The sequence below is a fragment of the Apium graveolens genome, chromosome 11 (genome assembly GCF_009905375.1).
Source record: "Apium graveolens cultivar Ventura chromosome 11, ASM990537v1, whole genome shotgun sequence".
Taxonomy (NCBI): domain Eukaryota; kingdom Viridiplantae; phylum Streptophyta; class Magnoliopsida; order Apiales; family Apiaceae; genus Apium; species Apium graveolens.
In genome coordinates this window covers 196,553,443-196,625,531 of record NC_133657.1, presented here as the reverse complement: position 1 = coordinate 196,625,531, position 72,089 = coordinate 196,553,443, and the positions used below count along the sequence as shown (strand labels likewise).

General features: G+C 32.5%; 5 protein-coding genes across 21 annotated transcripts; 4 read left to right on the top strand and 1 right to left on the bottom strand.

Moving 5' to 3' along the window:
- The first annotated feature begins 16,478 nt into the window (after positions 1-16,478).
- On the top strand, positions 16,479-19,362 carry LOC141697822 (disease resistance protein L6-like). Of its 3 annotated transcripts, none has more exons than XM_074502371.1 (4): positions 16,479-17,248; positions 17,433-17,716; positions 17,806-18,425; positions 18,665-19,362. In XM_074502371.1, exons 1-2 carry the CDS (start codon positions 16,640-16,642, stop codon positions 17,523-17,525), a joined length of 702 nt encoding a protein of 233 aa, XP_074358472.1. In that variant the 5' UTR covers positions 16,479-16,639; the 3' UTR covers positions 17,526-17,716; positions 17,806-18,425; positions 18,665-19,362. The 3 variants fall into 3 exon arrangements, with proteins under 3 accessions (XP_074358472.1, XP_074358471.1, XP_074358470.1); XM_074502370.1 differs by having other exon boundaries at positions 17,806-18,455; XM_074502369.1 differs by having other exon boundaries at positions 17,806-19,362.
- A 5,782-nt stretch (positions 19,363-25,144) lies between these two features.
- On the top strand, positions 25,145-36,392 carry LOC141698186 (uncharacterized). 11 transcript variants are annotated; one of them, XM_074502828.1, is made up of 12 exons: positions 25,145-26,038; positions 26,418-27,516; positions 27,600-27,884; positions 27,974-29,335; positions 29,602-30,375; positions 30,518-30,826; positions 30,901-31,830; positions 33,856-34,366; positions 34,660-34,826; positions 34,898-34,951; positions 35,313-35,391; positions 35,781-36,392. In XM_074502828.1, exons 1-8 carry the CDS (start codon positions 25,440-25,442, stop codon positions 34,258-34,260), a joined length of 5,763 nt encoding a protein of 1,920 aa, XP_074358929.1. In that variant the 5' UTR covers positions 25,145-25,439; the 3' UTR covers positions 34,261-34,366; positions 34,660-34,826; positions 34,898-34,951; positions 35,313-35,391; positions 35,781-36,392. The 11 variants fall into 11 exon arrangements, with proteins under 11 accessions (XP_074358929.1, XP_074358927.1, XP_074358930.1 ...); XM_074502826.1 differs by having other exon boundaries at positions 35,488-36,392; XM_074502829.1 differs by lacking the exon at positions 35,313-35,391 and having other exon boundaries at positions 35,781-36,391.
- Positions 36,393-40,699: 4,307 nt separating this feature from the next.
- LOC141696428 (uncharacterized) lies at positions 40,700-41,479 on the bottom strand. The gene has a single exon (XM_074500568.1). The coding sequence runs from the start codon at positions 41,477-41,479 to the stop codon at positions 40,700-40,702; it is 780 nt and encodes a 259-aa protein (XP_074356669.1).
- An 8,035-nt stretch (positions 41,480-49,514) lies between these two features.
- LOC141698470 (TMV resistance protein N-like) lies at positions 49,515-54,921 on the top strand. Of its 3 annotated transcripts, XM_074503172.1 has the most exons (6): positions 49,515-49,579; positions 49,687-50,560; positions 50,719-51,835; positions 52,050-52,346; positions 52,436-54,004; positions 54,135-54,921. In XM_074503172.1, the coding sequence occupies exons 2-6, from the start codon at positions 49,953-49,955 to the stop codon at positions 54,540-54,542; spliced, it is 3,999 nt and encodes a 1,332-aa protein (XP_074359273.1). In that variant the 5' UTR covers positions 49,515-49,579; positions 49,687-49,952; the 3' UTR covers positions 54,543-54,921. The 3 variants fall into 3 exon arrangements, with proteins under 3 accessions (XP_074359273.1, XP_074359275.1, XP_074359272.1); XM_074503174.1 differs by having other exon boundaries at positions 49,518-50,560; positions 52,436-53,963; positions 54,135-54,277; XM_074503171.1 differs by having other exon boundaries at positions 49,520-50,560.
- Positions 54,922-58,685: 3,764 nt separating this feature from the next.
- On the top strand, positions 58,686-63,632 carry LOC141698471 (TMV resistance protein N-like). 3 transcript variants are annotated; one of them, XM_074503176.1, is made up of 5 exons: positions 58,686-59,596; positions 59,710-60,808; positions 60,891-61,013; positions 61,274-61,987; positions 62,670-63,632. In XM_074503176.1, exons 1-5 carry the CDS (start codon positions 58,947-58,949, stop codon positions 63,186-63,188), a joined length of 3,105 nt encoding a protein of 1,034 aa, XP_074359277.1. In that variant the 5' UTR covers positions 58,686-58,946; the 3' UTR covers positions 63,189-63,632. The 3 variants fall into 3 exon arrangements, with proteins under 3 accessions (XP_074359277.1, XP_074359276.1, XP_074359278.1); XM_074503175.1 differs by having other exon boundaries at positions 60,891-61,175; XM_074503177.1 differs by lacking the exon at positions 60,891-61,013 and having other exon boundaries at positions 58,687-59,596.
- The last annotated feature ends 8,457 nt before the right edge of the window (positions 63,633-72,089 follow it).

The following is a 72,089-nucleotide window of genomic DNA, read 5'->3' as shown; positions in this document are numbered from 1 at the left end:
GTATAACAATCTCATATAATCCAAATTAATGAATTAATACCAAAATAATCATACCAATCTACAAATCCCGGGTAACAAAACAAACATTAGCACGAAAAGAGAATAAAATTTAATACTCCCCTCCGTTCTTTTCGATTGTTTACATTTTGGAGAGAGTGTTCAACACGTATTTTAAGGTACATATAAAATATAGTTTTGTAATTTTTTTCTACAATTTTTTTTTTCTGAATAAAAATTAAAACATTCAACTTTTATTTAGAAAAAACAATTTTAAAAATAAGTTACATAACTATACTTTTTATGCACCTTAAAATACGTGCCGAAAATTTTCTCATAAATATAAATAATTGGAAGGGACTGAGGGAGTATACGAATATCAAGAGCTCCTGAGGGGCACTAAAACTTTCAATAAAAAAATTATTTATTAGAAAAGTAAATAAAATGAAGAAATATAATCAAAACGGGCTTGTCATTGACCAAAATAATGATAATAGCCCATAAACCACACAAATGAGATTATAGGGTCTTCTGTATGCCTGTCTGGAGAGCAGCTAGAGCTGGGTTTTGATATTTATAAAGATCACTTTTTTTATTGTAACCGCTACCTTTCCGGAAATCGTATTTAAGCGACAAATTCTTACTCCTGTCATAATCATAAATTCTCTTCTCCGAAACTGACGAAAAGAATGGTTATCTCCTCTTTAACCAAACCAACTGTGCCAAATTTTACGGGCTATAATGATCCATTTGATTTATTGACTTACAGAAAACATGCCTGCTTAACCCAAAATTAGCATTAAAAATTTAATTACTTAGAAACCCGAAATTCCGCTACTGCCTGTTGCTCTCACATTGTTTTTTTTTGCTAGCTTAATGTCAGTCATGCACTCTAGCTGTTTGATTTATTACCCAATTTTCGAAAAAGACTTGAATTTGACCCGGTTGTCGCTTAAAGGCTTCAAAATGGAGACTTGTTCTTCAACCTCAAAGCCTAAATAAATATATAATGGACAGCACATTTTTGTGTTCATGCATTCATTTTAAGGTCACTAGCACACCAAACATATAAACAATGTTCTCATTATGCATTTCACTCGTTTTCTTCGATTTATTTGTCCGCTCTCTTTTTTACGTAGCATTGACTGATCACAGGTTTATTATGTTACAGATATTATCATCTTCTGTTTATTTAGATAGTCTTTATTGAAGCTCTTGAATTTTGTGTCTGAATTCATCATGTCTTTTTTTGAGCTTCAGGGGTAAAGATACACGGTATACGTTTACTGATCATCTATATGATGCCTTAGATCGCTGTGGTATTCGAACGTTCATGGATGATCCTGAGCTACGCAGTGGATATGTAATCTCAGATTTATTGCTTGAGGCTATCCAGGGATATAAGACTTACGTTGTTGTCTTTTCGGAAAACTATGTTTCTTCCACATGGTGCCTTGACGAGCTTGTAGAGAACATGGGTTGTTACAAATCCACTGGCAGCAGATCAATTTTTCCTGTATTTTTACAACTTTGAACCATTTTTTGTGCGGCACTAAACTGGGAGTTTTCATAAAGCGGTTGAAAAACATGGAACTCAGTTTGATACGGATAGATTGAATACGTGGCGTATCACACTGACCACTGTGGCGAGCTTCAGTGGATACAATGTTCTCAAAAATATGTAAGTTGCATTTTTATATTGTCCTTGCTTGTTCAGATGAGATTGAACTTGGAATATAATTAGTTGCCCATATTTTTATTTGGTGCTAAAAGTACCAAATTACCAAATTTTGGTACTTACCTGATATAAGTTGCTTTCTATTCTATATAAATTTTGATTTTTAACACAAATCAACTTTTATTCTTTGTAAATTTTATTTTCTTTTTAGTTAGTGTTCATCCAATCGTCTATTTAATTCATAAAATAAAAATATTTTTTAAATGATTTATAAAATAAATTAAAAATTTATTACGTTAGGTTAAATTAAGTAAAATAACTTATATTTATTTTTAATTTTAAAAAAACTACAAACTACCAGGTAAACTAGTAACATGAATTGACTATATTCTCTGTAAACTTTATACATTTATAAATTATATTAAAAATTTATTAAGTTACGTTAAATTAAGTAAAATAACATGTATTTACTTTTATTTTGAAAAACTACTAACTACAAAGTAAACTATTAACATGAATTGACTTCTATTATCTGTAAACTTTATTTTCTATAACATTATTTTAAAAATAATTAAGTAATATCAAATAACTTTAGTAACATTTATTAACTTTTAAACTGAAAATTATTGATTTAACGATGGTATTTGTTATTATCCATCATAGCGTTTATTTACTTTAAATTAAAAAACATATTTTAACAATAACAGATTTATGGGCTATATTTAGATTATATTAAGTAATATTAAATTAAGTTTAATAACATCTATTTACTTTTAATTTGTAAATTATTTTTTATCATGGCAAGGGTTCAGTTTTTAAAATATTATTTAGTTATACTTAAAATTAACAATTTTTGTATGAAAAGATTACGTTCATACGATGATTTCTATTTTTGTATTTATTATTATTTTCACGATTATTAAAATATTTGATATATATTTATAATATTCTTCCAACTAATTATTCATGTAAATTATTTTGAATCAATTTTTCTAAGCTCTAAAATACTTATCAAATTATTTTTGAATAATACGATTTTATTTTTAATATTTTAATAAATTAAAAAATTGATAAAGAACACAAAGCGCATATAAGTTTAAGTCGACAAAAAATAATGTGTATACCTCTTATTTCATTGTAATGAATGAATATTATAACCAAAATGAAAGGATGTTGACTTTTACCCACGTTATTTAGTTATATTTAATACTTATAATTTTTATCGTAAATTTTTTGTTCATATTGTAATTTTATTTTTTCTGTTTATGATTTTTCCAAATTATTTTTAAGTTACATATATTTAATGAAAGTATTTTTTCAAGTAATGATGATTCATGAATATTATTTTTAATTATTTTTTGAAAAAATTATTAAAATTACATTAAGAGGTAAAATAGTAACAAAATAAAGAAAAAGAAAAATTATTCGCTAAAAAAGAATGAATCAAGAATTAGTGTCGCGCATGTTTTTATAACGGTTTTTTTAATATATAATCGAATTCATAAACAATTTAAGCCACATAATCAATAAATTGTACGACTCTTATTTACCACTTCGAAAACATTAACAAATGTTAATTTTTGTTATCCCATAAAGATTTTGTCAAACACAAAATTTAACTGTACAATTTTCATAACATATAACATGCAATTTTTTAATTTATTTGTATCAACTACCATGATAATATATCACATACACATTTTTTTTATAAAAAAATCGGTATCGCGTGTAGCGCAACTTTAGATTCTACTTTACATCAAATTAAAATTGTGAAAATTTATTGCACACGGATTAAAAGTTTTTTGTTTCTATATTATGACATTTGTCTATATTATCTTATCATAATCTTATTTTCTAAATATTACTCCCTCCGTCCGTCCCAATTATTATCGTTTCTAAAAGAGTGTCTGACACGCATTTTAAGATTAATAAAAAATATAGTGCTATAACTTTTTTTAAAAATTTTCCTTTTTTGAATAAAATTTTACATTCTATTTTTATTCGAAAAAAGATTTTTTTAAAAAAAAATTATAGAACTATACTTTATATTCATTTTAAAATGCGTGTCGGACACTCTCTCAAAAACGATAACAATTGGTCGGGACAGAGGGAGTAATTATTTATTATGCTTTAGTCTTACAAATTTCGCATAACATGAGTGTGATTTACCCAATTAAATTGAATTAATCCAACCATTTTCTCACTAGAATAAATTGATAAATAAAATTACAAGTTCGTTATTCCCGTAATATAAGAAAATGAATTAATATTCTAATTCAATAAATTAATGTATCATTATCGAACATATATTATTAGTGGGGAGTCGACTTTAATGAACGTTATTTTGTTATATTGAATATTACGTTAGTATTGTTATTATTACTTTTCATCTTTTTTTTTGGAATTATGAAAATTATATATAATAAGAGTATTCTCCAAAAAATAATGATTGTTCATTTAAATGATTATTAATCATTTTTTTCAAAAAATTCATAGAATAGCCATCGATTTTGATAAAATAAATTATAAAATTTTATGTTTACAAATGAGAGTACTTCATATATATTAAAATTATTTATAGATAAACTAATGACATAAACTTATTTATATTGTGTTACTTTTAATTACATACTTTAAAACAAAGTAATTTACTTTCGCACAACTCACTGTAAGATTATATGAACTTTTCGAGAAATCTTTTATGAATGATCATGAATGTACTGTGATAACTCATAAAAGGATATAGATTTTTCGTTTTACATCAAAAAATTGTATACAAGTAATGTCATTAGGTTTTTTCCTTTTATACGTGGATAAATTCATTTGACAAATAATATTGAATTTAACCAACCTGATTCTTTTTCTCCACGGGCTAAATCAATGAACAAATTTTGCATTTTTTATTTTATTATATTGTACTTGAATAAATTAATATTTTCTTATTTTTATACTAATACTAAACCGTTAAAGTATCGAGGGAAGAGAGAAAAGTAGGGTTTTATTATAATAAGACTTTTGTTCTATGTTACAGTAGAAGAGAGGGTTATATAACCAACAATAAAATAATAATAAAGGAAAAACAACCTAAAAAAGAAACCTTTACAATAATAGAACTATCCAATAATAAGATTTATTATATATATTAACATCCCTCCTCAAAATCACGATGGTGAATCAAGAGTTTGCCAAACAAGAAACGTAGTCACATCTCCAAATGATTCAAAGCTGCAACTGAGATAACAAGAGTATTCAAACGAATTCCAATATAATCACAAATCCAAAATAACCAAAAGTTTCCAATAAAATCCATAGCGCAACAACATAAGAGAAATCGTTCAAACACGCAGCAACACAAAAGAGAACAAAGTATTTCAATAAGAGAAATCGTCCAAATACGCAGTAACACATGAGAAAACAGAATAATCCAAGTGTATCCAACCAAAAATCAGAGCTAACAACAAATCTAATCATCAAGAGAAAAATTGTCCACGTTATCTAATAACCAAAACAACTTTATAACTAAAACAAATCTGCAACCATCGAAACGAAATCCAAATAACAAATCTGCAACAATCGAAACTAAATCCAAATATAAAATTCAACCCAATAACCAATCCAAACAAACTCCAAATAACTGAATCCAAGTCAACAAACTGTATCCAATTTTCAACCAAATAAAAATTGTATCTCAATTCAAATTGAATTTAAATCTAATCAAATCCACCAAAGGGTCAGTGTGCTTAGAGTACCGGATAAATTAAACCAATGTGTCATAAGCACCAAATAAACTAAAATAATCCCTCAAAGGGCCAGTTTGCCTAGAGCACCATAAACTAAACAATTCTTCGAAGGGCCAATGTGCTTAGAGCACCACATAAACTAAACAATCCCTCCCAGTGCCGATATACCTAGAGTACTAGATAAAATAAAATAAAAGGCGGAGAAGTATACAGATGTGCACAGGGCTACCCCCATCATCAACACGAGAAAAGAAAAGAAATATGAGAGGGATAGAAAGAAAAATTATATATATTATCAAGGAGGCAATATCATCAAAGCGAAAACGAGAATGGGTATTAGACTCTCAATCAAAATCAACATAAAAATTGTATGAGAGTTCCAATCAAAATCAACAGAAAAATTTATATGAGAGTTCCAACAAAAACCAGCAAAAAATTTGTATGAGAGTCTCAACATAAACCAACAAAAAAAAACTTCAACCAAAATCAAGTACTCATGAGAAATCCAAAGAAAAAAAATAATAGTCATGATTAAAACTCAAAATCATTTAAGAAAAAGAAAAAATAACCGATTTGAATAAGAAAAGGAGAAGAAACAATAATCATAACACACGTTTTAAACCCAACATGTGAAAATCAACCCGATATAACTCATCATCAACCTATTTCGGATCAAACCATAACTCTTGATACCATTATAAAGTATAGAGGGAAGAGAAAAAGTAGGGTTTTATTATAATAAGAGTTGTTCTCTGTTACAATAGAAGAGAGGCTTATATAGCCAACAACCAAATAATAATAAAGGAAAATATCCTAACAAAGAAACTATTACACTAATAAAACTATCAAATAATAAGAATATTATAAATATTAACATCCCTCCTCAAACTCACGATGGTGAATCGAGAGTTTGCCAAACAAGAAATGGAGTCACGTCACCAAACGATTTAAAGCTACAACGTATATAATAAGAGTATCCAAATGAATCCCAACATAGTCACAAATCCAAACCGTCCACGTTATCTAATAACTAAAATAATTTTATAACTAAAACAAATCTGCAACCATCGAAACTAAATCCAAATAACAAATCTGCAACAATAGAAACTAAATTGAAATATAAAATTCAGCCCAATAACTAATCCAAACAAACTCCAAATAACCTTATCTAAATCAACAAATTGTATCCAATTTTCAACCAAATCAAAGGTGTATCTCAATTCAAACTGAACCCAAATCTAATCAAATCCCGCGAAGGGCCAGTATGCTTAAAGTACCAAATAAATTAATCCAATGTGCCATAAGCATCAAATAAACTAAATCAATCCCTCAAAGAGGTCAGTGTACCTAGATCATCAAATAAACTAAACAATCCCTCGAAAGGGTCAATGTGCTTAAAGCACCAAATAAACTAAACAATACCCATCGTATGTCCAATATGCCTAGAACATCAAATAAAATAAAATAAAAGGCGGAGAAGTATACAGATGTGCATACGCTTACCCCTATCATCAACACGAGAAAAGGAAAGAAATATGAGAGGAAAAGAAAAAAATATATATTATTAAGGAATCAATATCATCAAAGAGAAACCGAGAGTATGTATTAGAGTACCAACAAAACCAGCACAAAAAATGTATGAGAGTTCCAATCAAAACCAGCAGAAAAAATTATATGAGAGCTCCGACCAAAATCAACAAAAAAGTTGTATGGGTGTCTTAATCAAACGAGCAGAAAAAAAATCTTCCAACCAAAATTACATACCCATGAGAAATTCAACCAAATTGAAGAAAAAAAATAATAGTCATGATTAAAACTCAAAATCATCTAAGAAAAAGAAAAAAATAACTGATTTGAATAAGAAGACGAGAAGAAAGAATAATCATAACACATGTTTTAAACCCAACATGCGGAAACCAACCCGATATAACTCATCATCAACCTCTCCCGGATCGAACCATAACTCGTGATACCATGATAAAGTATAGAGGGAAGAGAGAAAAGTATGGTTTTATTGTAATAAGACTTGTTGTATGCTACAATAGAAAATAGGCTTATATAGCCAACAACCAAAAAATAATGAAGGAAAATATCCTTACAAAGAAAGTATTACAATAATAAAACTATCAAATAATAAGAATATTATATATATTAACATAAACACGATATTACCAGAAGGATGTGTATTTTTATCAACTTATTTAGTTGTATTTAATATTTTTATTTTTTAATCATACGAATTACGCTCATATTGTAATTATAATTTATGTTTATGATATTTTTAGATTAATATAATGTTAGATATATAATGTGAACATTCTTCCAAGTAATGATAATTCATGTTGATTAACTTAAATAAATTTATATGGAAATTAAAATTGCATTATGAGAGTGAATAAGTAACAAAACGAAGAAAATTAGAAATTTCTTCTATATATAATAGGAGAACAAGGGGATAATTAGTGAGATTAAAAAGTCTCATTGAAAAGACTAAACTACCCCTATTTTTAATTTTTATATAAAAGATGTGATTTGTGGCAATCGAACTCAAATTATTTCATTCACTTATACAACCTCATACTACTACACCATGATGTTACATGTGCTTTTTATCATACACATAATATGTAAGTGTGCTAAATGAATATTTTATTTAACTTTAAAGATAGTTGCTTGAATTCCGTAAAAAAAGATAGTTACTTGAATGTTTGTACAGTTAATTTTAAAGAATTAAATTCTAGATACAAAATTAGACATAGTACATAAATGAATTATTATCTTATTTATTAATCTTTTTTAGTTTGAAAATGTATCTCATATATTTTTAACATATTTTATTATTATAAAAAGTAATTAAAATACTTGAAATTTGATTACATGACCCGACCAAAAAACATCGTCACATTCTATGTTTAGTAAATTTAAATTACAAGTCAGGCGAGAATATCTTATCAATAATGTGAATTTTATTAATATCTTAAGATAATATAAATTAATATGTTTGAGGTGTTTATAAGATTAAGTCAATTGATTATTTATATTAAAATTACTAACTTCACTGGTAGCACATTATTATTTTTGGGACTTGTCCCGATTTTAAAAATATTCGAAATTTGATATGAGATCTCACGAGATTTTTTAAAACTACGATGATATATTAAATCGATTTATTTTTCATTTTTCACTTTAAAAAACTAGTCTTTTAAAAAGAATTCTTCTATATAAATAATATTCATTGATCAAGATAATATTGTACAAATATTTTGAATTATTTTTATATTTTGAATTATTCAAATAAAATTTATATCTATACTATATTGTAACATTTGATTCAATGCATTTTATACTATTTAAAGAGAAAAATATATATTGTTCAAAAATCTGAATGAATTAACCAGTTCAACCGATATTTATAAAACTTTATCAAATTAAAAAATATTTAATTTTAGGAGAATAGTATACACTGTTATCAAATTATTATATGAATAAATATTAGAGTAGTAATGAAAGGAACTTAAAAACGGTTTAAATAACGATATAATTATATTTTTTCCTTCGAATCCTTGAAAAAAAATCATAAATATCAATAATAAGTCTTTATAATATATAATTTATTTTTATGTTACAACCATAATTGATACTCAGTTGCGTAAAAACTAGATATAGATTGTTTGTCAATGATAATATGAATACCATATTTAAATTATTGCAATTTATTTATTACATAATTTTAATTTTTGAATAATTATTAATGCATGTTATTTAAGTAATCATTTATCTCACTAGATGTTAATAGTGATTATACTGTACATAAATCGGATATTTAGCATATAAATAATTGAAACCATCGTAATTTACTAAGAAATGTAACATACGACAATTTACATGCTGACACGCACATAACTTAATGTTACTTTGGTAACCGTAAAGTAAATAAAAAACTAACATTTTTCCATGAATACATACGTTGAATTTCAAAAACTAACTTTTTTCATTAAAATCAACTTTTATATTAACAATAGTGTAAATTTTACATTATTGTATATTATGATTGCAAGTCATCCTGACTTCAATTATGCATTTTTTATCTTTTTAAATTGAATAAGTTAATTGTAAGTTAGTAGTGAACTCAGTAATAATATAGACCAGTACATAGAGTTTATTTAAATAAAATTTAAAATTTTTGGTTAACTCTGTATTCAACGTAAATGTTATTTTTTAACTTTTTATTTGTAAACATACTAACGACATTCTACAAATTAAGTATAATCGTTTCGTTTTAAACGTAACTACCCTATTTATATTCATTCATTAAATACAAATTATACAACACAAACAAGTATATATATATATATATATATTTTTGTTTAATGAGTTATATTTGAAACGTTGTGTAATTTGGTATTGTCTTTTATGAAAATAATACTCATTGATAAACAATCAACTTGTATTTGATATACGTTAGATATTGTACAACATTTACAAATAGGAAAATAATTAAAAATATTATATTTGCATGATGCATAAAAAAATTCTAGATAATGAGGGTTATTATGCTAGTTTAATTGCTACAAGAGGATGAAGCATGACCCAATATTTTTATTAAGTTCTTTTCAACATATAGTCAAATTTATCGACAATTTAAGCCAAATTATCAAATAAATTTTGCGGCTCTTATTATTAACACCTTATAAATATTCACAAATGTTAAAATTAAGGATTCTATCAAACACAAAACATAAATTATATTTTTTGTTAATATATAATGCACAGTCTTCAATTTTTCATATCAACTACCATATTATTAATCTCGATAGATAATGTCAACTACACAATTTTTGAAACAAAAAATTGTGCTCCAGGGAAGCGTGACCATATATTTATATTTTATTTATATAATATTTATTTTTTAATAAATGTTATATAGGTAAAATATAAAATAAAGATTATATAATATATAAAATTATATTTAAATACAACTGATTAATGATCTATTAATCCCTCAGGGAACATAAGCAATTGAAGGGATCATCCCTCAAAACTTTTACTTCCAAGAAAAATCGGGAAAATCGTTCACTACTGAAGCATTCAGAGGGATGACTAAATTAAGATTTCTTTGCTTGAATGGAAATCTCACTGGAAGCTTCGAACATATGTTTGAAGATTTGAGGATGCTCTTTTGGAAGTTTTGTCCTTTGAAATGTTTACCTTTCGATTTTTACCCGGAAAAACTTGTTGTTCTTGTGTTGCTAAGGAGCAATATGAAAACAATATGGGACCTAAACATGGTACCTACTTGTACGTCTTTTTCTTGCATAAATTTGATAGTTTGTGTAAAAGAATCTCATATGATTCTCCCATTTGCACTCACTGTTACAGGCGTCACATGTTTTTGGAAAGTTAAAGATTCTAAACATGTTATACTCTCGAGATCTAATTACAACTCCAGACTTCATCAAATTACCGGCTCTTCAAGCTTTGAATCTTATGTATTGTGCAAGCTTGGAGGAGGTCCACATATCAATTGAAAGTTTGACGGGGCTTGGTTCCTTAAATCTTGAGGGTTGTAAGAAGCTAAGAAGTCTTCCAGACACCATCTACAACTTGAGAGCATTGAAAGTTCTAAATATTAGTGAATGCAGTAGTCTGGAAGCTTTGCCTCTACAACTGGGAAAAATTGAATCCCTAACAACGCTCAATGCTAAGGGACGAAGTGTTTCAAAGTTACCTGACTCGATTGGACATCTGATGAAGCTTTTTAAGTTATGTCTGAACAATAACGAGAACCTTGAAACTCTTCCGGAGAGCATTTGCAACCTGAGATCACTGGGAATTCTAGATATTGGTAATTGCAGTAGTCTGGAAGCTTTGCCTCTACAAATGGGAAAAATTGAATCCCTAGCAACGCTCAATACTAATGGACTAAGTGTTTCAAACTTACCCGTGTCGATCGGATATCTTACTAAGCTTGTTGAGTTGGATCTAAACAATAACAAGAACCTTGAAACTCTTCCGGACAGTATCTGCAACCTGAGATCATTGGAAATTCTTAAGATTCGTGGTTGCAGTAGTCTGGAAGCTTTGCCTACAGAAATTGAAAACACTGGATCCCTTAATCTTAAGCTTACTGAGTTGGTTCTGCGTGGATTCAAAAATCTTGAAACTCTTCCGGATAGTATTGACAACCTACAATCCCTGGAAATTCTTGATATTACGGATTGTGAAAACCTAGAAACATTACCTGATGAGATGTGGAAGATTACAGGGTTAAGGAAGCTAAATGCATCATTTGCTATTCAGTTGAAAAAGCTTCTAGATATAGGATCAAGCCAAATTGAATTATCATTGGAAGAACTGAAATTGGATGCGAGTGGTATAACTGCCCTGCCGTCTGGTTTTAGTCAGCTGTCAAACCTACAAACTCTTAGTCTTCATTGCTGTTTTCATCTGCTTTCCATTCCAAAACTTCCTCCTAATCTGAAACGGGTAGATGCACATGGTTGTAGGTCTCTGGAAAGATTACCAAATCTATCCAATTTGAAACACTTGGAGCACTTGGACCTTTCAGTTTGTTGTAATTTGACATATATTCAAGGCCTGGAGGATCTCCTTTCTATTAGGTTGCTTGATTTGGGAAATATTAATTGTTTGAGGCATTTTACAAAACGAATGTTTAAGATTAGTTCATTTTAAACTCTTTAACAGGAAATAATAATAAAATCATAAAAAATAAACATTTCTCATGTTAATAGGATAAATAAACTAGTTGTTATTGATTAATTAGTGAATTTTATTAAAAAGAAGTTATTGTGAAATGTATACTTTTACATATTTTTATTTAATTGTTTTTTCTGGGTAATAGGTGTATTCTGAATATGGGCGTAAAATTAAAGTTAGCATATCGGCATCTCTAGAGAGCCCTCGATGGTCTGATTGGATTCTTGAATCATCTTATTGGACAAGTGGTGAGTACTCAGAGTCCATAAATTGGATAATCAGTGAATACCCGGAGTCAGATTGGACAGGCATGAAACGCTCGGAGTTATAGAATCTGAAAAGTCACCTACAGTCCTCTATAGAAGGATGGAATCCTATAGTATTTTGCTCAATTTCAGATGCCACGTTGCTGCCAACAAAACTGTATGCACATCTGGTACCAAATGAGTCACACAATTTCATGGCTATCATTCTTTGCTTTAAACATTTACCTAATACCGATATACAGAGTCTGAGTCGCCCATCTTGTTATTCTGTAAGGAAAACTTCGGGTGGTTTTGAGTGGACTGTGAGTCGATCGAATTTTCTGAGTATGGTGATATTGCCAAAATCAATCTTCCCGATAACAGATGGCGACAATACAATTGAATTAATAGCCGCGCATGATCTAACAATTGTTGGGATTCATCTGCTGTACAAAACTGAGACGAACCCGATTGAAGATGTTGTGGAAAAACATGTGATTGAAATTGATGCCTTGAAATTGATTGATCCTGTGCTACACGATATTTTCCTAGATATTGCTTGCTTTTCTATCGGTTGGGAGGAAAACAGAGTTGTTCAAATACTGGAAACTTACTACACCAACGTTCATCATTACATTGATATTCTAAAGAATTCATGTTTACTAAAGATCAATGATGAGGATGAGTTGGAGATGGAGATGGATCATCTGCATCAATATCTGGGAAGAAAAATTACAAGTAACAACTCTCCTGATGAGCCACGAAAATATAGTAGATTGTGGCTATCAACTGATATATATGACGTGTTGAAGAACCACAAGGTAATTTGATTTTTATGTTTGTATAAAAATTCTCGTTAAGAATTATGAGTGTATAAATTTACAAATCATATACGGAATTATGCATTGAAGATGTTGAATAACATGATGTTTGTGTGTGTTTGTGTTAGGGAACAGAAGCGATTCAAGGCATTGTACATCGCAAGCTTGACGACGACGACCAGAGGGATGCACTCCAGGGAGAATATTTCACAACGGAAGCATTCAAATGGATGAGTAAAATAAGATTTCTTTACCTCAAAAAGGTAAATATCACTGGAAACTTTGAACAGGCATTCGAAGGGCTGACGTGGTTCTGTTGGGAATTTTTCCCTCTGAAATGTTTACCATCTGACTTCTGCCCACAAGAACTTGTTACACTTGAATTGCCTCATAGCAAAATGACAACACTGTGGGAGCCAAACGTGGTAGGTACTTCTGAGTATTATTGTGCATTACCGAGAATTTATATAATAATGTGTGATGTAATTTCTCCCATTCGAACTTATTGTTACAGGTCTCAAATGTTTTTGGAAAGTTAAAGACTTTAAACATGTCGTACTCTCAAGATTTAATTACAACTCCAGACTTCAGGAAACTACCATCTCTTGAAACTTTAAATCTTGAAGGGTGTGAAAGCTTGGAGGAGATCCATAAGTCAATTGAAATATTGGTGAGGCTTGATTCCTTAAATCTAAAGGGTTGTAAGAAGCTGAGATTCCTTCCAGACACCATCTGCAACTTGAGGGCATTGAAAGTTCTAATTATTAGTGACTGCAATAGTCTGGAAGCTTTGCCTCTTCAACTAGGCAACATTAAATCCCTAACACTGCTCAATGTTGATAGACTACGTATTTCAAAGGCGTTTGATATGATGGTCTATTTGATTGAGCTTATTTTCAAGAACCTTGGAACTAATATTCCTGGTTACAGTAGTCTGGAAGATTTGCGCAGTCTGGAAGATTTGCCCACAGTAAATCTTTTGAAACTGCCAGACTCGATAGGAAGTCTTACTAAGCTTGTTGAGTTGAATCTAAACTATCACCAGAACCTTGAAACTCTTCCGGACACCATTTGCAACCTACAATCCCTGGAAATTCTTAAAATTTTGGGATGTTTGAAACTAGAAACATTACCAGATCAGATGTGGAAGATTACAAGTTTAAGGAAGCTAGATGCAAGTTTTTCTTCTCTGAAAAAGCTTCCAGATATAGGATCAAGCCAGACTTCATTATCATTGCAAAAATTGACATTATCCTGTAGTGGTATAACTGCCCTGCCATCCGGTTTTAGTCGGTTGTCAAACCTAAAGAAACTTGATGTTCGTTGTTGTCTTTATCTGTTTTCCATTCCAAAACTTCCTCCTAACCTGAAACAGATAGATGCAAGTCGTTGTTGGACTCTGGAAAGATTACCAAATCTATCCAATTTGAAACGCTTGGAGGAATTGAACCTTGAATTTTGTAGGGGTTTGACATATATTCAAGGCTTGTAGGATCTCATTTCTATTAGATGGCTTAATTTGAAAGGTTGCGGTGGTTTGACATATAAGCATCTCAAAAAACAATTTTTTGAGGTTCGTTCATCTCAAACTCTTAATTTTTTTAATAATATAAATACACATTTCTCATTTTAACAGGAAAACTAGCTTTATAGCTCGTACTGTGCACGGGCATACTCTAGATTGTACTAATTAAAATTATTTTCGCTGTATTTGTTGACGATATATTTATGGTGTTATCTAATGGATGGATAATTTATTTATTTATGCATATGAGCATGAGTGATTGAGATATGTTTGCAATGGTGCGTTCGTAGAATAAATTATGTTAGTAGACATCTTTTTCCACTTCATAATTAAATCGTATTTATAATATGTTAACTTAGAAAGTAAAATAAATATAAGTGATTATTTGTGCCTGATGTATATTAAACACTCTAAATATAAGATAATTATTAATTTGTTTTTAATTATTTAATGTGTTCATGTGTTAGAAATGTGATTGATGAGTCATATTATATAGGCAATTGAAGTAAGTATTGTAAGTTACTCACTGAATGACATATGATACTCTTCGTCCCAATAATTTTCTATTTTTGGATGTTCCAACAGATTGTTAACACTTTCTAAAATAGCATATTATCTTTATAATGACTCCAAAATTTACCATCGTTTTCTTAATTTTTCTTCAACATTATTCATTTTTTAATCTCTGTGTCTAATAACGATTTTAACAATCTATAGGACGGTGGGAGTATATGATATATGTTATAGAATGATTAATAGTTAAGTATAAATCGTACATATATGTATAACTAGTTTATTATATTTTTTATTTCATTACATATAATAATATTTCATCATTTCATTATGTTGGAGGATGAGGTTACATCGATGTCAAATAAGAATGTACGAGTATGTGTGTGTGTGTCTATGTATTAATTTATATTTATTTATTTATTATATGCATATATTATGTATGTATGTATGCACATATTAATTATACAACAATTGATATTTTTTAATAAATGAATGGCGAGGTGAATTAAATATTAAATATTATATATATATATATATATATATATATGTTAATGTAGGGGTATATTTGTCATATAAATTAATTTGTTCAACAAACCCCCTAACGATTTTAACAATCTATGAGACGGTGGGAGTATATGATATATGTCACATAACTATTAATAGTGAAGTATAAATCGTACATATGTGTATAAATAGTTATTATATTTTTATTACATATAGTTTAATATAATATTTGGTCATTTTAATGTGTTGGAGGACGATGTTAAATTGATGACAAATAAGAATATATGAGTATGTATTTATGTGCGTGTATGTGTGTGTGTATGTATGTATGTATATATGTATGTATGTGTGTATGTATGTATATGTACGTACATACATACGAATGTATATTAATTTATATATATATGTATATATTTATTGTATATGTATGTACGTATTAATTATGTAGGCACATATTAATTATACAAGAATTAATAATTTTTAATAAATAAATGACGAGGTGAAATAAATATTATATAAATATTAATGTAGGCTATAATCATCATATTAATTAAATTGCTCATTAAACCCGGCTATTGTATTATGTACTCCGGTATAATAGATTGAACTAGTCGTTATTGATTTTCTTTGAAAGAAAGTTTTTTTTGACAGGACTTCGAAAGGAAGTTATTATTATAATAAAAATAATAATTGTGTATTTGTATTAATTGTTTTTCGGGTAACAGGTGTATTCTGAATTTGGGCATGAGATTAGTGTTTATCTATCAGAATCTCTAGATCAGAAAAGTAGCCCTCAACGGTGTGATTGGGTTCTTGAATCACCATATTGGACAAGTGGTGAATACCCAGAGTCAACAAAACTGTCTGCACACCTGCTGCCAAATGAGTCCCCCAATTTCATGGCCATCATATTTTGCTTTAGAAGCAAGGAGGACGAGGAGGATGTGAATTCTACAAGTGGTTATTCTGTGAAGAATACCACAAGTGGTTTTATATGGAGTTGCGACAGCCTTCTTCTGCCTTCACCTGATTCGCTGATTATGGTGGTAGTGCCAAAATCAATCTTCTCGGTCACAGATGACGACAATACAATTGAATTAACAACCAATAGTGATGTAAAAGTTGTTGGGATTCATCTGCTGTACAAAACCGAGACTGAAACGATTGCAGATGTTTTGGAAAAACCTGCCATTGACATTGATGCATTGAAATTGATTGATCCTATTCTACACGATATTTTCCTAGATATTGCTTGCTTCTTTGTTGGATGGCAGAAAAACAATGTTGTTCAATTACTGGGAACTTACTACACCAACGTTCATCATAATATTGACATTCTACAGAATAGATGTTTACTAAAGATCAATGATCAGGATAGGTTGGAGATGGACGATCTGCATCAATATCAGGGAAGAAAAATTGCATGTAACAACTCTCTTGAGGAGCCTGAAAAACACAGTAGATTATGGCTTTCAATAGATATATATGATGTGTTGATGAACCACAAGGTAAACTCAGCATTACACACACCATAATTTCTCATATATATATATATATATATTTTTTTGGAATTATGTGTTGAAGAACTTACAAGGGAATTAACTCTTTAAATTCCTTTTCTCTTTTTCAAATTTAATCATAAATCATAGGTCATTTACACTATTTTTTCTTTAATGTCTGTGTGTCCATTAGGGAACGGAAGTGATTCAATATCACGCAAGATTGACAACCAAAAGTATGCACTTGAGGGAGAATCTTTTGCAATTGATACATTTAAAAGGATGAGTAAATTAAGATTTCTTTACCTTAGTAAGGTAAATTTGACTGGAAGCTTTGAACAGGCATTCGAAGGGTTGAGGTGGTTCTGTTGGGCTTTTTGCCCTCTGAAATGTTTACCTTCTGACTTTTGCCCGCAAGAACTTGTTACACTTGAGTTGCCTCATAGCAATATGACAACATTCTGGGAGCCAAATGTGGTAGGTGCTTCTGACTATTATTGTGCAATACCGAGAATTTATATAATAATGTGTGATGTAATTTTTCCCATTCGAACTTATTGTTACAGGTCTCAAATGTTTTTAGAAAGTTAAAGACTTTAAACATGTCGTACTCTCAAGATTTAATTACAACTCCAGACTTCAGGAAACTACCATCTCTTGAAACTTTAAATTTTGAGGGGTGTGAAAGCTTGGAGGAGATCCACGAATCAATTGAAATATTGGTGAGGCTTGATTCCTTAAATCTAAAGGGTTGTAAGAAGCTAAGATTTCTTCCAGACACCATTTGCAACTTGAGGGCATTGAAAGTTCTAAATATTAGTGACTGCAATAGTCTGAAAGCTTTGTCTCTTCAACTGGGCAACATTAAATCCCTAACAGTGCTCAATGTTGATGGACTAAGTGTTTCAAAGTTACCTGTCATGGTGAGACATATTATTAAGCTTTTTAAAAAGTGTTTTAAAAAGTTAAAATATTGCCAAATCAGCTGTGAAAGGTTACAGGGTTAAGGGAGCTGAATGCAGGACTTGCTACTGGTTTAAGAGAACTTCCTGATTTAGGACCGAGCATGATTGAATTATTATTACAAAAATTGGAGATATTGTAGTGGTCTATCAGAGAAACAGGTGTTGAAGGACCTCATTTCTATCAAAACACGCATTTAGGAGGTTGCAACTCATCAATCCTGGTACATACATTGACAAAACATTTCTTTCAGGTTTGGTTAATTTCAAACTTTTGTGATTATAAAGTACAAACTAGTATGTCAGATCCCTTTTTTGATAGATCGTCTTTTTTACTTTTTTTTGCTAAATTGGATTGTCTTTAAAGTTCTCAGCTAAAATATCAGTTTTTAAGTTTCAATCTTAAATTTTCGATTTCTGAAACTCAGATGTTTCTCAAATTTATGCTACAAATTTACTCTAGATCGGAGCATCAAATTAAGATTTGCACTCAAGCAGCATTGTTTCAAGATTGGATTGGTCAATCACCATGTTGGATTAGTCCATTCAGTAATACAGAGTCAACAGTGTCGTTAAAATTGCTCCCAAATGTCTCGCACAATTTCTTGACGATGATTTTGTGCTTCGAACTGTGTGGGAATAACAAGTAAAATCATAGTCTATATTATTCAGTGAAGACTACCACGAGTGAGTTTAAAGAGAGCGAAACACTTGATGCTCCTCCTGAGAAGGTGACCGAGGAAGTTGAATTAATAGCAGAGGCTGCAATAATAGGGATTATCTATATTACAACTTTGACGACAACACAACCGACAATCCTTAACTGCGACAACATTGCTGCTTCGGGCATTGCAACAAATCCAGTCCTTCATCAGAGAACCAAGCAAACAAAGCTGCTCACTCTGGTTCCTGCTGCTCACTGCATTTGACACCTCTAAGCCTGGACCACAAAGCTGTCATTCTATCTTAGTGGTAAATTTAGCCCACCAGGAGGGCATTTCTGTCTTTATCATCTTGTTCGTTTGTAGACTTTCCAGAAATCATTTTGATGGTTTGTAAAATATTACCAGAGCCAGAGCTTGGGATTTGATGATTCAAGTTTTCAAGTATGGGAATAATGTGATTATCTGAGTTCTATAGATAAATTTTTAATTTAAAATATGGTTGTGCAATAAGTGTTCTTTCCTTACTCGATCCAAGCTTCACATTGTCCATTATTCCGCTTACGTCAGCTGACGTCGACGACATTTCCCCCAAAATTTACAATCTTTCTTCTTAACTACTAGTAGTAATTTTTATGGAGAATTTTCAGACAATACAAGAGGACGTGTAACTATAATTACTGTTGTTTTGTTCAATTTTAAATTAGGCTGATCACTTCATACATATATACATACATACAGATAGATAAACAAGAAGAGTCGGAGCAGATGGGGATTAGTATTTTTTTTTTGTCTTTTAAATACAAGAGGACGTGTAACTATAATTACTGTTGTTTTGTTCAATTTTAAATTAGGCTGATCACTTGCATACATATATACATACATACAGATAGATAAACAAGAAGAGTCGGAGCAGATGGGATCGGATTTTTTTTTATCTTTTAAATACAAGAGGACGTGTAACTATAATTACTGTTGTTTTGTTCAATTTTAAATTAGGCTGATCACTTCATACATATATACATACATATAGATAGATAAACAAGAAGAGTCGGGGCAGATGGGGATAGATTTTTTTTTTGTCTTTTAAATACAAGAGGACGTGTAACTATAATTACTGTTGTTTTGTTTAATTTTAAATTAGGCTGATCACTTCATACATATATACATACATACAGATAGATAAACAAGAAGAATCGGAGCAGATGGGGATCGGATTTAAAAAAAATAGAACCAAAACTTAAATTTTTAGGATGTAACATTTAAAGACTATCCAGATTTTGTGATGATGAGTTAAAATTCCTGTAACATCATTCTTGAATAATTGGAAGTAAGACATGAGTATAAATATTCTGAAAAGTTATCCTAATTAGATAATACCCACAAAATACTACTCCCTCCGTCCTTATAATTCTTTACATTTTGAGAGTGATTGTTCAACATGCATTTTAATACTCCTATATAGTATGATTTGATAAATTATTTTTTTTAAAAAAATTATAATGAATAAATATTCAATATTTAAATTTTTATCGAGAAAAAGAAAATTTAAAAATAAGTTATGAAACTATACTTTATATATGTCTTAAGATGCGTGTCAAACAGTAAAAAAGAAATGTAAAGAAATGAGAGGGACATGGGGGTACAATTATATTCATGATCCACAACAAAGTTAAAAGTTATCATGAACGATATCAATATCTCATATCAGATTTCAAATTACAATTTTTTTAAAAAAACATTGTTCATAGATAATTTAATTTAACACACGCAATTTAAGTTTGTGGTTAGTGTGCTCATACAGGTTTTTATGCTAATATTTAATTACATATCACGTCTATTTATCTTCGTTACCCAAAAAACATGCCTAATACGAAGCAATTCATATTTACTAGTAGGATTGTGTAATACATGCGTAAAGTCGAGCAGAGCTGAATTTTGTCTGAACTGAGTCAAGTTTAATTATTTTATAAAATGAGTCAAGTCGAGTTTAATAATCGAATGTAAAGTGATTTATAAGATCGTCCCGTTAAACGAGCCGATCCAAGCCGAACATGAGTTTGCTCACGAATAATGCTGAACTCGGCTGAATTCGAACAAAATCGAGTTGTTGACTAATAGTTCACATATATTTTTTATTAGACCAACTTTAAAATATAATTTATATTTTTACAAGTTAAATTCAGATCAAATACTACTCTTTATCATATAATGATATACACTATTACACTCTAAACTTCTTTATTAATCTGTATCATTTTATTTTTCAAGTCAAATTTTAAGAACATATCTAAATTTAATTTAAATTATAGATACATTCATAATTTTAGAAATCATACATTACTTTTTAATATTTTGATAATAGAATATTTATTATGTTTTAATATTTTACTTTAATTTGGTTTATATAAATTATAGTTATTTAATGCTATTTATGAAAATGAGAATATTGGAGAGGAATAGATTGTTATAGCAATGTTATGATAGTTTCTTACTGAAAAAAATTTGGTGCTTAATTTTGACTATAAATAAAATTTCTAAAATAATTAATTATTAGGAATTAGGTGATTAGTAATAATGTATTATTTGTAATATATAAAAATTCTATCCGAACCAATTCGAGTTAGTGAGTTCGAGCCGGGTTTGAATCAAACAAATAAAAAAATCGAATTCGACTCGATTTAAATTTTGTTAATGAACGCTACTGTTTATTTGCATCACTACATATGCATGTGGGCTATCTTTTTATTGAATTTTCTTGTAACGTACTTTTACCAATTTGAACGTTTATATACTTAATTCTTACTTTTCTGCGTACATGTTTTTAAATATTTTTTTCCGGGCGTACATGTTTTTCAAATACAAATTATTATATAATCATTGAGTCCTGGTTATTAACTAAAACATACCAACCGAAACAATTAGGTTGTGTTTTTTTTTACTAAATTGGCTTATTTGCCTTACAATTGAGTATCTATTCTAACAAATTTCGGGGGATGAGCGAGAATCAAACCCAGGGAACCTGAGACGACAAGAGATAAGCTCTTAAGCACCTGAGTTATCTCATCGCGCTCAATTAGATTGTGTTTAATTGAGGTCTTTTAAATTTATTTATTAGATCCCTTTTTTGATCACGTCTTTCAAACTTTTGTGATTATAAAGTGTAAACTAGTATGTCAGATCCTTTTTTGATAGATCGTCTTTTTGACCTTTTTTTTGCAAAATTGGATTGTCTTTAAAGTTCTCAGCTAAAATATCAGTTTTAAGTTTCAATCTTAAATTTTCGATTTCTGAAATTCAGATGTTTCTCAAATTTATGCTACAAATTTACTCTAGATCGGAGCATCAAATTAAGAATTGCACTCAAGCAGCATTGTTTCAAGATTGTATTAGTCAATCACCATGTTGGATTAGTCCATTCAGTAATACAGAGTCAACAGTGTCGTTAAAATTTCTCCCAAATGTCTCGCACAATTTCTTGACGATGATTTTGTGCTCCGAACTGTGTGGGAATAACAAGTAAAATCATAGTCTATATTATTCAGTGAAGACTACCACGAGTGAGTTTAAAGAGAGCGAAACACTTGATGCTCCGTACTATCATGGATCACTGATAATAATAGTACCAAGAGCTATCTTGGGAGTCCGAGAAGGTGACCGTAGAGTTGAATTAACAACCGACAGCCTGGACCACAAAGCTGTCATTCTATCTTAGGGCTAAATTTAGCCCACCAGGAGGGCATATCTGTCTTTATCATCTTGTTCGTTTGTAGACTTTCCAGAAATCATTCTATAGATAAATTTTTTAATTTAAAATATACGTATATGATATTAGTATATTAAAATAAAAATATGCTAAAATTCTCAAAATTGTTCCGGAGTTGGCGTCATATTATTTGATGTTCTATCATAAATAAATAACTAACATAATAACCCGAGACATAGGTCATTTTCTAGAATTTTTTTATGCATCATTCAATTATAACGTTCTTAGTTGTTTTATTATTTGTAAATATTGTACAATGTCTAACGTATATCAAATACAAGTTGATTGTTTATCAACGTGTATTATTTTCATACAAGACAATTACCAAGTTACACAACATTTCTAATATAGTTCATTAAGCAAAATATTTATATTCTTGTTATATTGTATAATTTGTATTTAATAAATGGATATAAACAAGGTAGTTAGTGTACTATTTAAAACGAAACGATAATCTGTAGAATATTGTTAGTATGTTGACAAAAAAAAACTAAAAATTAACATATATGTTGAATACAAAATTGATAAAAATTTTTTTGTTTTATTTAAATAAACTATATATACTGGTCTATATTATTACTAAATTCACTACTAACTTACAATTAACTTACACAATTTAAAAAGATAAAAGATGCATAACTGAATTTGGAATGACTTGCAATCATAATATACAATAATGTAAAATTACACTACTGTTAATATAAAAGTTGATTTTAATGAAAAATATTAGTTTTTGAAATTCAACATATGTATGTATGGAAAAATGTTAATTTTTTATTTAAACCACTGTTACCTAAAATAAGATTAAGTTATATGTGTCTCTGTCAGCATGTAAATTATCGTATGTTATATTTTTTAGTAAATTACGATGGTTTCAATTATTTATATGCTAAATATTTTATGTATGTACATGTATGATTGTTATTAACATCTAGTGAGACAATTAATTACTTAAATAACATGCATTTATAATTATTCAAAATTAAAATTATGTAATAAATAAATTGCAATAATTTATATATGGTATTCACATTATCACTGACAAACAATCCATATCTATTTTTTACGCAACCGAATATCAATCATGGTTGTAATATAAAAATAAATTATATATTGTAAAGACTTATTATTGATATTTATGATTTTTTTCAAGAATTCGAAGGAAAAATTGTAATTATATCGTTATTTAAACCATTTTTATGTTTCTTTCATTACCACTATAATATTTCCTCATATAATAATTTGATAATATTGTATGCTATTCTCCAAAAATTAAATATTTTTCACTTCAATAAAGTTTTATAAATATCAGTTGAACTGGTTAATTCCTTCAGATTATTGAACAATATATATTTTTTTCTTCAAATAGTATAAAATGCATTAAATCAATTGTTACAATATAGTATAGATATAAATTTTATTTGAATAATCCAAAATATAAAAATAATTCAAAATATTTGTACAATATTATCTTGATCAATAAATATTGCTTATCTAAAAGATTTTTTTTATAAAACTAGTTTTTTTAAAGTGAAAAATAAAAAATAAATCGATTTAATATATCATTGTAGTTTTAACAAATCTTATAAACACCTCAAACACATTAATTTATATTAACACAAGATATTAAAAAAATTCACATTATTAGTAAGATATTCTCGACGAGTTTGTAATTTAAATTTACTAAATATAGAATGTGACGATGTTTTTCGGCCATGTCATGTATTCAAATTTCAAGTTTTTTTTGAATAATGTGTCAAGTTCTGATTCAAATTCGAAATAAACTAAAATGCATTGACTCATTATAATTTGAACTTATCTAAATTTGTACTACCAATATAGATTATTTATATATAAGCGTTTCTCTTTTCAATATTTTCTTTAAAAATTATTCAATAGATTATTTTAAATTTGGGGCTCTACTTCTTGACTTTGGAATCAGAATCAGGTGGAAGCAATTAGACCAAACACTTTTTCTCAATCAGCTGGATAGATGAAAGTCCCTCTCGTTGACTTTTTGTTCCAGCCATCCAGTGATGTCAGTCTACACTTCTTCATACTCTAATTACTTTTAATTATCACTAGTTAAGTAATATTTTTCTAAATATGTTTGGAATCATCTTATCTTGTACCGTATATCCCAATTATTGGATGCGTTATGTGATTCAATAGCTTATGCAACTGCTTCTCAAACTCCACCCTCTTCATTTGATTTTTTTATTATTTATTTAATATATTAATTTTGTTACACTCAGGGGAAGGGAACGTTGAGCTGGAGAGGAATACAAAACTTATAGGAGGCATTTTGATTGTTAGTTGAAATCGAATACGAGAATAGAATGAGAGGTAAATGAATGAGGGTTAACGGACTCATTAACCATGCACCAAACACCCGTAATCTCAACTGGTGGATTAATTAGACTGAATTAATAATGGCTTTTCCAAACCTAACCTTTTTTCTGTCTACAGTGCCTGGCCTGCAAATTGCACACTACCTATCAATTTGGTAATATAATCCAATTCTCTTATTTTTCCTTCATTTTTCAACCCTGCTGCCTTCATTTTTTTAATCTCTCCTTTCTTGTCATATACATGCAATATACATTTTCTCAGCTCTCCTTTTCCTATGGAGAACCAACCCTACCCTCGCAATTACTACGAAGTTGCATAATAATTGAAAGTTGTTGAGCCAGGGCCACCCATTTTCTCAGCCATACATTATCAATCTCAACTCTCCTTTTACATGATCATTGTCATCTTTGAATCTACAAAATCTTTGTAACTTTGTTGTTTTTGCATCTGTTTTCAACATGTTTAGTAGATTCATACTTTGGATATCACATTTGTGGCGTTTGTTGTGTGATTTTATATTGCCTTCTACTCCAAACTCTCAAACTCCATCCACTTGTACTAGTAATTTTCGAACACAACCAACCTTTGTTTCCAGTTTAACTCCTACTTGCTGGGACGTTTTCTTGAGCTTCCGCGGTGAAGACACTCGTCTTAACTTTACTAGTCATCTGTACGATAAACTAGTTTGTAATGGACTTCGAATATTTAAGGATGATCCTCAGCTATGTAGCGGAGAAAATATATCAAATGCGTTGACTCAAGCTATTCATGAATCCAAGACCTACATTGTTGTCTTCTCTGAAAATTATGCTTCTTCACATTGGTGCCTAAACGAGCTTGTGCAGATCCTCAATTGTCACAAAACAGCTCAAAGATTGCTAATTCCCGTGTTTTACAAAATTGATCCAGGTGTTGTAAGGCACCAAATTGGGGGTTTCAAAGATGCTTTCGAGAAGCATAAAGCTTGTTTTGAAATGGAGAAACTGAACGAGTGGCGCCTTACACTTAAACAAGTTGCTGACTTGTCTGGACACCATATATCGGATTCGGAAGACAGGTCATTCAAATATTTTTCTTTATTCATATTAAGGAAGAAAGGCATAAGAGACGTTTACTATATATCGGACTTAGCATTAGTGTAAAAAACGACCTTCTGTATAATGGAGGAGGTAATGACTTTATTAGAATTATTTCTTAGAAGCAATGTAGACATTTAGTTTCTCTATGTGACTTGTCCTGTTTTTCTCCAATTCCGATATATCTTTAGTTCTGCAATTTTAGTATACACTTCTTTAATTTAGCAAAGTCTTCGATTCATGATACAGAATTTCATTCCTAAATATATTTCATTAACCTACATTTTATCAATGTAATATTGTAGTTCTATGTCACTACCTACCAAGCTATGTTTTTTGATAAGAACAGCTGCATTGCAGGTCTGAAGCTGATTTTCTCAATAAAATTGTTGATCAGCTTCTACTCGAAATAAGTCCCAAGACTTTAGATGTCGCCAAATTTCCAGTTGGGTTGGATTCTCGGGTTAAGGATATAACAGCACTGTTGAGCAGTGACAAAGAAGGTGTCATAAGGATCGGTATACATGGTATGGGTGGAGTTGGCAAAACAACCCTTGCCAAAGCTGTGTATAACCAAAATTATAGAAGCTTTCATGGCAGCTGCTTCCTAGCAGACGTTAGGGAGGCTTCAACAAGAGAAAATGGCCTAGTAAGTTTACAACAGAACCTTCTTGACAATGTTCTGAAACGTAAGAGCGAAAAGATCGACAATGTTGATCAAGGAATCGAGTTGATTAAAGCTAGAATTTGTTCAAAAAAAGTTCTGATTGTTATTGATGATTTGGACAACGTAATTCCCCTTGAATTTATAGTTGGACCATTTGCTCTGGGTAGTACCATCATAATAACGACAAGAAATGAAGATCTACTTGATTCATTTAGAGTCAAATCCAGGTACAAGGTAAATGGATTGGATGATGCAGAGTCACATCAACTTTTTGCACAACATGCTTTCAATGATAATAAAATACCTGACATATTCACGGAATTGTCCCAAGAAATTCTAAAACATGCTGGGGGCCTTCCGTTGGCTCTTAAAGTTTTTGGTTCGAACCTGCTTAACCAACCTGAGGGATACTGGAGATGGTTTGTGAACAAGTTGAAACGAGTCTCTATTGAAGATGTTGAGAATAAGCTTATGATTAGCTTTCAAGCCCTAAAATCAGTAGATCCTATGCTACAAAATATTTACCTGGATATTGCTTGTTTTTTCGTGGGATACAAGAAAAAGAAAGTTGTGAACATTATGGAAACTCGTTACACATTTGTCACCCATCACATTGATATTCTAAACAAAAGATGCTTACTAACAACCAATGACGAGGATGAGCTGGGGATGCATGATCTGCTTCAGGAAATGGGAAGGAATATTGCCCGTAATAAATCACCTGATGAGCCTGAAAAACATAGCAGATTGTGGGTATCAAAAGATATATGTGATGTGTTGAAAAAGACAAAGGTAATTTAAATATTTTTTTCTCTCCTTGATTCATTTAGAAAAAACATTGGTCATCAACTTTTTTTTCTCTATATATGTGTCAGGGAACAGAAGCAGTGGAATGTATTATCGCTCGGGACAACAACCAGGATGCACTTAAAGGATTATCATTCACTACCAAAACTTTCAGAAAAATGAGTAAATTAAGATTTCTTCACCTTGAAGAGGTAAATATTACTGGAAGCTTTGAACATATTTTTGAAGATCTGAGGGTGCTCTGTTGGAAGTGTTGCCCGTTACGTTGTTTACCATCTGAATTCGACCCATCAAAACTTGTTATCCTTAAATTGCCTCATAGCAAACTGAGAACAGTATGGGAGCAAAACATGGTATACTCTTATATATGTTTCTTGTCTAGTTAACACTTTTATGAAGAAAATCCTGCTTTAATTTTGTGCCTTTGCTCTCATTGCTACAGGTGTCACATGTTTTTGGGAAGTTAAAGACTCTAAACATGTCATACTCTCAAGATTTAGTTGCAACTCCAGACTTCGTCAAATTACCGTCTCTTGAAACTTTAAATCTTATGGGATGTAATAGCTTGGAGGAGGTCCACGTATCAATTGGAAGTTTGGTGAGCCTAGATTCCTTAAATTTGAAGGGTTGTGAGAAGTTAAGAAGTCTTCCGGACACCATCTGCAACTTGGGAGCATTGAAAGTTCTAAATATTAGTGAATGCATAAGTCTGGAAGCTTTGCCACTACAACTGGGCAACATTAAGTTCCTAACAAAGCTTACTGCTGATGGACTAAGTGTTTCAAGGTTACCTGATTCAACCGGACATCTGACTAAGCTTGTTGACTTATATCTAAACAATAACAAGAACCTTGTAGCTCTTCCGGACAGCATTTGCAACCTGAGGTCACTGGAAATTCTTAATATTGCTTATTGCAGTAGTCTGGAAGCTTTGCCAGTGGCAATTGGAAACGTTGAATCCCTTAAAAAGATTATTGTGTGTAGACTAACTGTTTCCAAATTGCCAGATTCAATTGGAAGTCTTACTAAGCTTGTTGAGTTGGATTTAAGGCAAAACGAGAACCTTGAAACTCTTCCTGACACCATCTGCAACCTGAGATCACTGGAAATTCTCGATATTGCTTATTGCAGTAGTCTGGAAGCTTTGCCCAACACAATTGGGAATATTGAATCGCTGGAAATAATTTATTTGACTGGACTAAATGTTTCAGAATTGCCAGATTCGATAGGAAGTCTTACTAAGCTTGTTGAGTTGAATCTAAGGGAAAACGAGAATCTTGAAAGTCTTCCGGACACCATTTGCAACCTACGGTCCCTGGAAGTTCTTCGTATTACAAGATGTAAAAAACTAAAAATATTGCCAGATGGGCTGTGGAAGATTACAAGTTTAAGGATGCTAGATGCAGAATATGCTAGTCAGTTAAAAAAGCTTCCAGATATAGAATCAAGCCAGATTGCATTGTCATTGCAAAGATTGGAATTATCCTTCACTGGTATCGCTGCCCTGCCATCTGGTTTTAGTCAGCTGTCAAACCTACAATCTCTTGGACTTAGTTGGTGTCGTCATCTGCTTTCCATTCCAAAACTTCCTCCTAATTTGAAATATATAAATGCGCATGGTTGTAAGTCTCTGGAAAGATTACCAAATCTATCCAATTTGAAATACTTGAAGGAATTGAACCTTAGAAATTGTAGAGGTTTGACATATATTCGAGGCTTCGGGGATCTCATTTCTATTAGAAGGCTTCGTTTGGGAGGTTGTAGCCGTTTGACAAATAAGCATCTCACAAAACAATTATTGAAGGTTCGCTCATCTCAAACTCTTGTAATTTTACTTGCCCAAATGATTATAATTTATAACAAAATTCTTTGTTTTAATGACAATAAAATCATAATTGTGAAATGTATTGATTCACGATGTATTAATCTAACATCGTGATACGTTTTTGTGTCCAGCACTATGGGCCTGTGCGCGGCCATATTTTGAAATTGTGCTATTTTGGACATTTGACCTTCAGAATAAGCTATAGGGAGACTTTTTCTCTTTTAATAATTGTTTTTTGGTAACAGGTATATTCTGAGATTGGGCATCAGATTAGTATTTACGTATCGGAATCTCCAGATCAGAAAAGTGGCCCTCAATGGTCTGATTGGATTCTTGAAGCACCGTACTGGACAAGTGGTGAATACTTGGAGCCAACAAAATTGTATGCCCATATTCTGCCAAATGAGTCGCACAATTTCATTGGCATCATTCTTTGCTTTGAAATAATAAATACTTTATATGGAGTATACTTTGGTTATTCTGTAAAGAATACTACAAGTGGTTTTATATGGAGTAGCGACAACCTTGATGTTCCTTCATTTGGTTCGTTGATGGTGATAGTGCCAAAATCAATCTTCTCAGTCACAGATGATGACAATACAATTGAATTAACAGCCAATAATAATGTAATAATTGTCGGGATTCATCTTCTTTACAAAACTGAGACTAAAACAGCTGCAGATGTTTTGGAAAAACATGTGATTGACATTGATGCATTGAACTTGATTGATCATGTGCTACAGGATATATTCCTAGATATTTCTTGCTTTTTTATCGGATGGGAGAAAAACAAAGTTGTTCAAATACTGGGAACTTACTACACCAACGTTCATCATTATATTGATATTCTACAGAATAGATGTCTACTGACTATTAATGCTCAACACGAGTTGGAGATGGATGATCTGCATCAATATCTGGGAAGAAAAATTGTGCGTAACAACTCTCTTGATGAGCCTCAAAAACATAGTAGATTGTGGCTATCAGTAGATATATTTGACGTGTTGATGAACCACAAGGTAATTTTATTGTATGTATGTATATTTAAAAATTGAATTGCATATGGTAAGTTGTAGAACAACAAGAAACTAATTCTCTTCCTCTTTTCTCTTTCTCTTGAATTACTTAGAAAACTTTTTTTTATCAATATATGGTTGTTAGGGAACAGAAATAATTGAAGGGATCGTTCCTCGCAAAATCTATTCTGAACGTTACAATGATGAAATAGATGATGCACTCACCAGAAAATCATTCACGTTGGGAACATTTAAAAAGATGAGGAAATTAAGATTTCTGTACCTCCGGAAGGTACATCTCATTGGAAGCTTTGGACAGATATTTCAAGATTTGAGGTGGCTCTCTTGGGAATGGTGTCCCTTAAAATGTTTACCTTCTGAATTTTACCCCCCGGAACTTGTTATTCTTGAGTTGCGTAACAGCAATATCATAACAATGTGGGAGCTAAACATGGTAGGTACTTTGAGCATGTTTATTAATATAGATAATTTATATAATAATATGTCTGATTTAAATTCCATTTACAGGATCGCCATGTTTTCAAAAAGCTAAAGACTCTAGACATGTCAGGTTCTGAAGATTTAACTTCAACTCCAGACTTTACTAAATTGCCGTGTCTCCAAACTTTACATCTTGAGGGCTGTAAAAGCTTGGAGGAGGTCCATATATCAATTGGTAGTTTGGCGAGGCTTGTTTCTTTGAATTTGCATGGTTGTGTTAAGCTAAGGAGTCTTCCCGACACCACATGTAATTTGAGAGCTCTGGAAGTACTAGATATTCGTGATTGCAGTTGTTTGGAAGCATTGCCTACGGCATTGGGGAACATTCAATCACTGAGAAAACTGGATGCAGGGAATCTAACTGTTTCTGTACTACCAGATTCGACAGGACAACTTAACAAGCTTGTTAAGCTGAGATTAAATAGTAACAAGAACCTCAAAATCCTACCAGTCACCAGCAACCTGAGATCATTGGAAATTCTTGATATCTCTGGATGTGAAAAACTAGAAATGTTACCGGATCAACTGTGTACAATCACAAGTTTAAGGGAGCTATTTGCTGGTGGTGCTACTCTCCTCAAAAAATTTCCTCATGTTGAATCCAGCCAGATGACATTATCAAAGTTGGATTTTTCTCAGAGTGGTATTACTGCCCTGCCATCCAGTATCAGTAAGCTTTCAAACCTAGAAGATCTGAATCTTAAAGATTGTCATTGTCTGTTGTCCATTCCAGAGCTTCCTTGTAAACTGAAATGGATAAGGGCAAATGGATGTATGTCAATGGGAAGATTACCAGATCTATCCAACTTGAAACAGTTGGAGTACTTAAACCTTGAAGATTGCAGTGGTTTGACTGAGATTCATGGCTTGAAGGGACTCATTTCTATTAGAACACTTCATTTGGAAGGTTGCAACTCCTCTCTTCTGGATTACATATTCACAGAGAGTTTCTTCCAGGTTTGACAATTTTTATAAATATAGACTTGTGTGCCAAAATTGTTTCCATTGTGAGGATTATCACTCGAAGAATCTTAGCTGAATTTTTAAAAATCCATTTCATCTTTTGTCGCCTTCCTAATTTTTCAAATAAAGAAGATGTTTTTTATGATGCAACTCTATTTCTTCCCGCTCCCACAAGCATGAGTCTTTTTTATAAAACCATTGCAATAGAAGTTTGATATTGAACCAAAAGTCTGGAACATAACTTGGTTTCTACTTGGTAATAGAAGTAAATTGGATTATAAGAACATAGTTCTTTATATACATATAAATTAGCATCTAACCTGCGAAACACGGACCGACATTAAAATATTTAATTAATTAAATTATTAGTTAGGTTATTCAGTTCTATTATCCTAGATAGTTGTCTCGTTCTTTTTTAATACATTTTGTATATATTTTTTAATGTCTACCCAGTCTTACTAGTTTTAGTATTTTACTTTACAACTAATGTAAAAATACTTGTATGCACAATTGTCCGCCTTAAATACCCGTCGTATACGCATGTCAACCATGCAAATTCAATTTCTTTTTTTTTTTTTAATTTTGTAAAGAATATGCATCCCTAACATGCGTAGTCACTATCTACTGAATACACATGTTGGAAATGCGTGTTCGATCACCGTACGAAATGCATGTTCGGTCAGTGTAGAAAGTGAATACACAACATATTCAAGATATGTATTTTTTATCAAAAAAAATGAATTCGTGTGTTTGTAGTGCATATTCGCTAGGTATTTAGGGCGGATTTTCACCAACATGCAAATAACTTACATAATTCAATTTTTCTTAATAATTACGTCTTTTTTTTCAAATATGACAATTAAAACGGAGGAGTATTATATTTTTAGTTTTTGTTCTCAAATTTTAGTTAATAAACTCATATTTATAAGTTCCTTATTATCTACAATTATTATTATATCGATTAATAAATTAATTTGAAATTTTAATGACATGCTGTGATTATGCATGATATATTATACTATGCTATTGTAGGATAATTATTTTTTTTGCTAATAATCGGAGCCTGAATTTGTAAATAATGTTATATCCCTTATCCTTTTTCTCGGTTTATAGTTAATAGATTGCTATTATATAAACTTATTATTGTTGTCTACCATTTTTTATTTGCTAATTAATGACGTCCGAGTTTGTAAATAATGCTATATTTTCAGTTTTTATTCTCGGCTTATAGTTAATATATTACTATAATATAACCTCACTATTTGATTTATTTATTTATTTATTATTATATCACTATCTACAGTGACCCGAATACGCATGTTAGAACGCATGTTCGATCACTGTAAGAAATGAGTGTTCGGTCGTTGTAGAAAGTGAATTGTCATGCGTATTCTCCAAACAACTCCATATTTTGACCTCTAGTTAATAGACTGCCATTATATTAACTCACTATTTTGTTGTCTACTAATTTTTTATTTGCTAATTAATGAAGTTCGAGTTTGTAAATATTGTTATATTTTTCAGTTTTTATTCTAGGCTTATAGTTATTAGACACATTATATATCCTCAATATAATTTTATTATTATTATTATTATATTAATTCATTTAATTTAATATTATACATAGTATACCATACCATTAAGAGGGTTTTCTTATTTTAATAAAGAGTATAGATATAGAAGGAAATTAGATAATATTTGTGGGATGACGAGGATTGAAAGATAAATTAGAAACTAGATATTATAACTCATTTACTTACTAATTAAGCTGTAATAATAAAATCACATTAAAATAAACGTGGCCCCGGCCTTTTTGATTTTGACATGATAAATTAACAAGTAATTGATTAAATAACCAAATTTATTTTATACTTGGAGATGATTCTGTTCAGTTATGAAATTTGATTAATCAGTCAACCCCCCTCAACATACAAGTGAAAAATGATAAACTAAATGGTACATAAGTATGCCAAAATTTACTAAATGATAAATTAATTCTTTTGTTATCATTTGCAACAGATATACTCTGAATTTGGGCATCCAACACAAATTTGCTCAACAAAGTTTCCGGATTGGATTAGTCAATCAAGTGAATATGAATCAACAATGTCTTCAAATGAGGGTAGTAAATATTGTTCAACGATGTCTTTAAGTTTGCCGCCAAATGTGTCATACAATTATTTGGGAATGATTCTTTGCATTAGTTCCTGGACATTTTCAACCAAATATTTTGTCGAGAATACCACAAGTGATTTTACATGGAGGGGCGAATTTGAAAGTTATGGTGACAAATCATTGATGGTAATAGTACCAAGATCAACATTTTCCATCGAAGATGGTGATGATACAATTAAATCAGAAGCAGATGGCTGTGCAAAAATTCACGGGATTCATCTGCTGTATAAAACTGTCGATGAAGATTGAAGCAGTTGAAAAGTGACAAGAACTACTCAGTCTCTCACTCTCCCACTCTTTCATGAGATGTTGAATGCGAAAGTGCTCTGTTTCATCAGGCTAAGTCCATAAACAGGTAACCAGAAATAAATTTTATAGACAAGATTTGTACCACTGATCCACTGAATACAGGCCATGCTTTTGTCAAAAAATTCAACATCTTGTTCATTATGTAACCATTATCATTGTTCTAAGGCTGAGTATGGACAAATGTAACATGTTAGTGGTTATTTGTTCAATATACAAGAACTTGTTCCTGTTTTTATCCCACCAAGAGGACTTGTTCCTGTTATTTGTGTGTATGTTGCAGAAGCACAAGGCAACTGTCTCACTCTTTTCTTATCTTAAATTTGTATATATATGTCTTAGGGATCAGAAGCGATTGAAGGCATCATTCCTGGCACCTGTTACCACCAGATCCACAGAAGCATTTTGAAGGATGAGCGAAATGTCACTAGAAGCATCGAACAGACATTTGAAGGCTGAGTGTGGTTGCCATTTATCAAAATGAGGACGTGGTCGGAGCTATACTGTCAGTATGTTTCTCTCAGATCCGGCCATTTAAAAGGTAAAGTTAAATTTATCCTGACTGCACTCTTTTTTACAGGGTTGGCACGTTTTTAAACAGTTGAAAACTGCAAGTATGTCATATTCTGGAGAGGTAACTATAACTCAATACTTCACTAAATTACCCTCTCTTAAAACTTCAATCCGAAGGCCGTACTTATTTTCATGGAGTATTTTTTTTATTAATAGTGATTCCCATGTCCTTATCAATCAGTCAATGATAACATCGTTTATACCGCCATTAACCAAAGAGAAAGAAATTTCATGCACGCCCTCCATTGTGTTTCATTTGTTAACAGTGACTTCGAAGTTCGAATTTTTGCACCAATGTTTATGGATACAAATTTGATAAAACCCTTTCATGTTTAGTTTATTTTGCATAAGATATTTTATGTCTAGAGGAGATCTGCAAATCAATTGGAAGTTTGGTGAGGCTTGTTTTCTGAAATTTGTAGATTGTGTGAACCTAAGAAGCCTTCGGGATGGCACTTGCAACTTGAGATGACTGAAAATTCTAAATGTTGGTGGTTGCAGGTAAGACAGTACCCTGAAAAATCTCACACCGATTTCAACTTGAGATCACTGGAAAGCCTTCAATTATCAGGTTCTGGTGTTTGTTGTACATTGCAGATTTTCTCCTACCCAGAGAGTGCTGAAGGAAAAGGATTGTACATTTCTGAAAAATTACCAAATTTATCCAATTTGAAACACTCTCGGAGAATTTGAACCATAATGTGTGGCCATAACTTATAATTACTATACTTTCTGTTTAACCTTTCAAGCATCTTTAGTACTTGTATAGAAATATATAACCTTGAAGTGCACAGCTCTGTGATTTTAGATATTAAAGATCTGAATCTATGGTACAACACTAGTCACTGATTCTATCGTTCTAATAGAAAAAACATGTATTTCTTATGCAGCAAGTTACTGATACTTTTCAGCAATTCATACTGTAGCTGGGTAATGGTGCAACAGCTGAATTCATCTCAAACTCACAATTTTAGATTTCGAGTGGAATTCAATGACTAGATACTTCTGCATTATGTCCAATGTGCAATCTCTGTACCTTCCTTCGACATTAAATTAGTTCTTACTACAGGCGATGAAGCAGGATATTGAAGTGATGTTCTTACTTTTTTTACATCTATAGATATCAATTCTTCACTTTATAAAGATCCTGATTTTCAACTAATTTTTTAAGTTCATAGTGCCTAAACATGTGAATCTTTACAAGTTTCTACCACCATGTAAAATCTTAGTTCAATCATCCATTTATGGTTTCAATAGCTATGCATACTTACATTTTCCTCTTCGTGCTGCTAGTTCTGACTTCTGAGTGAGTGTTGGGATGTTGTATCACTTAAGACATGTTTTGACAGTGATCCTAATTCTAATAGTTCCTTATCTATAAATTTCATGATATGCATATTTTGTATTGCAAATGTCGAGAAAGTGGTGGCTGCAGGATGCCAGGACTGCCTCCTATCGGTTGTACTCCTTACCAATTGTGGTGGTGTCAATTTTAATAGCTTTAAAATGAATGTTATATCTTGCCTGCTTGCTCAAGCTCCTAGGGATTTTAAAATATCACCGGAAATGTAAAGACAAGAAGCTAACTTATCTATTTTACGCTGATGATGTCCTGTTGTTTGCTTACGAGGATAAAAGCTCTATTCTTCACTATTCTTCACGTAATTAGTGTTACTTTTCTGAATATGAACTTGATTGATTACCAGAACAAAGAGAATCCAATACAAAAGCTATATATTTATTTCTTAACAAAGAAGAAAACTATACATATATCTCAGTCTGTTTGTTTTAATGTGTTATTATTATTATCTAATCTAATGTGTTTCTCTTATATACTATATCTGCACTACTATACAGCTGTGCATTACTATACAACTGTACATTACTATACAGCTGTACTTTTTCTAAATCCAGTATCTCTTAACTATCTAATGGAAAGTGGTCCACTGTTATTAGTACATTTGTGTAGACTTAAATAAGTTATAATTTGTCTAACTATTTTATCGATCTGCAGTGTATCCTTTGTATTTTCTTCACAGGTAGCTGACTGGTTGCAGTAGAAGAAAGTGTATGATCATTATCCCCCCGCAAGTTGGGAAGGTTTGAATACATGCCCAACTTGGAAACCAATTGTTGAAACTGAGGTAGCGGTAGAATCTTGGTGAAAGCATCAGCAAGTTGATTCTGAGTAGGCAAGTAAGAGAGTTGCAGCAAGCCATCAAGAACTTTCTCCCGTGTAAAATGGCAATCGATATCTATATGTTTTGTTCGTTCATGGAACACGGGGTTTTTAGCAATGTGAATTGCTGATTGATTGTCGCAGTGGAGAGTGACAGGCTTAAGATCATTAACACCCATTTCCTCAAGTAAACGCACAGTCCATGTCACCTCAGCAGCAGCAGAAGCCATGGCACGATATTCAGATTCAGAGGAAGAGCGAGAAAAGGTGGCCTGCTTTTTGGATTTCCAAGCAATTGGTGAGTCACCAAACAAAAGAATGTATCCAGTGACAGAGCGGCGAGACATATGACACGCAGCCCAATCACTGTCTGAATAAGCCTGCAGAGTCAATGTATTGGATGCGCGAAGAAGTATTCCTTGATTTGGAGAAGTAGAGACATACTTCAGAGTATGAAGTAAAGCAGAAAAATGAGTGGACCGTGGTTGTTGCATAAACTGACTGAGCACTTGAACATCATAGTTCAAGTCGGGTCGTGTATTTGTAAGGTAGTTAAGTTTTCCCACTAAAGAACGATATAGTTCAGGATTAGAGATAGGCAAACCAGTAGTAGTATCGAGTTTTAAATGTAAAGGTAAAGGAGTTGAGGCTTTGACAGGAAGGGGATGAGAACATTCATGTAACAAATCTTTTGTAAACTTTTGTTGACTAAGAGTGATTCCATTGGCATAATAACCAACCTCGATACCTAAGAAATAATGCAAGAGACCCAAGTCTTTGATACTAAAAACCTGATGTAAATGGTTCTTAATATGAGTAATAGAAGAAAGATCATTACCCGTGACTATGATGTCATCGACGTAAACAGCCATTATAGTAATCAAAGAACCATTTCGTTTAATGAAGAGGCTGTAATCGTTCTTAGACTGCATAAATCCTTGGGTGGTAAGTTCATGAACAAGTTTAGAAAACCATTCCTGGGATGCTTGTTTAAGCCCGTACAATGACTTGATAAGTCTGCAAACAAAATGAGGAGGAACTTTCAATCCAAGTGGTGGAATCATGTAGACTTCCTCCTTTAAGTTGCCGTGCAGAAATGCGTTATTAACATCAAGCTGAAACAAATCCCATTTTCTGCTGGATGCCAAAGCAATAAGACAACGTACAGTGACCATTTTAACAACGGGATAGAAAGTTTCCTCGTAATCGATCCCAAATTTTTGATTGAAGCCCTTAGCAACAAGATGAGCCTTACAACGTTCTAAAGTACCATCGAATTTTAGCTTTACTTTATAAACCCATTTACATCCTATGGGTTTTTTACCAACTGGAAGGGGAACTAGTTCCCAGGTATGGTTCAACTCAAGAGCTTGAAGCTCTTTATTCATTGCTTCAACCCAAATAGGGTCGGTGGAGGCAGCTGTATAAGAAGTAGGTTCTGAGATATCACAGAGTTGAGAAATGTGAGCTTGGTGAATAGGATTAAAGTTCTCAGATGATACAAAGTTACAACAATGAGATTGTGTAGAAGTGGCAATATTACAATGAAAATCCTGTAAATAGGTAGGGCGATTGCGTTGTCGAGTGGAAACATGAATAGGTGGAGGTGGTGAAGTGATAATGTCTGGGGAATTATAAGGAACTGGAGGATTATTATGAGTAGAAGAATCATGACTGATAGAGTCAGAATGAGAGGCAGGGGAAGGTATGTTGTGTAAAGGAGATGTAGTATCTGTAGATTGGACAATATCTGGTGTAACAGAAGGATATTGGTCAAAAAATGTGGTGGAAGCATGAGTGACAAATGGTAAAAAAATGGAATTTAAGTAGAAACTATGTGAAGATGCAACATAAAGAATATGAAAGGGAAAATGGAACTCATAAAACTTAACATCTCGAGAAACCTGTACTTGATTAGTATCAAGATTCAGAATCTTATATCCTTTTTGAAATGGAGGATAAAGAAAAATAGCAGGACTAGCACGAGGGTGAAACTTAGAACGTTGAACCGGGGTTGTAGAAACGTAGCACAGACAACCAAAATTCCGTAAATTCTCAAGAAAAGGAGCAGAGTTATGTAATTTGAAATAAGGAGAAAGATTACCAAGACTGGGCAGGGGCATTCGATTGATGAGATAGGTTGCACACAAAATACTGTCACCCCAATATTTGTCCGGTAATTTGGACTGCAGAAACAAAGCTCGAGCTATTTCCAACAAATGACGGTGTTTACGCTCTACTACCCCGTTCTGTTGAGGGGTGTAGGCACAAGTAGTTTGATTGACAATACCTCGCTTTAAGTAAAATTGTTTCAAATCACCTGCTGTCAGTTCAAGAGCATTATCAGACCGAATACATAAAACCTGTGCACTATGTTGTTTTTCAGCATAATTGACAAAATTCTCCAATACAGTTGATACCTCAGATTTATAACGCAGTAAATGTACCCATGTATAACGAGTAAAATCGTCTACAATAGTCAAGAAAAAACTACAATTTGTATATGTCTTTGTCCTATAAGGACCCCATACATCAATATGCAACAATTCAAGCACTCTAGAGGTTTTAATAGAGCTATGAGGAAATGGTTGTCTACTTTGCCTAGCTTCTGGACAAATTTGGCAAATAGTAGGAGTCAATGTACTACATTCAGGTTTATAAGCTTCAGTTGAGATATAGGCAAGTGGCCAAGTCGCATATGCCACTGATGAGTATCAGTAGAACTTTGTGAGGTAAAAGCAGTGCAAGCATTCTTGGTACAAGAGGAGACAGCAGAGATAATATCAGGAGTAACAATATAGAGTCCATCACTCAGTTTACCAAGAAGCATCAGATGTTCTTTCTGAGAATGGACCTGTAAAAGACATTTATCATCAGAAAATATCACTTTACAGGATATATCTTTACAGAGTTTGGTAACTGAGATGAGGTGAAAATGAAAGTCAGGGACATGTAGAACATCTTTCAAAATGATGTTATCATTTAGTTTTACTGTTCCCTTATGCTTAACCGGGATTTGACTACCATCTGGAATTGTAATATACTTAGCAGAATCAGTAATTGGTGCAAAATCCATAAAATATCTCAAATCTGGACATATATGGTCAGTGGCACCACTGTCTATAATCCAATTTGATTTTGAAATACTCATTAGACAGATGTTACCTGCTAAGAGTGCATGACTGGAAGAATTGACATCAGATTGATTGGCTGAAGGAAACTGCTTGTTCAGTAAATCCAAAAGTTGAGAGTATTGATCATCAGTGAGAGCTCCAGGTGAACCATGTGAAGAACTGGAAGAGTTATTAGTTGGCATCACTTGAGAAATGTTTTTATCAGCAACAGAAAAAGATTGAGATATGACTGTTGCAGTAGTAGAACTCTGTTTTCTGTCCTTGAATCCTTTGAACCCAGGAGGAAATCCATGAATCTGGAAACACCTATCAATACTATGACCTTGCATTTTACAGTGTGTGCAAAAAAATTGGCCCCTGGTTTAGATGGCCTTTTTGATCCAGCATTCTGAGGAACTGAAGGTCCATTATTGTGAGAAAATGAAGGCCTGAAGTTGTAGTTGCCACCAGCTGTAGGTCTCTGAAAAGTTTGAACACTATTTGAACCAAAAGATTTCTAAGAATTATGCATTCCATAATTCCTCCTTTCTGCAACAAATGCTGCAATTTCAGTATTCAATGAAAGTTGAGACAAGTCTTTATGATTCTCCTCTTGTGCCACAAGTCTATAAGCTTGAGATACAGTAGGTAAGAGCTGCATCATCATTATATGTCCTCTCACAGCACTATACTTATCATTCAGTTTAAGTAAAAACTGCAGTAATCTTTGTTCTTGCTGTTTCTTGAGAAATTTCTGCCCTAAGTCACATGTGCATTTCTCACAGGAACAAGTAGGAATCGGATTCACATCATCAATACTATCCCAAACAGTTCTCAGTTTTGTATAGTAATCTGATACAGATTGACTATTCTGAGAAATCTCTACTAGTTCTTGCTCTAAAGAATACAACTCTGTAATAGAAGAACCGCCAAACCTTTCCTCTAGATCTTTCCAGATAGATCGTGCACTTTTAAGAAATAGTACACTTCTTGCAATAGTTTCATCAAGATTGAACAGAATCCAAGAAATAACAAGTGAATTACATCGTTCCCAAGCACAATAATCCGGTGAATTATTAGCAGGGGCAGTCAAAGTTCCGTTCACGAAACCAAGCTTGTTCTTAGCCGATAAGATCAATATCATATATCGTTTCCAGTTATTAAAGTTGTGCCCATTGAATTTGACTGAAACAAGTTGCATTGTGTTCGCATCTGAAGGATGAATGTAATATACACTTGTAGGATCAAAATTAGTCTGAATATATGTAGTTGAGGTATCGTTTGCAGATGTAGACATCATTATTAATTCAGAAGTAACAGACCGAGAAAAGAAATTGAGATTTCAGATCAAGTCTAGGTCAAAATATCTACTAATTTCAGAAATTTCAGGAATTGACTTTGTTGTGAACAATACAACAATCAGAGATCAATCAAGTACGAAATGAATCGATAGATTTTGATAAGAAAAATACTACTGAATCAATCAAGATTACACAATATATGAACAAATTTGAACAAAGAAACAACAAATTCTGATGATTAGGTAAAGTTTTGTATAGAAGAAACCTCGATTTGATGATTTTCTGATGAAATGTCGATGAATCTGCAGCATTAATCGTTGACGAAGATCATAATCGCCACTGCTAGCTCTGATACCATGTTACTTTTCTGAATATGAACTTGATTGATTACCAGAACAAAGAGAATCCAATACAAAAGCTATATATTTATTTCTTAACAAAGAAGAAAACTATACATATATCTAAGTCTGTTTGTTTTGATGTGTTATTATTATTATCTAATCTAATGTGTTTCTCTTATATACTATATCTGCACTACTATACAGCTGCGCATTACTATACAGCTGTACACTTTCTAAATCCAGTATCTCTTAACTAACTAATGGAAAGTGGTCCACTGTTATTAGTACATTTGTGTAGACTTAAATAAGTTATAATTTGTCTAACTATTTTATGGATCTGCAGTGTATCCTTTGTATTTTATTCACAGGTAGCTGACTCTGCAGCAACCATTGCAGTAGAAGAAAGTGTATGATCATTAATTAGCTTTATCAAATTTCTCCGTCCCATGGCAAACTCCAACAACCTCCTCCCATTCTTTCTATAAATAATATAAATAAATGAGCTCTTATTTAAGAGCCAATATTACATATTTTCTCCAACAATCCTTTTAAAATATACTCCCTATTTATTTTTGGCAAAAGTTCCACAACTACAGTTACTTTTGGGGGCTGGGGAACCAACGAGGGATCTGCAATGATTTATTGCGGAAGCCACTTGGACTTCCGCAATGAGTCATTGTACTTCCGCAATGAATCATTGTAGAAGCTATTTCCTTCTTTAATTATTTTAAAATAAAATAAATATATCATCATTGTATTATATTTAAATTATGTTATTATTATTAAATAATTCAACTATAATAAAATTAAGTATTTCATAAATTTAGTAAAAAATGTATCACTAAATAATAATTTTATAATTCAAATATAATAATATTCATTTCATATTTATTACTATCAAATTATTTCGAGAAACGTTTATCCGAGAAGGTTTTTTGAAAGATATAAATGTGAACATAAGAAGTCCACGTTGAAAATAGTTTATTTACTATATTTGAATATATATATATATATATATATATATATATATATATATTTCAAATTTAAATGTAAAAAATTATCCATTTCGAAAAAATGATAGAATTTATACTCAAAATACTTCATTCGTGGTTATGATGCGTTAAAATAGTTTGATACATAATTGTATATTATTCTTTTCTAACCAGACTTTATATCATAAATAAATTATTCTAAATTCATATTATATTTGTTAAATTATTTTTTTTATTTTTTAGAGTACTTATTTTACCAAAATAGAAGGTAAAATAAATAATATTTATGTTAAAAAAAATTTAAAAAATGATATAAAAAAGTTATATAAAATCAACCAGGGGTATTAAATTTATAATGAATTTTAATTTTTTTTATTAATTTTTTTGTGACACAAAAAAATGTTTATAAAAAAGAAAAAAAATTCACCACAATGATATACTTCCGCAATGAATCATTGTTGAAGGAGAGAGAATTTTTTATAATTCGCGCGTCACTGGCGCGTTGGTTGGTTAAAAAATTAAATACTCCTTCCACAATGATTCATTGCGGAAGCATTAAATGCACTTTCACCAACCTCATTCAGCAGTGATTCATTGCGGAAGTATTAAATGTATTTTCACTAACCTCCTTCCGCAATTAATCATTGCGGAAGCAGCCTTAAATGCATTCTCACCAACCTCTTTTTTCGAATTTTCATATATAAATAACTTAAAAAAATTATAAAAAATTGAAAATAATATAATTTTTTGGTCAAAAGAATTACACTATTTATTTTCTAAAAAATATTTGTAAATTTTTTTCTGGAATTTTTGAAAATATTTTTTATTTTTTATTACTTAATTCTAATTTTCATATTTAAATTACTTCAAAAAATCATAAAAAAATTAAAATTAACATAAATTTAGTCAAAAAAAAGTTAAAATATTTATTTTCTCAAAGTTTTAATCTTCCTACATTTTTTATGGAATTTTTTAAAAATATTTTTATGTTTCCTTTTCTTTATCACTTAATTCAAATTTTCAAATTTAAATATTTTAAAAAATCATAAAAAATTAAAAATAATATAAATCTACTTGTGGAAGGAAAAGAACAAGAAATTGCCTCTATTATCGCCTTAATCGCTTGAAATTGTCTCGGTTATACCTATTTTTGAGTTCTAATCGAATAAAAACTATTAACTACAGAAAATACAATTTATCGATTTTTGTGTTCAGGACCGTCCGCAATGAATTATTGTGGAATGACCTTCCACAATAAATCATCCCACAATAATTCATTGCGGAAGGGTTGGTTGGCTCTGAAAAAACCCCAACCAACCATGGTTGAGGAAGGGGAACTTCATTTTTTAGTAATTAAGTACACATACACATAAATAAAATTAATCATATTAAATACATGGGGTAAGTGAGAAATTAGTATTAAACTAATTTAGGAGGGAGTATCACTCCTCATGGTTGAGAAAGCATATGAAGATTCTTAAATCTTGAGGAGTGGTTAGGAGATTATTTGGAGATGATTTTGAAGTTTATTTCTTCAAAATTTGATTTAGGAGTATGATTTAAGTTAGTGTTGGAGTTGTTCTTAGTGACTTATCCCTCGGTGCTCCCAAAAACACAGTTTTCGGGAGCAATTGCGGGTGTGGGCACCAAATATCACTATTTCGGGTAAAATAAACTTCAATGTACCTCATGAATTTCCATGACCTCAAATGTCAATTCAAAATATAGGTTCGTCCTCCGCTTTTCCAATTAAACAAAAACGTAATTGTTGCTTAAACGTAACTTAATCTTTGGTTTTTAATACCAAAACAAAACGCAACACCATCTTTAGTTTTTAAGATTAACGCTACATGGATAAACGTTTTGCATGTTTTTTTTGTTTTTTTTATACAAAATGGTAGATAATGATATAATTTCAAGTTTAAAACGTTATTTTAATGGGTGTTTTGTTCGTAATTTATTCATATATAAAAATATTTTAATATTTTTAAAACTCAAATTGAGAATTGGTGAAATCTAATTATTAAAAGTGGTTAATAATTAGAGTTTGGTTCATGGTATTAAGGATCTTCCTAGGGTTAGGGTTAGGACATCCTAAACCATAAATCGTTGTTTTATTTATTTATTTGTTTCCTAATGTTTCTAAAATTGAAGTTGACAGTTGTTTAACCCTAAAATATTAAAAATTATTAAATTATGGTCCATGCTTGAAATTTTTAAAAATTTATTATTTTTCAAACCCAATAAAAAGGAATGAAAATATAAAAAATATTTATTAAAAACGAATGAAGCGTATTTTTAAGTTGTGTTATATTGTAAAAAGTAACATAAAGTGTTGTTTACGGGGCTCAAAGTATGACTTAAAGGTGTTTAATAAATTTTAGAAAAAAAATTGATAAAACGAAAGTCGCATTATCGTTTTTGTAGAAGTAACAATTCCTCCTTCGAGATGGTTAATCTGTTCAGATCATCCATATTAAAATTCCAATTCTGATATATTTTGCACATTAGGTTGTGTATCCTGAGGTTGTGGTGGTGGTGGAACCACTTGATTATCCTATGAAGGCAAAGGTTGTTGATTCATCGTCTGAACATCCACCTGATTTTCACCTTCTGGTTGCTGGACCAAACCTTGAGTTCTATCTCGACCATTACCCTCCAAGTTGACGAAAGCCCAAGTCTGTGTCGGGGTATCTCCATGAGTTTGAACATCATTATGAATCCGAGCATCCTTATTGTGTCGAGCATAAGTATCCATATCATTGTCCAAGTATCTCACATAGGGGTGAGCAAAACCGAACCGAAACCGAAAAATCGAACCGCACCGAAATATTTTAAATTTTTTAAAAATTCCGGTTATTTCGGTTTTTCGGTTTTAACCGAATTAAAATTGGTTCGGTTTATCATAATTTTAATTCGGTTTTGACCGAATTAACCGAACTAAATATACCTATATTTTTTAATTATATTTTATATATAATATAATTCAGTAAATGTCTTCAGACTTCAGCCCTAAACGGCTAAACTGAAGTAAAGTCTGTGATGCTGCTTATGCCGCCGCTTGAATAATCAAAATCCTAAATCCTAATCGAATTTCTTCTAAATTCCAATTCCAAAGAATCCAAGATTTCAATTTCCATTCTAAGAATTCAACTCCAAGTATCCAAGTATCAACTATCAACTGTATCTTGTTTCTGTTCATTCAATATTCAATATTTACGTGTATATATAATATATACAATGGGTAATTATTAATTGGTTGTGAACTGTGGTTGAAAATTAAATAGTTAGTAATACCATGTTCATTTGATCAATGTCTCTACATCTGCGGACCATCTTTGTATATACTACTTAAATGATGGATTTTTCCTTAATGTTCATTTGATTAATGTCTCTACATTTTTGTCTGGTTGATTTCAAGGAAATTAGGAGCAGAGCAGTGGAGCACCACTATTGCAGACTTGCAGTGCAGGCATCAGCTAATGACTAATCAGGAATCAACTATTCAATTTTCTAGATTTTAATTGCAAAAAGGCTGAATTATATTTAATTTGTAAACTCAAGGATGTTGATGTTTTAATTTGTATTGCTGCTTGTAATTTGGATCTTTTTTATTTGAACTTCTCTAAATATTTTTTGCTTTAATTTTGCTTTAATTTTCTTTTTATTTGTAAGTTGTTTGGCTCCTTGCAATGTACAAAACCTGATCTGCAAATTTATTTCGGTTTGAAAAACCGGACCGAATTAACTGAATTAATTCGGTTCGGTTTACGGTTCGGTCCAAATATTAAATCGGTTCGGTTTGGTTAAAAAAAAATTAAATCCGGTTTTCGGTTAATTCGGTTCGGCCCAGTTTCTGACCGAACCGACCGAATGCTCAGCCCTAATCTCACATACCTCTCTTCAGCAAAGCTGTTGCGATAGTTTGGAGTCCATCTATCGCACCAACCAGATCTTCTCTACAGATCACTCCCATAACCTCAACCATATCTTTAAGCCACATTACGAGGAGGAGCTCTCTCCTGGCCGTGGGGTCGTTCCTGATCCCTTCAGAAATTCAGGGGCACACGCGTTAAGTCACGGGGCGTCGTATCTCCTCAATCAGCCTATTTTTTCCATTTCAAAAGCAACATCCTCATATCATCGTCTCTTAGTTGAATGCCCAGTCGAGTCTTTAAGGAAACAAAGCCTTGTTATATATCATCCGACAAAACTTCCGCCTGACGACGTTCATCCAAAGTTCGTCGAGATCTATGCGAGTGCTGAGTTATCTGATTGTCCGATCGCGACATCTATCGCCCATCAATACCTTCATCCATAAATTCAACAATTGGAGGAGCATCCTCAGAGTAATCTAGCCGTTGCGGAGTAATTGGCATAGGCTTGCTGCTAGCTTGTCCGCGGCCATCTGAAGCACCTCTTTCAACCATCAGACCTTTCTTAGGGGCATGACCGGATCGAGTATTACGACGGCCTTTCCTGGTCTTGCGTCGCTCCATAGTACTCAATCTCAAATCAAAACCATTCAAAGTATCGATCATCCGATAAAGTTGTTCCATCAAATCAGCGTTGCTGATGAAAACCGGAGGTTGGCCCTCGACGTTTGAAGTCAGACGGATAATCTCCACGGGGACATAGAGTTCATGGCGGTCGTAGTTATGTTCAAGATTCTCTCCAAAACTCTCTTCCTCATAAAAACTGCCATCATTATTATGAGACATCTTTCTTCCTAAATGCATATCTTGATCAGCCCCTCCCTCCAGCTCCAATTTGTTGACAATTGAATTTGGTAACAACAAAATTTGAGATTTGTCGCTGGAATCAAGATCTACGATGGTGGTTTTTCGCCGAAAAGTCACCGAATTTGGTGATTTTGATGAATTGAGGGCTGAGATTGTTTAGGGTTGGTGGTGACTCTTTAAGGCTCGCGCTTCCCACCCCTTGCAATTTGCTTATGTATCCCTATTTTGTAGGGAATCAAGCCAACATAATTTTTGGAGAACAAAAAACCTAAAGAGCTTAGATTTCTCATCCCGTCACCCAGTAGAAAACCTACTGGAAATCGTCTACTATTAGTTTTAGGAATGTACGCAGATGGGGCCTGACCAAAAAGGTCCAAGACACGTCCACATTTTTGAGACTTCGAGGATAAGACATTTCTCCGACCGAGAATAACCCTTCGCTAATCGCTGTTTTTCAAGTTCGTAGACACATGTATAGGCATTGTTTACCGCAAATGTGCCAAAAGTTGGACGCATCTTTGTTTCCCGAATAAGAGCCTTATTAATTTACAGAATAAGTGATCCCTAATATTTAGATGCAAAGTACTGAATACTCCAAAGTCGACGATAGCTATTGACTACAGAAACATACCTCTCAGAATACACTAAAATTTACCCCATATTCTCGACGAGGACACGCATGAGAAAGAATTTAGTTGTAGTAGGGTAGCAGGGAAAAAATAAGAGAAGGGACCGAGAAGACTGAATACCCACCGAGAAGACCGAAGAACCCCGCACCAACAAAATAAAGAGAGCTCACAATTAATGTAAATTCTCTGCCCTCGTTTTCTATTGATTCATCAGTAGCTGTAACTCACTTTGTTACTTTGTTACTTTGTTACCATTCCTTTTATTTAACCTACTAGATCAAAAATAGGTTGAGTTGACATCATGTGAAGCCATATAGGAACTGCAAGTGATTCAAACTATTGCAGATGCATAAAAACAAACAAAACTTCCACCAAATTAGTAATGGACTTTTGGGTCTCCACTTGCACCAACTAATTTATACCTAACTAATAATAGCCCAAGTCAAGTAAGGCTGTGTCCATGCCTTCATTATATTCACACTTCTAAAGTCTACACTGAAGAAACCTACTCCTTCTGTGTTAATTCAGTAGCAAAACTATCCAACTTGAATAATGAAGAACTTTAGGAGATATCGAATTGCCTGTTTAGAGCTTAAATTCTGGAATTTTAGAGGGCGTATTGATATTGGTTTTTCATCTCATCAAACAAATCTAAGAATAACGTGATTAATCATGTCAACTCAATTTTCTTATTCTAATATCTCAGTTTTACTTTTCACAAAACAAAAAATAAACAGAGCTTACAAAGATCAATAATTCTAGTGGAGTTTGGCTACAACTGAAGTTTTTCCTAGGAAATTAAGCTTCTGTTGAGTATCATCACAAATTAAAATCCAAACCTTCCATGAATTGACCTTTGAAAATTGTTAAGATAGTAGAAGGGGTTCTAACTTTTTAATAACGAAAAGGTAACACGATCCCTAATTCCCTGTGTTCTCACCGGTTTTCATAAGAATCATATTAAACTCAAAATGATTAATCATCTCCCGCTACATCATTAGTTTGACACTTTGATGTCTTTTCAGAATTTGATATTATATATTAATCATTTTGAGTTTAATATTATACTCCCTCCGTCCCTTTCAATTGTTTATATTTTTTAGATAATGTCCGAAACGCATTTTAAGGTGTATATAAAGTATAGTTTTGTAAATTTTTTTTACAATTTTATTTTTCTGAATAAAAATTTAAACATTCAACTTTTATTCAGAAAAAGAAAATTTTAAAAATAAGTTATATAACCATACTTTTTTTACATCTTAAAATGTGTGCCGGAAAAAGACAATGAGGGAGTATTAAAATGAGCAGGGCCACTCATTTTGTTATCCATACATACATTTTCAATTCGTTATCTTCCATTTTATCAAACTCTCATTTTTGATAAAGCTACAGGTCTACATTTTATTTGATCATCTCACATTTCATTGAATATGATGTCTTAATTATGCATGTATACTTGTACAGCACAACTTCTAATCCTTCCTCTTTGATCTTTTCAGTGTTTTCTTATCTTCATCTTTCAATTGGTGAGTTTCTAGAATTTCAGTGCTTTTAAAATTGAGCAGGAAAGTAATACCAGTTCAATATTGAGCAAGGGCCACTCACTTTGATATCTATACATTTTCACTCGTTTTCTTCCGATTATCAATCTCAACTCTCCTTTTACTACAACTACATACACTTCATTACAACCTTGTGTCTACATCTTCATCTTTTAAATCTACAAGATCCTTTGTGACTTTGTTTCTTTACATCTGTTTTCAACATGTTTGGTAGTTTCATGCTTTGGATATACCATTTGTGGTGTCTGTTGTGTGACTTTATAATGCCTTCTGCTCCAAACTCTCAAACTCCATCTATTTCTGCTCCCAATGCAAGGCCTACCACAACTGATTCTCAAACACACCCAACCTTTGTTTCCACTTGCTGGGACGTTTTCCTGAGCTTCCGTGGCGAGGACACTCGAAACAAGTTTACCAGTCATCTGTACCAAACACTAAACTGTAATGGTGTTCGAACATTTATGGATGATCCTGAGCTACGCGGGGGAGAAGTGATCTCAGATGCCTTGTCGGATGCTATTAGAAATTCCAAGGCTTACATTGTTGTATTCTCCGAAAATTATGCTACTTCATCTTGGTGCCTAAACGAGCTTGTAGAGATCCTCAATTGTCACAAAACAATGCAGAGATATGTTATTCCTGTGTTTTTCAACATTGATCCATCAGTTGTGCGACACCAGACCGGGAGTTTTCATACAGCTTTCAAGAAACATCAAAATCGTTTTTGGGGTGAAAGAGAGAAAGTTAAAAATTGGAAGCTTACACTTAAGCAAGTTGCCAACTTTTCAGGACACCATATATCCAAAGACAGGTCACTTAAATATATTTAGTTTTTTTTGCTAAATTCTTAAATATATTTGTATTTATTCATAAGATAGAGAATTTAGTCCTATAATTATTCCATTAGCCTACATGCGACCAGTAAGTAGTTTGTAGTCCTATGTAACTACTTACCATGTTGTGTTTCAGGTCTGAAGCTGAAGCTATCAAGGAAATTGTTGATGATCTCCTACTTCAAATCAGTCCCAAGTCTGTAGATGTTGCCAAATATCCTGTTGGGTTGGATTTTCATGTTAAAGCCATAACAAAAAGGTTGAGCAGTGAAAGTGACAAAATAGGTGTCATTAAGTTTGGTATATACGGTATGGGCGGTGTGGGAAAAACAACTCTTGCCAAAGCTCTTTATAATCAACTCTTGGGAGGAGGTAGCTTTAAGGGCAGCAGCTTCCTCGCTAATGTTAGGGAGATTTCGCAGACAGCAAAAGGCGTACTATCTTTACAACAGCAACTTATTGATGATGTTCTTAATAGCACGACAAAATTCAAGGTTCACAATGTTGAGCACGGAATTAATTTAATAAGAGAGAGAATTAGTTCAGCCAAAGTTCTAATTCTTATTGATGATATATACGATCTTGAACAATATGAATCTTTAGCAGGACCATTTGCTTCTGGTAGTGTAGTTATTATAACTACAAGGGATGAGGAGATGCTGGATAAAGTTAATGTAGAAACAAACTATCGGTACATGTTAAAGGTGTTGGATTATGCTCAGTCACGGGAACTATTTACTCAATATGCATTTGAAAAGGCTGAGCCACCCAACAATCTGTTGCCTCTGTGTGAAGATATTCTAGGTCTTGCTGGTGGGCTTCCTTTGGCTCTCAAGATATTTGGCTCATATTTGTCGACTAAAAAGGAGGTAGGATGGAAATCTTACATCGAGACTTTGCAGCAATATCCCAATAGCACTATTGAGCAAAAACTTTTAATTAGCTTGGATGCTCTAGAATTGGATGATCGTATGCTTAAGAAAATACTCATTGACATTGCTTGTTTTTTCATCGGTTGGAATAAAGAAAAGGCAGTCAAGGTTTTGGAAACTTATTATTCCCATGCAGATGAAAAAATAGACACTCTAAGGAAAAGGTGTCTTCTAACAGTGAATGAAGAAGAGTTGGAGATGCATGATCTGCTTCGGGACATGGGAAGGAATGTTGCGCGTAACAAGGCTCCTGATGAGCCTGGAAAATATAGTAGGTTGTGGTTACCAGAAGATATAGAGGATGTTTTGAAGAATTACAAGGTAAGTTTATATATATATTTGTATTCAGCAATGGTCTCAGATTCACCTGATATATCGCTATACTTTTCTTTCTTACAAGTTTATGTTAAAAAAATTGCAAATAAGATGAAGCTATGTTTTGACAGAACATAAGGGAACTAATTCTCTACCTCATGCTCTCTGTTTTCAATATATATGTATATAAATTAAAACTATGTGTGTGCACGGGTAGCAGGGGACAGAAGCAATTGAAGGTATCATCCCTCACAACCTTCACATGTTTAACGACAAGGGTGCGATTGAGGGAAAATCATTCACTACTGAAACATTCAAAAGGATGAGTAAATTACGATTTCTTTACTTTGAGAAAGTAAATCTTACTGGAAGCTTCAAACATATGTTTGAAGATTTGAGGGTGCTCTCTTGGGACTGTTGTCCTTTAAAGTGTTTACCTTCTGATTTTTACCCGGAAAAACTTGTTATTCTTGAGTTGCCGCAGAGCAATATGAAGACAATGTGGGACCTGAACATGGTAGGTACTTCTAGTCTTTTTCTTGCATAAATTTGATAACTTGTGTTAAAAAATTGATTGTGTTCTCCCATTTGCACTCTTTGTTACAGGTCTCACATGTTTTTAAAAAGTTAAAGACTCTCAACATGTCTTACTCTCAAGATTTAATTACAACTCCAAATTTCATAAAATTACCAAGCCTTGAGACTTTAAATCTGGAGTATTGTAATAGCTTGAAGGAGGTCCACATGTCAATAGGAAGTTTGGTGAGGCTGGATTCCTTAAATTTGGAGGGTTGTAAGAAGCTAAGAAATCTTCCGGACACCATCTGCAACTTGAGAGCATTGAAAGTTCTAAATATTAGCAAGTGCAATGGTCTGGAAGCTTTGCCTATACAACTGGGCAACATTAAATCCCTAATAAAGCTCAATGCTGATGGACTAAGTGTTTCAAAGTTACCTAATTCGACCGGACATCTTACCGAGCTAGTTGAGTTATGTCTAAACAATAACGAGAACCTAAAAGCTCTTCCGGACAGCATTTGCAACCAGAGATCCCTGGAAATTCTTAATATTGCTGACTGCAACAGTCTGGAAGCTTTGCCTGCGTCAATTGGAAACCTTGAATCCCTTAAAAAGATTATTATGGATGGACTGACTATATCGAAATTGCCAGATTCAATAGGAAGTCTTACTAAGCTTGTGGAGTTGGATATAAGTAATAACGAGAAGCTTGAAACTCTTCCGGACAGCATCTGTAACCTGAGATCACTGGAAATTCTTAATATAGCTGATTGCAGTAGTCTAGAAGCTTTGCCTCTACAACTGGGCAACATTAAATCCCTAAAAAAGCTCAGTGCTGATGGACTAAGTCTTTCAAAGTTACCTGATTCGACCGGACATCTTACTAAGCTTGTTGAGTTATGTCTAAACAATAACGAGAACCTTGAAACTCTTCCGGACAGCATATGCAACCAGAGATCACTGGAAATTCTTAATATTGCTGATTGCAGTAGTTTGGAAGCTTTGCCTGTGTCAATTGGAAACCTTGAATCCCTTAAAAAGATTGTAATGTATGGACTGACTATTTCGAAATTGCCAGATTCAATAGGAAGTCTTACCAAGCTTGTGGAGTTGGATCTTAGTAATAACGAGAATCTTGAAACTCTTCCAGACACCATTTGTAACCTAACAGCCCTGGAAACCCTTAATATTTGGCAATGTTCAAAACTTGAAACATTACCAGATGAGCTGTGGAAGATTACAAGTTTAAGGAAGATATATGCAAATTTTACTAGTCAGTTAATAGAGCTTCCAGATATAGGATCAAGCCAGACTGCCTTAGCATTGCAAGAGTTGAATTTATCTTTTAGTGGTATAACTGCCCTGCCATTGGGTTTAAGACAGCTGTCAAACCTGCAATCTGTTGAACTTAGTTACTGTCCTTATCTTCTTGGCATTCCAAAACTTCCTCCTACTCTGAAACAGGTGAAAGCATCTGGTTGCCAATCTCTGGCAAGACTACCAAATCTATCCAATTTGAAACACTTGGAGGAATTGTGCCTCTCAAATTGTTTGCTTTTGACGGAGATTCAGGGCTTGGAAGATCTCATTTCTATTAAAAGGCTTTATTTGGGAGGTAATAGCAGCAATAGGCATCTTACAAAACGATTGTTTAAGGTTCGCTAATCTCAAGCATTTTAATTTAACTTGTCAAATGAAAATAATAATTGTGAAATTCATCAAAATATTACCGTTCATGTTGATATACTTAAACATTTTTTTATATTTATTGTTTTTTGGATAATAGGTGTATTCTGAATTTGGGCATCAGATTAGTGTTTACATATCGAAATCTCAATGGTGTGATTGGATTCTTGAATTACCGTATTGGACAAGTGCTGAATACTCAGAGTCAACAACAGTGTTTGCAGAGTTGCTGCCATATGAGTCGCACAATTTCATGGGCATCATTCTTTGTTTTAGTGACCTAGAGGATACTAAAAGATTAATATTTGGTTATTCTGTGAAGAATACTGCAAGTGGCTTTATATGGAGGAGTGGCATCCTTGGTGTTCCCATCTCTGGTTCACTGATGGTGATAGTGCCAAAATCAATCTTCTTGGTCACAGATGACGACAATACAATTGAATTAACAGCCGATAATAGTGTAAAAATTGCTGGGATTCATCTACTGTATAAACCGAGACTAAATTGATTGAAGATGTTTAATTACTTCCATTTACAGGTTCCCCATGTTTTCGAAAATCACTGTGTCTTGAATCTTTTTATCTTGAGGGCTGCAAAAGCTTGGAGGAGGTCCATATATCAGTCGGTAGTTTGGCTAAGGAGTCTTCCCACCGACATTATTTATAACTTGAGAGCTCCGGAAGTACTAGATATTCGTGATTGTAGTTGTTTGGAAGCATTGCCTACGACATTGGGGAACATTCAGTCTCTGAAAGAACTCAATGTAAATGTTTCAATTCTGGGCTTCCAAGTAATGATTTTTAACTATATAAACTCTTGTAATCCTTTATTATTGAATAGAGATGAATATGAATTAATTTCTTAGATAAATTTTATGATTTATTTGTGACACCTTGTCCTATATCATAGCCCATTATTTCATTCTTTAAAAAATGTCTAGTTCCATAAACAACCAGCACATCAAATGTATTTTGCGTTTAAATTTTGAAAGAACTGCTTATAACCTTTAGCTTATTGATTTTTGCAATGATCTTTATATACGAAATTGCAAATACTAGTAGGCCAGAATTGCCTAATATCTGCAAGAAGATCAAATTTTAGGATTAGAATAATTTATGTGAGATTATGACCGGAAGAACTCCATCCCGAATCAAAAAATAGATAACCGCTTGAAAATATAGGTGGCAGCATCCCATTAGGTTCAGGAGAATTACTCGTAACTCAGGTGCATCTCAGAAGTAGCTTGATAGATTTCTTCTTCAGTATCATTGTGCACAAGAAACTATTAACCTCATCATTTACTGGCTCAGTCGTTTCAATTAGAATAGCTGACAGAGGATACCACGTTCTAATTTAGTTTATTTCTGGAAAGAACCACCTGTAATTAGATGCTGGTAAATGTGTCACTCCTCAACAATGTTTTTATGGCTTCAACACAGACAACCAATAGCTAATGATGCTAATAAACTCTGATTATTAGAAGCTAAATGTGATATTTGTATGCCTGTATAGATTTATTGGTCAGCAAGCTTTAATTATAATAACTTTTTGCTATTTTTCTGCAACAGATATACTCTGAATTCGGGCATCCAATTCATATATATGCTTCCTTAAGAGTGTTGGAAAAACTTAGAGAAAAAAGAAGACACCTACATTTTTTTTGCAGAGAACTTGTACTGCTATATTTCTTGTTTTTTTTTCTTCTCCTAAAACTCAAGGTAAACTAGCCATTATATAGGCTTTACAAACATATTAAAACTAACTATTACTAAAACTAACCACTACTAATTAATGGGTAAATTACATGTCCATAATTTACTCCATAACTCCACTACTCCACTACCCCACTACTAAACAATTCTAAATTAATATTTTTCTCTAATAATTAATCTATTGCTAAATATCTAATAATTAAATAAACAAATAATTAATAACTAAATTTAAGATTATTCCAACATTCACCCCATAATCTTAAATTTACGAAGCACTTTCTCTTCGCCTGTGATGCACTTCTCACCACCATCAATTTTGATGCACTATCTCATCAAAAACACTTTGGAGCACTTTCTCTCCAAAAACACTTTGGAGCACTTTCTCTCCACAACTCTAAAGGAGTGGTTCTCCCTCGATCAATTGTGCCATCCTTTCTTCATCATTCTGAAATCTACAATTCTTTGCCAGATACCCATATTTTTTGCATTTGTAGCATTGTGGCTTTCCTTTGTACCAGCAGTCTTTTTCTTCATGTCCCATCTTATGACAATGGTTGCATTGAACTTTGTTCCCTGTGCCTTTTGAGGATAAACCTTTAGCTAATAGCAGTCCCTCATTTTTTCCTCCAATTTCTTCCTCCCTCATTGATCTCTTGCTTTTCTTTTCTTTTCCACCTATCATTTCATCTTGATACTTCACTAAATATATATGGAGAAATTTTTAATGTCATTTGAAATCACACATAAATACTTAATATATATATATATATATATAAATTTATGTATTTTTATAAAAGTCTCACAAGCCCTAGAACATATAGCTCTGATACCATGTTGGAAAAACTTAGAGAAAAAAGAAGACACCTACATTTTTTTTGCAGAGAACTTGTACTTTTTTTTTTTTTTTTTTTTTTTTTTTTTGCTGCTATTTTTTTTGTTTATTTGTTTTCCTTCTTCTAAAACTCAAGGTAAACTAGCCATTATATAGGCTTTACAAACATATTAAAACTAACTATTACTAAAACTAACCACTACTAATTAATGGGTAAATTACATGTCCATAATTTACTCCATAACTCCACTACTCCACTACCCCACTACTAAACAATTCTAAATTAATATTTTTCTCTAATAATTAATCTATTGCTAAATATCTAATAATTAAATAAACAAATAATTAATAACTAAATTTAAGATTATTCCAACAAAGAGAGTTTCAGGGCTTGATTAGTCTCATCCAAGTGAATTATGACCACTTTAGCATCCTCTGATACCACTTTATAAGAGTCAACTTTGGGCCACATTTTGATTTTAATTAATCAATCATGTAATTCACTTTTCACCATATTACATTCACTTTACATTCTATAAGAGTCACTTTTCAGCATATATTGGTACAATTATCATGTCAATATCGTATACATCCAATTTGATATCCTTTTACCACCTCTTAGTATCACTTTTATACGAGTTAATTTTGGGTCGGATTTTGGTTTCAATCAACCATGTAAGTTATTTTACCCCTTACTTTACCCCTTATAGTGATTTGGCCCTCTATAAGACCCACTTAACTCTCTGTATATTGGTACAATTACCATGTTAACATTATGTACATCCAATTTAACATCCTTTTATCACCTCTTGTTTAAGAGAGTTTCGGGGCTTGATCAAAATTATGTCCAAATTTTCCGCCAAATATGTCGCACCATTTGTCAGGGATGATTTTTCTCTTTAAATCCGTTTATCTTTCATTTGTTTATTATGTTAAAAATGGTAATGATAGAATTATAGTAGCAGAAAATACAGAACTTTATGGGATTCGTCTACTGTACTGAACTGAAGAGTATGACTGCCCCACAGTTAATGAAGAATTGAACAGTCGAAAAGTGACAAGAACTAATCATTCTGTCCTCTTCCATGAAATGCTGAATGCGAAAGTGTCTGTTTGATCGACTTGAGTGCAGAAACAGGTAACCAAAAAATTCATGAAATGCTGAATGCGAAGGTGCTCTGCTTGGTCGACCTGGGTGCTGAAACAGGTAACAAAAATTACAACCAATGATCCACTGAAAATGGACCATGTTTTCATCTGAATCTGATGTGTTCAAATGGCTTTATGCACAACATCACTCTTCATTTAATTGTTCCTATATGTGTGTATTTTGACAGTCAACGAATTCTACGGAGCACTTTTTGGTCAGTAAAAACAAAGCTTGTGTTAGAACATGTAAGTTTCGGAGGCTCTTAAGACTAGCTTCAATTTTAAGGAAATAAAAAGTAACAAAGCTTTTTATAATTTGATAGGTTTTTGCAGCAGCGTATACCTTTCCTTTTTATGTAATGGAATAAAAAGTGACAAAAGCTTTTTTATGGTTTGATATGTTTCGGCAGAAGTGTATCCTTTTCATATTTAATTTTTTATTACATGTTACATTTCTGACCATTTATCTACACTAGATGTGATCACGAAGATATGAAGTTTGACAACGCATTTTATTAAGACGAGATATGATCCGATTAAGTCTTTCTCCTAAAAACTCGAGTTTTAGAAGGGCTGGTAACATAATGAAGTATCAAAGAGTTCGTCCTTCCTAGCTACCCTAACACAATTTTCTTGGTATTTCTTCAAAATTGTATTTCTTTCTAGCTTCTGTTGTGTATCTTCAGAAATTAAATTTCAAGCCTTCCATGAATCAACTGTTGAAAAATGTAAACAATTATTCATAAATTTCACTCATTTTTGCATTCATCAAAATCTTGTACAGCAACATACGCTCCAGTCATCCGGGGAGAAACCTAATTCCCCACTAACATAAAAATATTGGCGATATTTCATTTAAGCCCCGGCCAATTTGCAATCCTGATTCCGCCACTGCAGTCATCCCTTATTCTTTATGAATAAATTAAAAGTCAACTTGATTTGTCTGTAAATCACCCTCTCATCTCCTAATTTTATGAATAAATCAAGTTGACTTTTCTGCATTATGACTCAACTCTTTAGTGCTGCTGAGTCGTAGTAATACTTATGTCAAAATGGAGGGTGGTACTGGTTGGTATCAATAATGAAAGAACACCAAAAGGTGTATGGAAATTGAGCAAGGGCCACCCATTTTGTTATCTACATTTTCAACTCATTATCCTTCATTTTATCAAACTATCATTTTGATACAGCTAGAACTCTCATTTCTAGAACTTCAAAAATGTTTCAAATCATTTTTTCTTGTATAGCCCAGTTGTGGGAACTGTTGTGTGAATCATTGTCTTCTCCACCTACCTCTCAAACTCCATCCTCTTCTCCTGATTCACTGCCTTCTTCAAATATTTCTGAAACTCCGGCATCTACTGTTTTAAACTCACTAGCTTCAACAAGTTCTCAAACTCCTTCCTCTTCTGATTCATACTCAACTCGTTGGGATGTTTTCTTGAGTTTCCGCGGTTCAGACACTAGAAATAAGTTTACAAGTCATTTGTATGATAAACTCGATGGTAATGGTATTCAAACTTTTAGAGATGATCCTGAGCTACGTAGTGGTGAAGTAATTTCAGATGCATTGCTTGATGCTATTAGGAAATCAAAGACCTACATTGTTGTCCTGTCGGAAAATTATGCTTCTTCAAGTTGGTGCCTTGATGAGCTAGCCGAGATACTCCTTTGTTACAAGACAATGCAGCGATTGGTTATTCCTGTATTCTACAACATTAATCCAGCAGTTGTGCGATACCAAACTGGGAAATTTCAACAAGCTTTTCAAAAACATCATGTTCGTTTTGGAAGAGAGAAAGTGAACAATTGGCGACTTACACTAACTGAAGTCGCCAGCTTTTCAGGATACCATATATCAGAGAACAGGTAACTCAAATAAAAAGAATCAGCAAGCACTTTTTCATATTATAAAGAATGGCATTGCAGTATCTCCTAAATATCTACCATGCTCTGTTCATAATAAAAATATTGCATTACAGGTCTGAAGCTGATGTTATCAATGAAATTATTGATGAGCTTCTTCTCAAAATAAATCCCAAGACTTTAGATGTTGCCAAATATCCTGTTGGGTTGGATTCTCGTGTGACAGCCATAACAACATTGTTGAGATGTGACAAAGAAGGTGTCATAAGGGTTGGTATACATGGTATGGGTGGAGTTGGCAAAACAACTCTTGCTAAAGCTGTGTATAACAAACACTATGGAAGCTTTCATGGCAGCTGCTTCCTAGCTGATGTTAGGGAGGCTTCAACAAGAGAAAACGGCTTAGTTAGTTTACAACAGAAACTTATTGACAATGTTCTGAAACGTAAGAATGTAAAGATCGACAATGTTGATCAAGGAATTGAGTTGATAAGAGCTAGAATTTGTTCGAAAAAGGTTCTGATTGTTATTGATGATTTGGACAACATAATGCCCCTTGAATTTATAGTTGGGCCATTTGCTATGGGTAGCATAATTATAATAACGACAAGGAATGAAGATCTACTTGATTCAGTTAGAGTCGAAGCCAAGTACAAGGTAAATGGACTGGGTGATGTTGAGTCACGTCAACTCTTTATGCAACATGCCTTTGGTGATAATAAAATACCCGACACATTCAAGGAATTGTCCAAAGAAATTCTAGAACATGCTGGGGGGCTTCCATTGGCTCTTAAAGTTTTTGGATCGAACCTGCTTAATCAATCTGAGAGAGACTGGAGATGGTTTATAAACAAGTTGAAACGAATCCCTATTGGAGATGTTGAGAATAAACTCAAAATTAGCTATCATGCCCTGAAATCGGTAGATCCTATGCTGCAAAATGTTTACCTAGACATTGCTTGTTTTTTCGTCGGACTGAAGAAAAAAGAGGTTGTTAATATAATGGAAACTTGTTACACATTTGTCGATCGTCATATTCACATTCTAAACAAAAGATGCTTGCTTACAACCAATGACGACGATGAGTTGGGGATGCATGATCTGCTTCAGGATATGGGAAGGAATATTGCCCGTAATGAATCTCCTGATGAGCCTGGAAAACATAGTAGATTGTGGGTATCAAAAGATATATGTGATGTGTTAAAGAAGAAAAAGGTAATTTCATTCTCTTTTCTCTCGTAGATTTATTTACAAAAACATTGATCATCAAGTTTTCTTCTTCATATATATGCGTCAGGGAACAGAAGCAATAGAATGTATCATCCCTCGGGACAAGAACCAGGATGTACTAAGAGGATTATCATTCACTACCAAAACTTTCAAAAAGATGAGTAAATTAAGATTTCTTTACTTTAGTAAGGTAAATCTCACTGGAAGCTTCGAAAATATGTTTGAAGATTTGAGAGTGCTCTGTTGGAATTGTTGTCCTTTACAATGTTTACCTTCTGATTTTTATCCGGATAAAATTGTTATTCTTGAGTTGTCGGGGAGCAAATTGAAAACAATGTGGGATATAAACATGGTAGTTAATTCTAGTAATCTAGTCTTTTCTTGCATATATTTGATAATTTGTTTTTAAAAATTCTGATTTGAATCTCCCATTGGCACTCATTGTTACAGGTGTCACCTGTTTTTGGAAAGTTAAAGACTCTAAACATGTCATATTCTCAAGATTTAACTACAACTCCAGATTTCACAAAATTTCCTTGTCTTGAGACTTTGAATCTGAACGGTTGTGAAAGCTTGGAGGAAGTCCACATGTCAGTTGGAAGTTTAATGGGGCTTAATTTCTTATATATGCACGGTTGTAAGAAGCTAAGAAGTCTTCCGGACACCATCTGCAACTTGAGAGCATTGATAGTTCTAGATTGTAGTGAATGCAGTAGTCTGAAAGCTTTGCCTATAAAACTGGGCAACATTGAGTCATTAACAAAGCTCATTGCTAATGACCTGAGTGTTTCATATTTGCCTGATTCGATCGGATATCTTCCTAAGCTTGTGGACTTGGAACTAAGGTATAACAAGAACCTTAGAATTCTTCCATTTGCTTTTGGTCGGTTGTCAAACCTAAAGGAACTTGATATTAGCTTCTGTGATCATCTGCATTTGGTTCGAAAACTTCCTCCTAATCTGAAACGGATAGATGCAAGTAATTGTAAGTATCTGCAAAGATTACCAAATCTATCCAATCTGAAACACTTGGAGGAACTGACCCTTGTATATGATAGCGGTTTGACAGATGTTCCGGGCCTGGAGGATCTCATTTCTATTAGAAAGCTTGATTTGAGAGGTTGTGCTGGTCTGACAAAAGATCTCACAAAACTATTTTTTAAGGTTAGCTCATCTCTAACTCTTTTAACTTTACTTGTCGAATGAAAAATTATCAATCAATCAATCGTACCCAATAATACCGCCTAGACCAGTGTCTGAGGAGGGTATATCGTACGCAGTCTTACCCTCATTCAAAAGAATGAAGAGTCTGTTTCCTCAAAAGACCCCCGGCTTGTGTGTGCACACAAATATGTGTGTTCTAGGTAAGTAATGATCCAAAAACATAAGTACAGTAAGCGAGGTAACGTTAAACAATGATACAATACCTATCGTAAAAAACTTCGTTCATTGGTTCATTGTCGTAAGCCCCTTCTATTTCTCATTTTGCACTCCTTTTGATGTCTCAAACTTAATATTTCCTTTGGAGATCACCCTCCAAACTAAATATTTGAATTACCACAAACCTGTCCAAAAAAAAAATTAAAACAACACACAACCCATCTACCATATCATGTAATTAGTCATATGGCTTTAAAAAGCGACATTGTAGCACCTACACGAGCAACTAAGACTATTAATAACTATGAGAACAAACTACCAAACTTATTAAGAATGCAAATCGAATGAAAAATTATTACCTCTAATAACATAAATTCATAAAATACACATTTCTCATTTTAATAGGATAAATAAACTAGTTCTTATCGGTTGTGTTGATCGTTATTTTTTGTTTTATGGAGAACAGGTATATTCTGAATATGGGCATCAAATTAGTGTTTACGTGACAGGATATCTAGATCAGAAAAGTCGTCCACAATGGTCTGATTGGATTCTTGAATCACCAACGGCTGAATCCTCTGAGTCACAAGATCAGAAAAGTCGCCCTAGATGGTATGATTGGATTCTTGAATCCCCGTATTGGACAAGTGAATCCTTAGAGACACCATCTCGGGCAAGTGAATATTCAGAGTCAGTGTATGCAGAGTTGCTGCCAAATGAGTCGCACAATTTCATGGGCATCATTCTTTGTTTTAACGACCCAATACAATCATGTGTTGGATTTAATTATTCTGTAAAGAATACTACAAGTGGTTTTATGCGGAGCTACAGCTCTGATGTTCCTGGGTATGAAGGATTTGATTGGCTGATGATGGTGATAGTGCCAAAATCAATTTTCTCGATCACAGACGACGACAATACTATTGAATTAACAGTCGATAAACGTGTAAATCTTGTTGGGATTCATCTACTTTACAATACCTAGACTATAAGGTTGAAGATGTGATTGACATTGATACATTGGAAGTGATTGATCCTGTGCTACACGATATTTTCCTGGATATTGTTTGTTTTTTTTGATAGGATGGGAGAAAAAGAAAGTTGTTCACATACTGAAAACTTGTTACACCAACGTGTTCATCATAATATTGAAACTCTACGGAATAGATGTCTGCTAACTATTAATGCTCAGCATGAGTTGGAGATGGATGATCTGCATCAATATCAGGGAAAAATAATTGCATGTTGCATCAATACCGGGGAAGAATAATTGCACGTAACAACTCTCCTGAGGGGCTTAAAAATATCGTACATTATATATCTTTCAACAAGGTAATTTTATTGTAATAATTGTATTGCAAGGTTTTCGTATGACTATATATGGTACGTTGTAAGATTTCACTTCAAATCAATATCAATATATTCTTAATGTTTACTAGCAATATGATTTACAAATTACTTTAAATACCCTTTATTATTTTATTTTGCTAAATCATTTGCTTGCCCTTTTTGGTCATGAAAAATTCAGCTGGATTATCCATAATAACCATATTGATCCAATTGCAATCCATGGGTTCTGCCGATTTCAATGTAGTAGTACAAAAAAATAACATACTTAATCGGATACTCCATCCACTATCCATGGGTTTCGGGTAACCCAACTTACTATCCAACAGATTTGACGTGCAACCAAGATGGTAACTACCATGACAAAAAGTTGATAACATCAATGACACCTTATTCTTCAAATAAATAAAGAATGTAGCATCAATCTTGCTGATCACAATTATTTTCAATTTTTATAAAAGAAAATTTACCAATTAATCATTTAATAAGTTTGATTTTTTTAACATTAATTTTATATCCTTAAAAACTAATATCGTCGGTACACTACTCCATATATATTACGTTAAACATTTTTATTGAGATTTAATATCTTCAACAATAATTTGGTAGCGATTAATATATTACATGAATCAATAAGAGTAAACAGTCATATAAATTATTTATTAGCGAATTACACCCTACAAAAATATAGATATAGTTCTAATTGATTCTTTTTATGATTTAAAAAATCAATAAACCAAATAATATCATACATGTTCATGATTTATGCTATAATTGATTCTTTTATGATTAGAAAATCACTAATTTATTATTTGAATCATGGAAACAATTATTAAGTGCTGATTTGTTTATACATACATCAATTCCTCCCACTAATTATGTCTCAATCACATATATAAACCATGTTCATCCTTCACACAAAATCACATCTTCCTACTAACAGCTAGTAACCACTACAAAAACGTAATAATACTTAACTATTTCTGATTTTCTATTTTCTGCAGTTGGTCACCTAGGATTTGACCAAAAGGACTCGTGATCAAGAGAAGGAAGAATAAGAGTTGCATTCATCAACTTTGTAATAACAACTATGTCACATATCTTCATTTGAATTAAAAAAGAAACAATGAGACTTCAGAAACTATTATTACAGAATCAAGCAATCAATATTTTATGTACTCTTATACTGTATTGAACTCTACAAAATGATTTGGGTGAAGGACAAATTTAGCCTATTTTTACACAAAATTAACAAAAATGACCAATTTCTGAAAAGTTTGCCAACTTTAGCCGATGGAATACCCAACTTCAGCGGAGTATTCACTTTATATGAGATACCCAAACTGTCAGTCAAATATCCCATATATGAAATACCCAATTACCAGTGGAGTATCTTATACAAATTGGGATACCCAACTGACAGTGGAGTATTCAATCGGCTAAAATTGACCACTTTTTTCAGAATGACTATTTTGGTTAATTTTTTTCAAAAATCGGCTATTTTTGTCATTTTTTCAAATGATACCCATGTCCTCGTTTGATTCAGCCCACCATTTGCTTGAACTAGAAGATAATTTGCAGGAGATCCTGCAAGTACAGAAACCAACAGAAGAATTCGGTAAGAAAACATCAATTTTACGCAGGAGAACCATAGACAAAGGTGAGGCACGCTGCTGACTAAACTTTTTTGAATTTTTGGCCCACTAATGCACTGATAGTAGTCCTCACTTGATGGCTTCATCCATATTTATGGAACCTGTGCAAACACATAAAAACCATATAAATCCCTACATCGGAAAATGTTTCTAGCCAAATACATTCATAACTCTTAACATTACAACAGTATCATAAAAAAATCTGATCTTTGAAAAAATAAACATAAAGAGCAAACATTGTACTTAACTAATTTGCTAGTTATCAGTATTCATTCACTACAAGAAAATAAGGCTAAATACAACCGCACAAATACAACCGGGGTCAAATTCAACCACTTTCGGTTGAATTTAAGGGGCGCGGCTAAATTCAACCGCATGCGGTCGTATTTATTTACGGTCATATATATACGGTCGAATTTAGTAACAAATGCGACCGTATGCGGTTGAATTTAGCAGTACTCCTAAATTCAACCACATTCGGTCGAATGTACCATTACCAAAAAAATGGGGGGAATCCTATATTCGCCCGTGTACGGTTGAATTTAGCCGTACTCCTAAATTCAACCGCATCCAGTCGAATTTAGCCTTTCCAAATAAATGAGAAAAATTTTCCCGCCAACCAATTTTTTTGACACTCCTAAATTCAACCGTTTTCAGTCAAATTTGATATTTTGAAATGACGGGAAATTTTCTGCACTTTTAAAACATTTGTTGCAAAAGTGGGGGAAATTTTCCGCTTTTTTTAAAATTTTAATTTTAGTAGAAATCAATTGTATTTATCTATTATGAATGCATTCGGTAATATTAATTATTTTCAGAATTTTATTTTTCTAAATAAATTAATTAAGTAACTTATTAACTTTGTACAAGTTATTTGCGAACCGAGCTGTTCACGAAACAAATATTAAGATTTATATATATTTTAGTGATATGATATAAATTTTAGAAAAAAATAACGTATTTGGTTTGTTATTTTAACAGTCAATTAGTAGTTTGACCACTACTTCTTGCTAGTGTTTAGTCCCACACTAATTTTTTTATTTTTTTAAAAAAATATTTATGAATGGTTTAACCGTAAAGATATCAAGATCTATATATTTTAGTGATATGATATAAATTTTAGAAAAAAATAAATGTATTTGGTTTGCTATTTTAACAGTCAACTAATCGTTTGACCAATTAGTCCCGTACCGATATTTCGATTCTTTGAAAAATGTTTAGGAATGATCCAACCGTAAGAATATCAAGATCTATATATTTTAATGATATGATAAAAATTTTAGAAAAAAATAAATGTATTTGGTTTGTTATTTTAACAGTCAACTAGTAGTTTGACTAGTACTTCTTACTACTGTTTAGTCTCATACCTATGTTTCGATTTTTTACAAAATGTTTATGAATGAACCAACCGTAAGAATGTAAAGATCTATATATTTTAATGATATGATAAATTTTTTAGAAAAAAAATTAATGTATTTTGTTTGATATTTTAACAGTCAACTAGTAGTTTGACCGGTACTTCTTACTAGTGTTAGTCCAATATCGATGTTTCAATTTTTTAAAAAATGTTTATGAATGATCCAATCTTACAGATGTTATATATTTTAGTGATATAATAAAAAAATTAGAAAAAAATTAATGTATTTTGTTTGATATTTTAACAGTCAACTAGTAGTTTGACCGGTACTTCTTACTAGTGTTAGTCCAATATCGATGTTTGGATTTTTTTAAAAATGTTTATGAATGATCCAACCTTATAGATGTCATTATTTTTATATTTTAGTGATAAAATAAAAAAATTTAGAAAAAATATAATGTATTTGGTTTGCTATTTTAACAGTCAAATAGTACTTTGACTAGTACTTCTTACTAGTATTAGTCCAATATCGATGTTTCGATTTTGTTAAAAATGTTTATGAATGATCCAACCTTACAGATGTTAATATTTATATATTTTAGTGATATAATAAAAAATAAAAAAAAATAATGTATTTAATTTTCTATTTTAATAATCAAATAGTACTTTGACCGGTACTTCTTACTAGTGTTAGTCCAATATTGATATTTCGATTTGTTTTAAAATGGGTTAAATATCAAGTAGGACACTTACTACGTCCAAATATATCAAGTGAGACACTCATTACAAAACTGACTCAAATGAGTCACTTATTTGAAAATTTGTATCCAAAATATCATTTTATCGTTAGTCAAAATTCTTAAAAGTATTATATATTATGTTTCACACATTTTTTATGAATGATATTATCCTCAAATGAAAGGTTCTGAGTTCTACTATTTTAGATAATATTTCAAGATTTTTAAAATTTTATCAACTATTTATTTTTAATTTTTTGATTGTTTTATTTGATTTAAATAAAAATAAATAGTAGATAAATTTAAAAAAAATTAAAATATTATGTAAAATACTAAAACTCATAATCTTTCATTTGGGTATAATATCATTCATAAAAAATGTGTGAAACTCAATATATAACACATTTAAGAATTTCGACTAACGATAGAGTGATATTTTTTATATAAATTTTCAAATGAGCGACTCATTTGAGTCAGTTTTGTAATCAGTGACTCACTTGATACATTTGGACGCAGTAAATGACCAATTTGATATTTAACCCGTTTTAAAATTTTTATGAATGTTAAATTTTTTAGGAAAAACATATGTATTTTAATCGTTAGATCTCAATTATTTTAACAAATAAAGTATAATTAAACATAATTCTAAATTCCACCACATACTTTTGTTAATGAAATTTATCATTAAATCGATCAAAATTATAATTTCAAATTTTTATCAAAATAATGAGTTGTTAAAATAAATTATAATATTATAAGAAAAGTTCAAAAAATAACAACATTTTTTTATAGAAGTTATCCGAATTTTAATTTTCATAACAGATAATACGTAATATATAAACTGACTTATAAATTGACACTCCTAAATTTAACTTATTGCGGTCGTATTTAGCCTAGCCACATCAGCGATCCACGTGATTTAGATCCAACGTGCCAAATTAAACACTAAAATATAATCCAACGGTTGATATTATATTTTATAAAAAAACTAAAAAACAATATATTTTTTAACTTTAAACCCCCAACCCCATCCCACTCCCACCCCTGCCCCCTCCCCTGCTCCCCTCTTTTCACTTCTCACTGCGACTGCTCCCTCCCCCTCTTCTTCTCCTCTCTCTCTCTCACTCTCTCTACATAAAAACACACACACACATATGCATTTATAAATCTAACCAAAACAAATAACAATTCAACAAAAATGCAATCTCGAATCGATGATGCTGAACGAATCGCCGCCGAATCGCCGACGCTGACCGACTTTATCAAACTCGATTTCGATGAGGTGTACTCAGTGGAGGTCGGAATAAAGAAGAAGCCATTATACCGAAGCCGAACATGCTGCATTTCGCGCCGCCGACTGGTGTTTCCGGTCATCCGACGTCGGCGAACTTCTCCGGGATGCGGAACTAACGAAAAATAGTATGTAGACACTGGCTTCGGAGTTTGTGTATGAAAGGAATAGCTTGTGGGTTTCTGCACTAGTATGATAAGGCTCAAATGCCTATTTGTCTATTTTTTAAACTTTTTTGGAGAGTGTCGAGAGCAGGATTGTGGGATTGTGTTTGTAAGCATACCAGTGAGGATATTAAAGAGTGTAATCTGAGAATGGTTATTGAAATGGTTGCCGATAAATCTGTTATCGGAATGGTTGCCGGATTTTTTGAAGCTCACCGGAATCTAAGAATTTTTCGGCGAGTTTTTTTTTTTAAAATCTGGTGCTCGTTAATTCGACCGCATTCGGTCGAATTTAGAACTATGTTTTTAACCATATACGGTGGAATTTATAGTTTAGGCGGACTTTTTAAAGTTTTTCAAAAATTCAATTTTTTTGGGCGGAATTTTCAAATTTTAGGTGAAAAATAAATTCGACCGCTTTCGGTCGAATTTAAGCAGTCGAATTTAGCCGTGCGTATACTAAATACGATCGATCTATTAAATATGACTCGAGCGAATGCGACCAGTCCAAAAACCAGTCGTATTTAGTTAAATATGACCGAAAACGGTCGAATTTAACTAAATATAACCGATTTTTAACCGGTCATATTTACCCGTTTTTCTTGTAGTGATTTATTTTAAAAAAAAAGATCATCTTGTCAATCATATGAAATGTATAAAGTCCCCTCTGATATCCGTCTTCATACATTTTAACTCTTTTTCGCTTTGATATTTTTTTGTTTTGGAGGGAACAATTTAAGTAAAAGCCGATTTTACCCTCCGATATTTACTGATATGTCATTTTGGAGCGGAAAATGGTTAAAAGGTATGCAGACGGATATTATAGGGGTCAAAAGGTATGAATTCATAGTCAAAAGATTATTAAGTTTATTTATTTTTATTTTTTTTGACAAATGCAGAAAGTTCTCATTAAATTGAATATAGTACAGTCGGGACAAATCCCCAACTGTCGATACAACCAGTGATAAAACAAATAACATACTAAAAATAATTAGATGATTTGTTTCCTGATCATTTAACACATAAAATTTAAAAATTCTTGAAATTAAAAACAAAATCAAAGACATCCCAAGCGATCCAAATTGCAACAGCATCTCTGAAAATAGAAACATCGCAATTGACCATATCACATAAAAACTATGGTTAGCCCAGTGTTCAGAAACACCAATCGCATAAAATTAGATTGGAAAAGCGGCATCCCAATTATCTACACGCCGGACACCAGCTATAGACATGCCGAAGGCACCCCAGCTATCTACATGCTGGATACCAGCTATAGACATGCCGAAAGTATAAACCCATGAAAGATGAACAATCTTTAGTTGTGAAAGGTGAACTCTTGCAATAATCACCACCGTCCCAGATCCGATGCAGGCTTTGCAAATCACCAAAAATATCAATAAATTCGTCCTCAACAGATCCATCACCAGATAAACCCAAGCATGACTAAATAAAAACATAACAAACACTCCAAAAGGACAGACAAAAAACACAATCCAAGAGGTGAGAGTAGAGACACACAAACACCCAAAAAATTGGGTTTTATTGAAAGGAAATAAACGAGAATAACAGAGAATGAAGGGGTTGGGGCTTTTCACCGGAGAAAACCGGTGGAAGCCCCTCAATTTACTTGAAAATAGACAAACCCTAACAGAGAGGATGAAAGAAGGGAGGCGGCTTACACTAATTTTGTGATGTTCCAATAATAATATTATTATTAGACTATAGTTTTAGGAGATGATCTTCTTTGCTTAATTTGCCAACCCCTTCAAATGTGATTGTTGTCTTTTATTTATACTAAGTCCCAAATGGGCTTTTTCCTTACAAATTGGGCCTTCTTGGGCTTTACATAACGTATTACAACTATTTTAACAATAATTCCTTTGGGCCGCCTTGTCTTGGTCCAACATTTGTCCCCCTCCTTGTTTTTGCGCAATATATTTAGATTTGCGTTTTCCTGCTTTTTCGCCTTTGCGTTTTGGATCTCGGGATTTTTGTTTTGATACCTGAATAAAGTCAGTGTCTGGACAGGGTGATAAAATGCAAGGGAATAATAGGGAAAAGACGAACAAACAAAACAAAAAAGGAATAAGAAATAACCGTAACTTCGGGATATGAGTCAACCGTGTGTGCCTGAAGGAAGGAAAGAATTAAATGCAAAGCTTTCTTGTCTTGTTGTTGTTTTCTTTCTCTCTCTTCTCTTTTTTTTTGCTTTTTTTTGGAGACATATATATCCGTTCATGTGCGTTTTTGAATTTGTTTTTTCAGGTTTCTTTGCAGATTGCCGGGCTAACCTCTTCGACTTCCTCTCCAGGTATCTAAAAGGAGTTTGCTGCGCGTCCTTGGCTCGCATTGTAAGTTATCCACTCTCTCTCTCTTCCTTTTCCTTTTTATCTGTGGGTCGGTCGTGTCTGTCTGTAGTTTACCAATTTATAATTGCCGACTTTCCTTCGTCGTCGTCGTCGCATAGTGCCTCCAATCGGGACCCCGGGAAGCGACCATTAGAGGAGGGTGACGAGGAATCTGTTTTGAACTTGGATAATCTAGAGATCCCGGATCTAGGTCAGTGTGGATCTTTTGATTTCTTAGGGAGCGATGAGTTTTTGAAGGGGATGCCTATAGGTCCTATGCCTTCTCCACCCCTAAGTCCTCGTACCCTGGAACTCAGAAATAGAACGGTCGAGGAAAGTCTTCGGTTAGGTAGGATCGAATTTGAGGGCAAGCCTAGTCTAAATTATCTTAGTTACTATATCACCGTCGACCCACCCGTGAGTAAGTTGGAGAGTTACATGGATTTATCTAACGGTTATCGGTATCGAGTGTCGACAGCAGATGAGAGGGTTTGGATGATGCCCGAGTTCGGGATGCATGGGGTTGCGATGATTATGTTTCAGTTTGGCCTTCGTTTGCCGATGCATCCTTTCTTCCTGACGATGTATGAGGCTATCGGTTGTGGCCTAGGGCAGCTGACACCGAATTCTATTGCTCAGTTAAGTGGTTTTGTGGCGCTGTGCTGTGATAAGGGTCGATCGCCGACTCTGAAATTGTTTTTCTCTATTTATGGTGTGCGGTACTATGGCGGTCAAGTATATTTCGACTCCCGGCATCGAAGGATGAAGATTGTTAACGTTAGATCATCGAACTCCGGTTATCACTCCCAATGGCTGTACGTTGGGGGTCCTGATTTGGAATTTGTAAAGCCTTGCGGGAAAGTTAGTCAGGGCACGATTGATTATTTAAATAACATGGAGAAGCACGATACTGCCTACCTCGATGAGTTTCATGGGTCAAGGACGTGGTATACACATTTAGATTTGAAGGACTCTGGTTTTTTA

Excerpts from the sequence above, each read along its gene's own strand:
- LOC141697822 (XM_074502371.1), top strand. The coding sequence starts at position 16,640 with ATGGCCATCATATTTTGCTTTAGAAGCAAGGAGGACGAGGAGGATGTG. Across the intron at positions 17,249-17,432 it reads ATGTGTTGATGAACCACAAG|GGAACGGAAGTGATTCAATA; the intron begins GTAAACTCAGCA and ends TGTGTCCATTAG.
- LOC141698186 (XM_074502828.1), top strand. The coding sequence starts at position 25,440 with ATGTTTAGTAGATTCATACTTTGGATATCACATTTGTGGCGTTTGTTG. Across the intron at positions 30,376-30,517 it reads ACGTGTTGATGAACCACAAG|GGAACAGAAATAATTGAAGG; the intron begins GTAATTTTATTG and ends TATGGTTGTTAG. Across the intron at positions 31,831-33,855 it reads TCACAGAGAGTTTCTTCCAG|ATATACTCTGAATTTGGGCA; the intron begins GTTTGACAATTT and ends CATTTGCAACAG.
- LOC141696428 (XM_074500568.1), bottom strand. The coding sequence starts at position 41,479 with ATGTCTACATCTGCAAACGATACCTCAACTACATATATTCAGACTAAT.
- LOC141698470 (XM_074503172.1), top strand. The coding sequence starts at position 49,953 with ATGTTTGGTAGTTTCATGCTTTGGATATACCATTTGTGGTGTCTGTTG. Across the intron at positions 50,561-50,718 it reads CACCATATATCCAAAGACAG|GTCTGAAGCTGAAGCTATCA; the intron begins GTCACTTAAATA and ends GTTGTGTTTCAG. Across the intron at positions 52,347-52,435 it reads CAATGTGGGACCTGAACATG|GTCTCACATGTTTTTAAAAA; the intron begins GTAGGTACTTCT and ends TCTTTGTTACAG.
- LOC141698471 (XM_074503175.1), top strand. The coding sequence starts at position 58,947 with ATGTTTCAAATCATTTTTTCTTGTATAGCCCAGTTGTGGGAACTGTTG. Across the intron at positions 59,597-59,709 it reads TACCATATATCAGAGAACAG|GTCTGAAGCTGATGTTATCA; the intron begins GTAACTCAAATA and ends ATTGCATTACAG. Across the intron at positions 60,809-60,890 it reads ATGTGTTAAAGAAGAAAAAG|GGAACAGAAGCAATAGAATG; the intron begins GTAATTTCATTC and ends TATATGCGTCAG.